The sequence below is a fragment of the Xyrauchen texanus genome, chromosome 8, assembly GCF_025860055.1.
Source record: "Xyrauchen texanus isolate HMW12.3.18 chromosome 8, RBS_HiC_50CHRs, whole genome shotgun sequence".
Lineage (NCBI taxonomy): Eukaryota > Metazoa > Chordata > Actinopteri > Cypriniformes > Catostomidae > Xyrauchen > Xyrauchen texanus.
In genome coordinates, this window is record NC_068283.1 from 32,061,741 (window position 1) to 32,122,688 (window position 60,948).

The window sequence follows — 60,948 nt, forward strand, 5'->3', positions numbered from 1 at the left end:
TTGGGGTTGATGCATATGAGACCACTCCAGCACTGGCTCCAGACTCGAGTCTCGAGACAAGCATGGCACCACGGCACGCATCGGGTAAGGATCACCCCCGCCTGCCTCAAAACACTCCGACCCTGGACAGACCTCTGCTTTCTACGGGCAGGGGTGCCCCTGCAGCAGGTGTCCCGATGCGTTCTGGTCACAACCGACGCCTCCCGGTCCGGGTGGGGTGCCGTGTGCAGCGGGCACGCAGCAGCGGGCCGTTGTAAAGGGGCCCCGCTGCGTTGGCACATCAATTGCCTGGAGTTGTTGACCGTCCTTCTTGCTCTCAGGAAGTTCCTCCCGTTAGTTCGGGACAAACATGTCCTCGTGAGATCGGACAGCACCACGGTGGTGGCGTACATAAATCGCCAAGGCGGCGTACGCTCCCGCCACATGTCACAACTCGCCTGCCGTCTCCTCCTATGGAGCCAGCAGCGACTCAAGTCGGATGTGCTATCACGTCAACGCCTGCCCGGCGGGGAGTGGAGGCTTCACCCCCAGTCGGTTCAACTGATTTGGGAACGGTTTGGCAAGGCCCAGGTAGACCTGTTCGCCACCCAGGAAACCTCCCACTGCCCGCTCTGGTACGCCCTAACAGAGGCTCCCCTCGGGACAGACCCACTGGCACACTCCCCCAGTGAGCCTTCTTGCACCGGTGCTGTGCAAGGTCAGGGAGCGACGAGGAGCAAGTCACATTGGTGGCCCCCTACTGGCCCACACGGACTTGGTTCTCAGAACTCAGGCTCCTCACGACAGCTCCTCCCTGGTGGATTCCCCTGAGAAAGGACCTCCTCTCTCAGGGACGGGGCACGCTCTGGCACCCGCGCCCAGACCTCTGGAACCTCCATGTCTGGTCCCTGGACGGGACGCGGAAGAGCTAGCCGGCTTACCGGCGACCGTTGTGAATACAATCAACCAAGCCAGAGCCCCCTCTACCAGGCACCTTTACGCCCTAAAGTGGCGCTTGTTCGCAGATTGGTGTTCTTCCCGAGCCGAAGACCCGCAGAGATGCGCGATTAGGTCAGTGCTTCTGTTCCTACAGGAGAGGCTGGACAGGAGGCTGTCCCCGTCCACCCTCAAGGTGTATGTTGCCGCTATCGCCGCCCACCACGATCCTGTAGATGGCAAGTCTTTGGGTAAGCACGACCTGATCCTCAGGTTCCTGAGAGGCGCCCGGAGGTTGAATCCCTCCCGGCCAGGCCTAGTTCCCTCCTGGGATCTCTCGGTAGTCTTGGCAGGACTCCAGAGACCTCCCTTCAAGCCGCTCGAATCAGTTGGACTCATGGCCCTCTCTCTTAAGAGGGTCGGGGGCCTGCAAGCGTTCTCTGTCAGCGACACTTGCCTGGAGTTCGGTCCGGCAGATACGTCTGTGATCCTAAGACCGCGACCGGGCTATGTGCCCAAGGTTCCTACCACACCATTCCAAGATCAGGTAGTGAACCTGCAAGCGCTGCCCCGGGAGGAGGCAGACCCAGCCCTTTCATTGCTATGTCCAGTGCGCGCCCTGCGCATTTACCTGGACCGCACACAGAGCACCAGACGCTCTGAGCAGCTCTTTGTCTGCTTTGGGGGATGGCAGAAAGGGAATGCCGTCTCCAAACAGAGGCTCGCCCACTGGGTTGTCGACGCCATCACACTGGCTTATCACACCCAGGCCGTGCCCCTACCCTTGCGGGTCCGAGCTCACTCAACAAGGGGTGATGCGTCCTCGTGGGCACTCGCCAAGGGCACCTCCCTAGCAGACATCTGTAGAGCCGCGGGTTGGGCAACACCCAACACCTTTGCGAGGTTTTACAACCTCCGCGTTGAGTCAGTTGCGTCTCGTGTTTTGTCAGGTCCGAGCCCGTAGAACTCGGTAACACGTAGACTGACCGGCCGGGTGGATCGCTATGCCCAGCGCCCTTTCCTGACGTCAAGGTAAAGTAGTGCGCCTTCTTCCCAGGGCGCCCCACTCCGAGTCGGGCCCCTGGTCGATTCCTCCCCAGCCCTCCGGGTCCGCGGTTCAGCGGAGGAACTCGCCGACCCAAGCCACATCGGGTACCCTGATGGCTACCCTGTAATGGTATAGGTGCTCCACAGGTAAGGCCTCCTGCTCGGACTCCCCCTGTGTGTAATTCCACGGTTCTGTCCCCTTACGAGCGGACCCCCGTGTCTCCCTTAGGCAGTTACAGCAGCCTCAGTCGCCGTGCTGTAGCAACTCCCCCCTTTTGAGGCTGGATCTACCACCGCACCATACTTTCCACACGAGCCCTAAGACGGCCGTGTGACGTGTCTACCACTTTTCCTCCCCAAGAAAAAGGGCAGGTGTGGTCTCCGCAGGGTCTGGGTAAGACCCCCTTCCCTATATGCATGCAAGGGCCCCGGCCGTGATTGCTCTATGCGAGAAACATAGAGAGAAAAGAGGCCCAGCCAGGCTGGCCCGTTCCCATGTTGGCAAACATCGCCTTGTTCCCCTCCCAGGGTAACTAGAAGGACTCCGATATTCTTATGGGGCATTGGGGAAGGGTACGTGCAGCCAGGTACAGACGATGCGCGGCACTGGATGAAATCCCTGCCCGCCTCTGTATCGGCGGTTCACGTACATGGTTCAGCACATGGCAAGATTGGAATGGGTCCCTAGTGTCGCTTCTCCGACACAACGTGGAGAGAGCGACAGAAGGGGAACGCTTGGTTACGTATGTAACCTCCGTTCCCGAGGGAGGAACGACACGTTGTGTCTTTCCTCCGCCATGTCACTGAACCGAGCCACTGTTGTGGCCGGACCATTCCGGCTCCTCAGAAAAATCCTGACTAAACTTCCGTATTTGCCCCGCTTAAATACCCGTATGTCCGGGGGCGGGGTATGCAAATACTGACTGCCAACTCCCATTGGCCCTTTTCAATAGGTCAGAGGTGAATATCGGCGCTCAAGAGAGACCCCTAGTGTCGCTTCTCCGACACAACGTGTCGTTCCCTCCCTCGGGGAACGGAGGTTACATACGTAACCAAACGTTTTCTGTGTATACTTCATGAGTTTAAAGCAGTTCTTACATTCATAAAGATGGGATAATAACAGAGGTTTTGTCATATTTTTACCAAATCAAACCAGAAAACAAAACAAAAACATTTGTCACTTCTGAATGAGAAATGATTGCAATGATGTACCGCTGGACACGTGTACTCGTCGGCCACACATTTGACTCACCGGTGTACAGAGATGAATCCTGGATTAAATATATATAAATGTGCTTGAATGTCAAATTTGGCAATGTAAGTGTTGACTTCAGACCTGTTTACACTTTTCCTGGGACTTGCCAAGTTTTTCTTAAAAACCTAAATAGAATTTGCACATTAGGCCATTGAGGTTACAAAAAAAAGAGAACATGAGTCCAAGATCCATTGAGAGAAAAATAATTTACTGAAGATTTGCCATATACAATAACAAAAGTGTACAAACATGCACAACAAAGAAAAAAGAGAGAATTATTTTTTTATGAATATAGCAAATGTTTCAGTCCATTGTGGACTATCCTAAGTGAGGTTTTTTCTTTTTTGCATACTTTGTCTGTTAAAGTTTTTCATGACATTGTTTCACTGATGTTTTTTCGTTCACCGCCATTGTATCTTCCTGTTGATGGTCACAAATATGGTGGGTCCAGAAGAAAATTACATCACTGAAACAGGTTAATACTGTACGTTGTTGTCTCAGGCTCATTATTTTGGTGGGGCACATTCAACCACTTAACGTCTTGGTTACTGTCTAAACCTGTGTTCCCTGATGGAGGAATTGAGAAATTGTCAAGTTGAATTTGCATGCCACTCCCCCCGACATACGGGTATAAAAGGGAGATCGGAATGAGGATTCATTCAGGTTTTACACTGAGGAGCCGAGACAAGGTCCTGGACATTACAGCGATGCAGTTCAGCCTGTGGCAAGAAGGACACAACATCTTGTTCCCTCCAAAAGGGAACGGAGGTTACGACAGTAACTGAGATGTTCCCCTTCTGTAACTCCCTCAACATTGTGTCGATGTAGTGACACTAGGCGTCTCAATATGAAACACCACAAAGGCTGAACTAGTCATGTGAACTGCCGATGCAGGTATAGGCAAGCTACTACGAGCCTAAGAACAGATGCATTCATGCTGCACGGGCCTCCCCAGACGCCCCAAAACGTTGGGTGCTTCCCCATAGCCCTGAGGTACGGGAAGGAGACGTGTCAAATATGGCCTTTTCTCTCCACTTAGAAATTAGTATCGGCGGGGGCCCTAAATGCTCATGAAATGCGCTGGGGAAGGCGTTCTTTTCTGTTCCTATTCTTTCAGGGGGAAAAGACCCTGTGGAGGCCATACCCTGCGCTTCTTGGGCCCACCAGGCCACACATGGGAGAGGTGCGGTTGTAGGTCTGACCCTTCGTAAGGTAGGAGTTTTCTACAAGCACATCAGCCAGGCAGAGAAGACTCTGCCAAGGAGATGCGGGTCTACCAAAACGGAGAAGAGAGACCGAATCGTGGAAAATACACACAGGAGGCCACTTGGGTAGCCAAGAACTGTGGAGCACTTACCCCAGTCCAGGGCCTGTTAGCACGCATACTGGGTCTGACTACGGATTCCTCCGCTGAATTTGTGAGTCAGAGGGCTATGAGGAAGAGCATCCAGGGTTCACAAGTCAGGAACACGCATGGAAAAAAGAGCACATAGCTTCACCTACCTTGGAGGGGAAAGGCGCCATGCACAAGTGATACACCCAGCCAGCTGACCGTTTAACGAAAATTACCTGCTCGTACCTGAAAGAACATGGGACGAGACTGGCTCAACCCATAGACTGCAGAATCTCGCGAAAGGTATTGGGTGTTGCCCAGCCCGCTGCCCAACAGATGTCTGCTAGAGAGGTGCCATTGGCCAGTGCCCACGAGGATGCCACACCTCTCATGTAGTGTGCTCGAACCTGCAAGGAGGTGGGCATGGACTGGACCTGGTATGCTAGCGCTATGGCATCCACGATCCAGTGGGTAATCATCTGTTTGGAGACAGTGTTCCCTTTCCACTGTCCGCCAAAGCAGACAAAGAGCTGCTCAGAGTGTCTAAAGCTCTGCGTGCGGTCCAAGTAGATGCAAAAGCATGCACCAGACACAGCAAAGATAAGGTTGGGTTTTTTCCTCATCCAGGGGCAGCACTTGCAGGTTCACCACCTGATCCCTAAAAGGTGTCATGGGAACCTTGGGCATATAGCCCGGTCGAGGTCTCAGGATCATGTGAGGGTTAGCCAGAGCGAACTCTTGGCAATTTTCACTGACAGAGAACGCTTGCAGGTCCCCAAATCTCTTGATGGATGTGAGCACGGTCAGGAGGGCGGTCTTCAGAGAGACGGCCTTGAGCTCGACTGGCTCAATGGGCTCGAAGGGAGCCCTCCATAGGCCCGAGAGTACCACGAAGATGTCCCAGGAGGGAAAGAGGCGCGGTCTAGAGGGGTTCACCCTCCTGGCGTCTCTCAGAAACCTGATAATTAGGTCGTGCTTACCGAGGGACTTACCTTGTATGTCATCGTGATACATAAACCTTGAGAGTGGAGGGGAAATGCTGCCCGTCCAGTCTTTCAGGAAGGAAAGCACTGACCCGACTGGGCAACTCTGGGGGTCTTCGCCACGGGAAGAATGTTAGGTCTACCGCATCCTGTCCAGGGACCAGACATGGAGATTCCAGAGGTCTGGGCGTGCATGCCAGAGGGTGCACCACCCCTGAGAAAGAAGGTCCTTCCTCAGGGGAATTCGCCAGGCAGGAGCTGTCGCGAGGAGTGTGAGGTCCAAGAACCAGGTCTGAGTGGGCCAGTATGGAGCCACGAGGGTGACCTGCTCCTCAACCTCCCTGACTTTACACAGAAACTTTATAAGTAGGCTCACTGGGGCAAACTTGCATAGCCCTAGGTGCCAGCTGTGTGCCAGCCTGTCTGTACCAAGGGGAGCTTCCGTCAGGGCATACCAGAGCGGGCAGTGGGAGGATTCCATGGAGGCAAACAGGTTTACCTGTGCCTGGCCGAATCGACTCCAAATCAGCTGGACCGCCTGAGGGTGGACTATCCACTTTCCACTGAGCATTATCTGCCGTGACATAGCATCTGCTGTGACGTTGAGGTGGCCTTGGATGCGAGTGGCGCGCAGCGACCTGAGTCGCGGTTTACTTCAGAGGAGGAGGCGACGGGCGAGTTGTGACATGAAACGGAAGCATAAACCACCTTGGTGCTTAATGCAGGCCACTGTAGACGTGTTGTCCATCCGGACCAACACATGCTTGTCCTGAATGTTGAATGTTTATCTGGACCTTAACATAGGCGTAGTTATGTCTGCCCTGCTGTTTGTCAAGTGTGGCAAAAGAATCGATGTTTAGCTAGATCTTTTCAGTCATTTCAAATTCATGTTTTTTTTGCCAAATCATGTTTTTGGCATCCTTGTCTAGATTAGGTTCAATTAATAACTGTAGCATACCTGGCTAAACAGCCAAAGCTTTATCTCTAGAGCCTTTTATGAGCCATAACAGAATTATCTGTCAATTAAAATAATCTAGCAATTCCCTGTCAGAGAGAGAGTTTGTTGGAAGAAAACGCAATTTTGTGCCACTTAACAATAAACATGGATGGCAACACCTTAACCTGTTTGGTGTTAACAACTTTTTGACTATCTAATGTTAGTGACTGTGTGAGACAATGAGTAAATGTAAAGCATAAAAGAGACCCCCTTCTATTCATCCTGGTTAAAAACATTTAACAAATATTTCATTTCATTGTGTTCTTATGTTCATATGCTGTATAAAATTTCATGTTTATTTTGTTTAAATCTAATTCATTGACATATACAACCTGTAAAACACCTTGATTCTAATATTTATACTCACGTGACATTGAACATGTAAGAGGCGCATGACTTGTGTTGCGTGAACAACATGTGCCTGCGTGAACACAGCATCTTAGATGCTGCTCATGTTTTGTAATTTCAAGTAAGCGATAATTGCAAATACATGCATGAATATATGAGTATATGAGTTTAAATCAGATGAATTGTGTGAAGTTTTTTCACACTCAAATACAGGTCCTTCTCAAAAAATTAGCATATTGTGATAAAGGTCATTATTTTCCATAATGTAATGATAAAAATTAAACTTTCATATATTTTAGATTCATTGCACACCAACTGAAATATTTCAGGTCTTTTATTGTTTTAATACTGATGATTTTGGCATACAGCTCATGAAAACCCAAAATTCCTATCTCAAAAAATTAGCATATTTCATCCGACCAATAAAAGAAGTGTTTTTAATACCAAAAAAAGTCAACCTTCAAATAATTATGTTCAGTTATGCACTCAATACTTGGTCGGGAATCCTTTTGCAGAAATGACTGCTTCAATGCGGCGTGGCATGGAGGCAATCAGCCTGTGGCACTGCTGAGGTGTTATGGAGGCCCAGGATGCTTCGATAGCGGCCTTAAGCTCATCCAGAGTGTTGGGTCTTACGTCTCTCAACTTTCTCTTCACAACATCCCACAGATTCTCTATGGGGTTCAGGTCAGGAGAGTTGGCAGGCCAATTGAGCACAGTAATACCATGGTCAGTAAACCATTTACCAGTGGTATTGGCACTGTGAGCAGGTGCCAGGTCGTGCTGAAAAATGAAATCTTCATCTCCATAAAGCTTTTCAGCAGATGGAAGCATGAAGTGCTCCAAAATCTCCTGATAGCTAGCTGCATTGACCCTGCCCTTGATAAAACACAGTGGACCAACAACAGCAGCTGACATGGCACCCCAGACCATCACTGACTGTGGGTACTTGACACTGGACTTCAGGCATTTTGGCATTTCCTTCTCCCCAGTCTTCCTCCAGACTCTGGCACCTTGATTTCGAATGACATGCAAAATTTGCTTTCATCCTAAAAAGTACTTTGGACCACTGAGCAACAGTCCAGTGCTGCTTCTCTATAGCCCAGGTCAGGCGCTTCTGCCGCTGTTTCTGGTTCAAAGTGGCTTGACCTGGGGAATGCGGGATGTTTCTACTCCAGACTCAGTCCACTGCTTCCGCGAGGTCCCCCAAGGTCTGGAATCGGTCCTTCTCCACAATCTTCCTCAGGGTCCGGTCACCTCTTCTCGTTGTGCAGCATTTTTGCCACACTTTTTCCTTCCCACAGACTTCCCACTGAGGTGCCTTGATACAGCACTCTGGGAACAGCCTATTTGTTCAGAAATTTCTTTCTGTGTCTTACCCTCTTGCTTGAGGGTGTCAATGATGGCCTTCTGGACAGCAGTCAGGTCGGCAGTCTTACCCATGGTTGCGGTTTTGAGTAATGAAACAGGCTGGGAGCTTTTAAAAGCCTCAGGAATCTTTTGCAGGTGTTTAGAGTTAATCAGTTGATTCAGATGATTAGGTTAATAGCTCGTTTAGAGACCCTTTTCATGATATGCTAATTTTTTGAGATAGGAATTTTGGGTTTTCATGAGCTGTATGCCAAAATCATCAGTATTAAAACAATAAAAGACCTGAAATATTTCAGTTGGTGTGCAATGAATCTAAAATATATGAAAGTTTAATTTTTATCATTACATTATGGAAAATAATGAACTTTATCACAATATGCTAATTTTTTGAGAAGGACCTGTATGTCTTAGAATATTTTCCTTGTTTTAGACTACAACAGAGCTGTGCTGAGTTTAATGTCTGGATTTTTGTGTTTGTCGGGGGTCAGGTGGGGTTAGTGTTTGTAGACATAACATCGTCATGGCAATGAAGTTGAAAAATTGGCTATGACTTCACACAGAATATGTTAGTAAATGTTTTTGTCACACTAAAATAATTTTTACACGCATATCCTTTATGTGTTGTATACTTTTGAAACAGAGAGTATTTTAACATTCCAAAAATTCTTTTTTTTTTAGTTAAATCTGATGACAATGTTAAAGAAAATTGCAGTGTTGCGTTATTCAGTTTGAAACCATGTGCCTGCATGAACACTGCATCTGACATGCTGCTCATGTTTAGTCATTTCAGTTTCAGTGTTTTGTGTTTTTGACAGCTGGTTGGTTTGCTTTAATGGAGGTGGTATCAGGGCACAGATGCACCAAGTCTTTGTCAGCATCAATGTTATTTTTCTGCCAGAACGTTAAGATATTTTGTAAGAGTTTTTGAATCTGTGAGGTTTGAAGTGAATGTTGTCTTTGGGTCTATATTCTACCCAGTATTTTGGCTCTGTTATATAAGATGTAAGAAAAAAATATGAGTAATAAATGGCAACCTCTGTAGCAAGATTAATGTGCTTACATCACTGGGCCAAGATTCTAGACTTGTGCTCTTGTCATGTTGGAGCCATGGGGTTTTGCTGTTTTGAACCTGCAATGCATATTTACACTGAACGTGTTCAGTTGCATAAAACAAAAAGCTAGACGGAGTACAGAGAATGGCAAGGACATGTTTTCTATGTGCCCCATTGTTGCTCTTAAAACTATCAGAAATATCAAACCTTTTGTGTAATTGAAACATGATTGTAGCTGCAATTGTGTAGCCTATTAGTTGTTAAAAGTTAAGCTTTTATTTTATGCATATTCAAATGTAGGTCTATAAATAATCACTGGATAGAAAAGGTATCACACACACACACACACACACCGATCTTTATGTTAAAAGTTAGATTTATTTCATAACACACAATAACATGAACACAAAGTTCAAATAAAATGTGTATGGTTGAGTGCATTAACACATCCACATCACAAAATGCTTTTTAAGAGTGTTTTTAAATCACAGATTAATCTTTAATTTCCAAAGAATTCCAACTTACTTATTGTTTGAAAAGTTGAAATTTAAAGTATGATCAACATAATAGGCTTATGTAGTTGCCAGAAAGGTAATGATTAGACTCTTTAAAACAATGCCTAAATACCATAAAGGCAGAATCAGTTTTCTGTTTTTCACTTGTATGCTAAGTACATTGGCCAGCCTTTGTTGCCCTCATTCAGATTCTTGTCAATAACAATGATTCCCTCCTTCTTATACACGCTCCAAGTGTCAGGATTGATCAGTAGAACCATGCTTTGGATCTGTGATTCACAACCTTCTTTCATGTGCCACACATATACCTTTGTTCCAGTTGTTCCTTTATTAAGATTGACACTGAGCTTTTTGAACCCTTGAGCCTGAAGGTTTGCCACCTCCTGGAGGGTGGTGGAGGCATTAAGAGCAGTGAGAGCTTTACTCTTATCAGTTGAGCGCCGATACCAGAGGAAAATGTAGTCTCCACCAGCAGCACGGTTGGTGTTTTCATCCACACGAGTGTAGCCCAGCTCAAATAGTTGCTTGTCAGCATAAAAGTCAGCAGATGCGGTGATATCACAGATGTAGCTTGGCTTCTCTCTCTTCACCCACAGGTAGATATAGAGGCCTCCTGCATTACTGTTCAGATCACAGCCCAATATCTCCCAACCATTTGCCAAAAGAGCGGGTTCTTGTTTTGCATCTTTACTTACCTCCAGGCTCACAATGGGAATGTCGTATTCAGTGCTGCCATGAAAGTACCACAGAAAGATGTGATCTCCACCAACTCCTTCATTCAGATCCCTGTTGATCAGCTCATAGCCAGCTTCAGCCAGGCCACTTTTCATATCGTTGGTGAAGGAAAACTGGATCCTGGTCACAGGTTTCATGCCGCACTCTTTCTTGAACCAAAGAAAGACCTGGTTTTTACCGGCACCTTCATTGAGGTCAACATTAAGGAGCTGAAAGCCTTGAGCTCCTAGAATTTCCTCCTCGTCCTCATTGGTGGAGACATGGAGCTTTGTTATTGGCTGTGCATCTGCCATTTTGGTTATGTTTAGAGAAAGTACTTTTCAATTCTGCATAAAAAGTAAATAAAGAAAAAGCTTTTAACATAATTGCAATGCTATATAAATTCTGTATTTGACGTTAAATGCTTTTGGAAAGTTGACATGCCCTGTGGTGTGACAAGCTATACTCATATGGAATGCTATACTAAAACTATTTTAAACAGAATTTTGCTAATGCTTTTCCATTATTAGTCATGTAGTTTTGTATGATCTCATGTTAATTTAGAGACTACAGTACATTAGTTTGTCACACCACAGAACCATTAAAAACATTATTAAAATTGGTGAGCAGTTTGAGGATCAAAGATATATAGGCCTTTTTTCCCATATACAGTATAGTTTTATACATTTTAACCTAACATATTGATAAACAATATTCCTTTACAATCATTTCAATATAATTGTTTGAATGCACAATTAATCAAGTTAAAATCTTAATATGTCCAAGTATGATTACAAACCGCAACAGGCTTTGATTTGATAAAATAAATATAATCTGCATGTGCTGCTTGCTTCAAAATGAATGTGTGAACACCATTCATGATGCTCTGCGTGTGTGTATGTGTGCTGTAGTTCATGTTGTTTCGGATTGTGCTGTGAGGATTTTGTACAAACACACTTCATTTGATAGGAATAATGCAGTGTTATATTGAAAAATGTCATTCATTTAAAATCGTAAATTCATTTTAATTACAGTTCCCCTTCCCCGTGGGCGATGAAGACGATTTGGAAATAATGACGTGCTCCGTTTTCGCCGGGTAAATCCCCTCGAAACCTCCCACCTCCCCGGCACGCTTGCTTGCTTCCCCTTGCTTCCGCTTAACGGCCGGCCATCCGGTCCCTTGAGCTCCCGGACATTGAATGACGACATCACCGCTGCATCGGAGAGCGTTACAGCGACGTCTGATGTGGATAACTCACCTGGGCCTTCGGGTCTGCTCGCCCAGACCTCTCCCCCCTGCACGCCATGGCCCCCTCCTGCAAGTCCACCGGGCCAAGGCACTTCAAAATTGCACTTGGGTAGTCCTGTTCTTGATGTGCCGCAGGAATTGCACTTGAACAGGCGATGGCCACCCTCGTGGTCTGGAAACGTAACACATGGACTGGACCTGGTTGCAGTACACGAGGTCGACAAAGCACGCTTTCTCAAACGCTCCCAGCTCTGTCCATTTGGTGACACCATTTGACGACTCCGCCCATCAGTCCTCAGCGGTGAAGAAACAGACAGAGGCTATTTCAGACATCTTGCCCTGCCGCAAACCTGCCGCCAAGGGCCATGCCCTGTCTGCTTGCCGAGGGCGTCCTCCTGCAGCTTTCAAAAAAGAAAGAAAGTGTTGCTCCACCTCAACAAACAAGAATGGGCCCAGCTCTCAGCCCCAGCGTTGAGCTCCCCGCAGAAGGTGGACGCCCCTCGTCTCAAGGCCCCCCTTGAGGACCCGGAAGGCTCCCAGGCGCTCCTGACCGACCCAGAGACCGAGACGTTAGCTCCGGAGCTGGTTAGACCACTCAGTTCCCCGGTGGGGGGCCGGGAGGAGAATCTTTTGTTGAATTCATTTCATTGGCCTCACCCCCTAACGGGGGCTGCGGTACTCACACTCTCAATAATAGAGCTATTTCTTTTTGTCTCTGGGACACCTGGCCCGCAAATGCCGTTCTCACGGCACTCTGTGCCAGATTTCAACAGTCCCGGCACACTGGACACGGACCACCGCCCATGACTGTTCCTCGACCGGCCAGTTCTGACGAGTCTAGAGGACGCCTGCACTGGACCTCCTCCTCAGTCACAAACCCGCCCCCTGCCGGGCCCGCGGAGCAAGGTAAGTGCTTTGAGTTTGTTCTCAGCACCAAAGCCTCGGGACACACCCTTGCCTCCCGACTCCACACTACCTGCTCCGCCCGACATCGACCCTTCCAAAGGTTCGCGTTCGATGGCCAGGTGTATCAGTACAAAGTTCTCCCCTTCGGCCCCGCTCCGAGAGCCGGCATCCGCATACTACCTCGACGACTGGCTCATCCTGGCCCCCTCGCGAGAGTTACTATGCGCGCACAGAGACGAGGTGCTCAGGCACCTCAGCCATTTGGGGCTTCAGGTCAACTGAGAAAAGAGCAAGCTCGCCCCGGTTCAGAGCATCTCTTTTAACGGCATGGAGTTAGACTCAGTCTCGATGTCAGCAAGTCTCACCAACAAGCGTGCACAGTTGGTGCTGAAATGCCTCGCTTCTTTCAAGCCAGGCACTATGGTCCCTTTAGAACTTTTCCAAAGGCTCCTGGGTATATGGCATCCTCCGAGGCGGTCGCGCCACTGGGGTTGATGCATATGAGACCACTTCAGCACTGGCTTCAGACCCGAGTCCCAAGACGAGCATGGCACTGTGTGATGATCACCACCGCCTGCCGCCAGACACTCAAACTCTGGACAGACCTCTGCTTTCTGCGGGCAGGAGTACCCTTGCAGCAGGTGTCCTGACGCGTCCTGGTCATGACCGACGCCTCCAGATCGGGTTGGGGCGCCGTGTGCAATGGGCACGCAGCCGTGGGAGAGCCTGGAGGGCAGGCTGACCCCTTCCACCCTCAAGGTGTATGTTGCCACCATCGCGGCTCACCACGATACAGTAGACGGCAAGTCTCTGGGTAAGCACAACTTAATTATCAGGTTCCTAAGGGGTGCCCGTTGGCTAAATCCCTCCCGGCCAAGACTGTTCCCCTCCTGGGATCTCTCAGTGGTCCTCACGGGCCTACAGAGACCCCCCTTCGAGCCGCTAGACTCAGCTGGAATCAGGGCCCTCTCTCTCAAAACGGCCCTGCTGATCGCGCTAGCCTCTATCAAGAGAGTCAGGGACCTCCAAGCATTCTCTGTCAGCGACACTTGCCTGGAGTTCGGTCCGGCAGACACATATGTGATCCTATGACCGCGACCGGGCTACGTGTCCAAGGTTCCTACCACGCCCTTCAGAGATCAGGTAGTGAACCTGCAAGCGCTGCCCCAGGAGGAGGCAGACCCAGCCCTTTCGTTGCTGTGTCCAGTACGTGCTTTGCGTATCTATCTGGACCACACGCAGAGCTCTAGACGTTCTGAGCAGCTCTTTGTCTGCTTTGGGGGACAGCAGAAAGGGAACGCTGTCTCCAAACAGAGGCTCGCCCACTGGGTTGTCGACGCCATTTCATTGGCTTATCACACCCAGGCCGTGCCCCCCCCTTAAGGGTTCGAGCACACTCAAACAGAAGTGTTGCGTCCTCGTGGGCACTGGCCAGGGGCACCTCCCTAGCAGACATCTGTAGAGCAGCAGGGTAGGCAACACCTAATACCTTTGTGAGATTTTACAATCTCCAGGTTGAGTCGGTATCGTCTCGTGTTTTCTCAGGTCCGAGCCTGTAGAACTCGGTAACACGCTGACGAACTGGCCGGGTGAATCGCTTGCACCTAGCGCCCTTTCCCTCAGCCGAGGTAAAATTGTGCGCCTTTTTCCCAGGAGATCCCACCTCTCGGATCCCTGGTTGATTCCTCCCTAGCCCTCATGGGTCCACAGTTCAGCGGAGGAAATCGCCGACCCAATCCACCGTGGGTACTTAATCTACCCTGTACTGAAATAGGTGCTCCACAGGTTAAAGGCCTCCTATGCGGACTCCTCCTGTGTGTAATCTCCACAGTACTGTCCCCTCACGAGTGGACTCCCGTGTCTCCCTTAGGCAGTTCCAGCTGCCTCGGTCGCCATGCTGTAGCAACTCCCTCCTCTACGAGGCTGGATCTACCACCGCGCCAACTTTCCCACATAGGACCTAAGCGGCCATGTGATGTATTCGCCACCTTTACCTCCCCTGCAGGGTAGGAGTGGTCTCTGCAGGGTCTTCTCCCCCTGAAAGAATAGGAAACTGGGTAAGACCCCCTTCCCTTAATGCATGTAAGGGCCCGGCCGTGAAACATAGAGAGAAAAGAGGCCCAGCCAGGCTTGGCCCGTTCCCAGGTTGGCAAGCATCACCTTGTTCCCCTCAGTAGGGTAACCAGAAGAATTCTGATGATTTATTGGGGCATTGGGAAGGGAACGTGCAGCCTGATACAGCTGGTCGCGTTTGCACGTAAGAATACCTGCCAGCTTCTGTATCAGCAGTTCACGAACACGGCGCAGCGCATGGCATGATTTAAGTGGGACCCCTAGTGTTGCTTCTCCGACACAACGTCAAGAGTGCGACAGAAGGGGAACATCTTGGTTACGTAAGTGGAGGGAATGAGACGTTGTGTCCTCCCCGCCATGTCGCTGAGCCGAGCCACTGTTGTGGCCAGACCATTTCCAGCTCCTCAGAAAAATCCTGAATGAACTCTTATTTTTTCAACTTTTAATTACTTTTAAAGTTGAAAAACCAGACTCACACAAGTAAGTGGTTGCAAAAGGAAGATGGCATTTCAGAGCACTCTCAGCTAGGATGGGAAAGTCATTTCTTACATACATCCAGTAGTTAGAGAGGGAAAGGGCCTCAAATTTCATTTTTAAATCCCATGAAGTAGTCATCTCAATCAGCTCCTCCTGTGATTTTAAGTCCAGACAAGAGCCTACATCAGGGGCAAATGGGTTCCTTACCCAGTTTAGATGGGTGCTGTCAAGGTCAGGGAAATAGTCTCTGAAATATCCCTGGAGGTGCTCCAGGTGGGATTGTATCAGTGGAGAAATGGTGTCCAACTCGCCACCAGATGACAGCAGCTCTTGGTGTAATAGTGGGAACATTTCTGTAATTCCCTCCTTGAGCTCGTTTGACCACAGCGTAATCTTCAGGGAAAAAGCACATACTTTGTTTGAAAAAGCATGTATGTGTCACACCCTTGCATGCTTTGGTTAAGCACATTCAGATGACAAAAAATGTCAGCCATATATGCAAGTTTGAGAATCCAGGCTGCATTTGTAAAACGGTCAACCAGCTGATGTTTCTCAGACAAGAGAAACTCTGCAACCTCCCTCCGCAACTCATACACACGGTTCAAAACTGCCCCCCGTGAAAGCCAGCGTACGTTTGAGTGAAGCAGCAATCCATCAAAACAGGCTCCCATTTCTTTACACAGAAGAGCAAACAGTCTGTGTTTCAATGGGCGGGCTTTAATGAAGTTTACTACATGTATTATGTCCTGTAGTACCTGATTAAACTGTGCTTCTCGATGGAGCATACGGTGCGTGAACGCAGCATTCGGGGCCTTCTGTTTGATGAGAGCCGTCACCCCACTGTTCTTCCCAGTCATAGCCACGCAAGGAGACCAGTCAAGTCCATTTGAATTAATATATTCGTCAAGCACTTGTAAAATCTCTTTCCCAGTAGTTCCACTTTCAAGTGCCTTACAAAATAAAATATCCTCAACGAACATTTCTTGGGAAATGAATCTGATGTACACAAGCAACTCGGCAGCGTTAGCCACATCCGTACTCTCATCTAGCTGCAGTGCAAAATATTCGCTAGCTCTCACCTGGTCCAACAGTTGAGCAGACACATCCTCAGCCATGTCTCCAATACGTCTGCTCACAGTGTTATCAGAGAGTGGTACAGCGTCAATTTTATGGCAGCATCCTCACCCAGTAGCTATTTAACAACGTCTTTGGTAGCTGGTAGTATCAAATCCTCCCCAATTGTGTGCGACTTTTTAGCTCGCGCTATGTGAAAGGAAGCCAAAAACTATGCCCTCAATGCTCTCTCAGGGACAGTAGCTTGCCATTGCTCGTCAGGTGTTTCCTTTTTAAAAATCTATCCATTTTGATAGAGCTAGCCAGCTAACTAAATAAACAGCTGAATAGCTGAGCACTGACGGTTGTTACCAAGGCTACACTGACAGATTACGTGTGGTGTACCAGCCAATCAGAAAGATTAGCATTAAAAGTTTAATGTTTAGATACGCGACAAATTATTATAATGCTATTTCATAACAATACTCATAATAATATAAATATGTTTATATATATTTTTAATATTTTTAAAATATTTATAAAATGTATTAAAAAAAAATCTTTTTTTTTCCTTCCAACTTGCTGCGGCCCCCCTGGCGCCCCCTGGCGGCCCCCACTTTGAAAACCACTTGTATAGAAGACTATTTAATTTCAAATAAGAGGCATGATCAAATATCTACTTTTCAAGCATATAATAATTGCTGTATTTGGGATTTATAATAATAATAATAAAAATAAATAATATATATATATATATATATATATATATATATATATATATATATATATATACTGCATATATATGTGTGTTGTAGAAGCTGTTTGAATGACGATCTATCTTTGTTGGATTTATTCGTTTTATGCTTAAGTGTAACTGCTTTTTAAAGGGTCCATAAGAGGTGTGGAAAAAGTGTTATCCAATCATTTTTGACCACACACTTACTGTAACATCAGGTGCATCTACTTCTCTGTTAGAATGTGAAAGTTTGGATTAAAGAACAAAAATGAAACCACATCCCAGAATTCATATGATTTAAAGGTGGTTGTTTTTTTTTAATTTTTTTTATTTTTGCATGCATAGCAGAATGTGATATAGCTGCCACACGTTTCATACACTAAGACAAAATTAAGCTCATATAATTGTTCTAAACTGAACAACCAAACTGTTTCTTTTAATCTTATTGCATTTGTTTTTCAAGTATTTGCAGTACACGGCAAGACATTTTGTCCTGTTGTCGCATATAATACGTTTTTATTTACAATAAGTTTCATACATTTCTCAAAAATGGGAAGAAACTACAGTCAGAAATGTTTTCAAAACTTTTGAATTCATGTTTAAAACATAAATGTAACTACTCTGAATTACACATCAATTAACTTAATTTGTACAGTAGTTCCAAATTCAATATGCAAGTTGAAAAAAATATAGGTTAAAAAAAAGAAACAAACAAACAAATGCATCAGCAATAAATGTGGAACAGGGAGTCTGATCATATGCTCAACACAACATTTTTCAGAATCAAATTGTTTTTTAACGGAATTTCCCAATCAGAAATGGCACAATGGTGCTCTTTAGTTTGTAACTCTGAAAGACTGTAAAAAAACAACAACAAAAAAACAGTAATTTTCTGGAAGATAGTTTGCCGTAAAATGTCTGTTGAAAAACAGAAAAGTATTGTCTGATTAAAAAATATAGATAAACTGTAAAAAAAAAAAAAAAAACAGTAATTAGCTTTACCATAACATCTATTTCTGTAAGTTTTCTTTTTCATTCTTTTAAAGATAATTATTCTGTGTTTTAGAGGTGTATGACTGTATTCTAACAAATAATATATTTTAAAAGTCTTGTAGAGCTTAAGTACAGATAATTACTATTGTTATTACAAAAATATACTGTAAATCTAAGACCATTACATATAAAACACACACACACACACACAAACAAACAAAAAAAACATGTAATTTTATTTTGCAAAATCCTGTAATAACTGTCAGAATATATATATATATATATAAACAGTATCTCACAAACGTGAGTACACCCCTCACATTTTTGTAAATATTTGATTATACCTTTTCATGTGACAACACTGAAGAAATGACACTTTGCTACAATGTGAAGTAGTGAGTGTACAGCTTGTATAACAGTGTACATTTTCTATCCCCTCAAAATAACTCAACACACAGCCATTAATGTCAAAACCGCTGGCAACAAAAGTGAGTACACCCCTTAGTGAAAATATCCAAATTGAGCCCAATTAGCCATTTTCCCTCCCCGGTGTCATGTGACTCGTTAGTGTTACAAGGTCTCAGGTGTGAATGGGGAGCAGGTGTGTTAAATTTGGTGTCATCACTCTCACACTCCCTCAAACTGGTCACTGGAAGTTCAACATGGCACCTCATGGCAAAGAACTCTCTGAGGATCTGATAAAAAGACTGGTTGCTCTACGTGAAGATGGCCTAGGCTTTAAGAAGATTGCCAAGACCCTGACACTGAGCTGCAGTATGGTGGCCAAGACCATACAGTGGTTTAACAGGACAGGTTCCACTCAGAACAGGCCTCGCCATGGTCGACCAAAGAAGTTGAGTGCACGTGTTCAGCATCATATCCAGAGGTTGTCTTTGGGAAATAGACGTATGAGTGCTGCCAGCATTGCTGCAGAGGGGTGGGGGGTCAGCCTGTCAGTGCTGAGACCATACGCTGCACACTGCATCAAATTGGTCTCCATGGCTGTCATCCCAGAAGGAAGCCTCTTCTAAAGATGATGCATTAAGAAAGCCAGCAAACAGTTGCCCCTGCAGCAGGTGACCCGACGCGTCCTGGTCACGACTGATGCCTCCAGATCAGGTTGGGGTGCCGTGTGCAAGGCCACGCAGCCGCGGACCGTTGGAAAGGGGCCCCACTGCGCTGGCACATCAACTGCCTAGAGTTGCTGACTGAATTTTTTGCCCTGCGGAAGTTTCTCCCGTTAGTTCGAGACAAACATGTCCTAGTCAGGTCAGACATCACCACCGCATACATAAATCACCCGCCACATGTCGAGACTCGCCCGTCGTCTCCTCCTTTGGAGCCAGACGCGACTCAGGTTGCTGCATGCCACTCACATCCCCGGCAACCTCAATGTGATGGCGGACGTGCTGTCACAACAACGCTGGCCCGTTGGAGAGTGGAGGCTTCACCCCCAGTCGGTTCAGCTGATTTGGGAACGGTTCGGCAAGGCCCAGGTAGACCTGTTTGCCTCCCAAGAGACCTCCCATTGCCCGCTCTGGTATGCCCGAACAGAGGCTCCCCTCGGGCAGACGCGCTGGCACACAGCTGGCACTCGGGGCTGCGCAAGTACGCAATTCCCCCAGTGAGCCTTCTTGCACAGGTGCTGTGCTAGGTCAGGGAGGACGAGGAGCAAGTCACCCTTGTGGCTCCTTACTGGCCCACCCGGGCCTGGTTCTCGGACCTCGTACTCCTCACAACAGCCCCTCCCTGGCAAATTCCCCTGAGGAAGGACCTTCTTTCTCAGGGATGGGGCACGCTCTGGTATCTGCATCCAGACCTCTGGAACTTCCACATCTGGCCCCTGGACGGGATGCAGAAGATCTAGCTGGTCTACCACCTGCCGTCGTAGACACAATCAGCCAAGCCAGAGCCCCCTCTACCAGGCAACTTTTCGCCCTGAAGTGGCGCTTGTTCGCAAATTGGAGTTCTTCCCAGGCTGAAGACCCACAGAGGTGCGCAGTTAGGTCAGTGCTCCTATTCCTGCAGGAGAGGTTGGAGGGGAGGCTGTCCCCATCCATCTTGAAGGTGTATGTTGCTGCTATCGCGGCCCACCACGACGCAGTAGATGGTAAGTCTTTGGGTAAGCACGACTTGATCATCATGTTCCTAAGGGGCGCACGGAGGTTAAATCCTTCCCTGCCAAGTCTGTGCCCCTCCTGGGATCTCTCAGTGGTCCTCACGGGCCTAGAGAAACCCCCCTTCGAGCCGCTAGGATCAGTTGGACTCAGTGCCTTCTCTCTAAAAACGGCACTGCTGATCGCGCTCGCTACCATCAAGAGGGTCAGGGACCTGCAAGCGTTCTCTGTTAGCGACGCCTGCCTGGAGTTTGGTCTTGCAGACACACATGTGATCCTAAGACCACGACCGGGCTACGTGCCCAAGGTTCCTACCACGCCATTCAGAGACCAGGTGGTGAACCTGCAAGCGCTGCCCCGGGAGGAGGCAGACCCAGCCCCTTCGTTGCTGAGTCCGGTACGTGCTTTGTGTACCTACTTGGACCGCACGCAAAGCTTTAGATGTTTTGAGCAGCTCTTTGTCTGCTTTGGCGGACAGCAGAAAGGGAACACTGTCGCCAAACAGAGGCTCTCCTACTATGTGGTGGATGTCATTTCATTGGCCTACCACACCCAGGCTGTGCGCCCCCTTGCGGGTCCAAGCTCACTCAACAAGGAGTGTTGCGTCCTTGTGGGCACTGGCCAGGGGTACCTACCTGGCAGACATATGTAGAGCAGCGGGTTGGGCAACACCTAATACCTTTGCGAGATTTTACATTCTCAGGGTTGAGTAAGTATCGTCCTGTGTCTTCTCAGGTCTGAGCCGGTAGAACTCGGTAACACGCTGACGAACTGACCGGGTGGATTGCTAGCACCTAGCGCCTTTTCCCTCGGTCGAGGTAAAATTGTGCGCTTTCTCTCCCAGGAGATTCCATATATATTCGGATCCCTGGATGATTCCTCTCTAGCCCTATTCAGTGGAGGAATTCGATGACCCAATCCACTACAAGTACTTAATCTACCCGTACTGGTATAGGTGCTCCACAGGGCCGGACTCCTGCGCGGACTCCTCCTGTGTGTATTTTCCGAGGTACGGTCCCCTTGTGAGTGGACCCGTGTTTCCCTTAGGCAGTGCCAGCTGCCCTCTGGTCGCCGTGCTGTTGCAACTCCCCCTCCTTGAGGCTGGATCTACCACCGTGCCATTTTTTCCACATGCAACCTGAGGGGCCCATGTGATGTATCTCACCACTTACCTCCCCGTTGCTGGGCAGGTGTGGTCTCCGCAGTGTCTTTTCGCAATGAGGAGCCGAGCCAAAGACCCGGCGCTTTCAGCGGTTGGTTCAGTGTTGTGGCCGGCGGGACACAACGTCTTGTTCCCTCCATCAGGGAACGGAGGTTACGTCAGTAACCGAGACGTTCCCCGTCTGTCACTCACTCAACGTTGTGTCGATGAGTTGACACTAGGGGTCCCCATGGAAAATGCCACAAGAGCTGAACCGAGTTACGCAGACCGGCGGTGTGAGACGGGCAAACCTCTGTGTGCCTCGTAGCCAGCGCAGCAAGCCGTCGCAGAACTACCCCCAACACATTGGCAGGCATGAAGCAGTCCCCTGCACCTAGGGGAACGGCTAACTGCTTAGAAGTATAAGGACTGGCTGGCCCAGCCGGGGCCTTCTCTCTATAATTCTCTCCTGTAAAAGGAACGAAATTTTTTGGCTGGGGGCCAAATATATGGTCTAAGCTTTAGGTGTAATACACACGGTCTTACCGGTTAGGTGTGGAAGCACATCGTGTGGAGTGGCGTCGTGGTAGATCCTACCCAAGGGGGGAGGAGTTACTACAAACACGGCAACCCAGGGCAGAGGGCCCTCTGTCCAAGGAAGATGCAGTTTACCGGTAGGGAAACCATTTTGCGGGATATACATCACACGGGGTTGCCGAAGGGGACAACCAGCACATGTGAAGCACTCACCTCAGTACGGGGGCCTAGTGACGCCCGTACCAGGGTGGCAGCGAGCCTCTCCGAAGACTCGACGGCCGCTAGGCTAGGGAGGAATAACGTCCAGGGTTCACACTTCCTGCGAACTGGTGAAAGAGCTCACGTCTTCGCCTCAAAGGAGGGGAAAGGTGCTATGCACAAGCGATACACCTGGCCAGCTGACCTGAACTTACCTGTTTGTGTCACCTGATAACACCCCGGACAAACTGGCTCAACCCTGAGGTTAAAGAACCTCGCAAAGGTGTTAGGTGTTGCCCAACCCAAGGTTCTACATATGTCTGCTAGAGAGGCGCCATGGGACAACGCCCACGAAGAACGTTGTATTATTTATACTCACGTGACATTGAACAGGTAAGAGGCGCATGCCTTGTGTTATTCAGTATGAAACCATGTGCCTGTGTGAACAAAGCATCTTACATGCTGCTCATGTTTTATAATTTCAGGTAAGCGATAATTGAAAATACACGCATGAATATTTGTGTAAGTGGTGGCCAAGTTAAATGCATTAGGTTATAGCTGTGGATCGCAGTATTCATATGAGTATATGAATTTAAATCAGATGAATTGTGTGATTTGTGAAGTGTTTTCACACTCAAATATGTCCTTAAATTTTCCTTGTTTTAGACTACAACAGAGCTGTGTTGAGTTTAATGTCTGGATTTTTGTGTTTGTCGGGGGTCAGGTGGGGTTAGTGTTTGTAGACATAACATTGTCAAGGCAATGAAGTTGTAAAATTGGCTATGACTTTACAGAGAAAAGGTTAGTAAGTGTTTTTGTCACACTAAAATAATTTTTACACGCATATCTTTTATGTCTTGTATACTTTTGAAACAGTGAGTATTTTAACATTCCAAAAAAATTGTTTTTAGTTAAATATGATGACAATGTTAAAGAAAATTGCAGTGTTGCGTTATTCAGTTTGAAACCATGTGCCTGCATGAACACTGCATCTGACATGCTGCTCATGTTTAGTCATTTCAGTTTCAGTGTTTTGTGTTTTTGACAGCTGGTTGGTTTGCTTTAATGGAGGTGGTATCAGGGCACAGATGCACCAAGTCTTTGTCAGCATCAATGTTATTTTTCTGCCAGAACATTAAGATATTTTGTAAGAGTTTTTGAATCTGTGAGGTTTGAAGTGAATGTTGTCTTTGGGTCTATATTCTACCCAGTATTTTGGCTCTGTTATATAAGATGTAAGAAAAAAATATGAGTAAAAAATGGCAACCTCTGTAGCAAGATCAATGTGCTTACATCACTGGGCCAAGATTCTAGACTTGTGCTCTTGGCACGTTGGAGCCATGGGGTGGTGCTATTTTGAACCGGCAATGCATATTTACACTGAACTATCAGTAACTATCAGTAATATCAGACCTTTTGTGTAATTGAAACATGATTGTAGATGCAATTGTGTAGCCTATTAGTTGCTTAAAAGTTAAGCTTTTATTTTATGCATATTCAAATGTAGGTCTATAAATAATCACTGGATAGAAAAGCTATAAGACAGGCACACACACACATACACACCAATTTTTATGTTCAAAGTTTTCTTTATTTCATAACACACACTAACATGAACACAAAGTTCAAATAAAATGTGTATGGTTGAGTGCATTAACACATCCACATCACAAAATGCTTTTTAAGAGTGTTTTTAAATCACAGATTAATCTTAAATTTCCAAAGAATTACAATTTACTTATTGTTTGAAAAGTTGAAATTTAAAGTATGATCAACATAATAGGCTTATGTAGTTGCCAGAAAGATAATGATTAGACTCTTTAAAACAATGCCTAAATACCATAAAGGCAGAATCAATTTTCTGTTTTTCACTTGTATGCTAAGTACATTGGCCAGCCTTTGTTGCCCTCATTCAGATTCTTGTCAATAACGATGATGCCCTCCTTCTTATACACGCTCCAAGTGTCAGGATTGATCAGTAGAACCATGCTTTGGATCTGTGATTCACAACCTTCTTTCATGTGCCACACATATACTTTTGTTCCAGTTGTTCCTTTGTTAAGATTGACACTGAGCTTTTTGAACCCTTGAGCCTGAAGGTTTGCCACCTCCTGGAGGGTGGTGGATGCATTAAGAGCAGTGAGAGCTTTACTCTTATCAGTTGAGCGCCGATACCAGAGGAAAATGTAGTCTCCACCAGCAGCACGGTTGGTGTCTTCATCCACACGAGTGTAGCCCAGCTCAAATAGTTGCTTGTCAGCATGAAAGTCAGCAGATGCGGTGATATCACAGATGTAGCTTGGCTTCTCTCTCTTCACCCACAGGTAGATATAGAGGCCTCCTGCATTACGGTTCAGATCACAGCCCAATCTCTCCCAACCATTTGCCAAAAGAGCGGGTTCTTGTTTTGCATCTTTACTTACCTCCAGGCTCACAATGGGAATGTCGTATTCAGTGCTGCCATGAAAGTACCACAGAAAGATGTGATCTCCACCAACTCCTTCATTCAGATCCCTGTTGATCAGCTCATAGCCAGCTTCAGCCAGGCCACTTTTCATATCGTTGGTGAAGGAAAACTGGATCCTGGTCACAGGTTTCATGCCGCACTCTTTCTTGAACCAAAGAAAGACCTGGTTTTTACCGGCACCTTCATTGAGGTCAACATTAAGAAGCTGAAAGCCTTGAGCTACTAGAATTTCCTCCTCGTCCTCATTGGTGGAGACATGGAGCTTTGTTATTGGCTGTGCATCTGCCATTTTGGTTTTGTTTAGAGAAAGTACTGTTCAATTCTGCATAAAAATAATAAAGAAAAAGCTTTTAACATAATTGCAATGCTATATAAATTCTGTATTTGACGTTAAATGCTTTTGGAAAGTTGACATGCCCTGTGGTGTGACATGCTATACTCATATGGCATGCTATACTAAAACTATTTTAAACAGCATTTTGCTAATGCTTTTCCATTATTAGGCATGTAGTTTTGTATGATCTCATGTTAATTTAGAGACTACAGTACATTAGTTTGTCACACCACAGAACCATTAAAAACATTATTAGAATTGGTGAGCAGCTTGAGGATCAAAGATATATAGGCCTACTTTCCCATATACAGTATAGTTTTATACATTTTAACCTAACATATTGATAAAGAGAGAGATTTTCATGAAATAAATTATTACTTTACCAGTGAATGCAGAACGTCCCTTGCTGTGTGTTGTAGAAGCTGTTTGAATGACGATCTATCTTTGTTGGATTTATTCGTTTAACTGCTTTTTAAAGGGTCCATAAGAGGTGTGGAAAAAGTGTTATCCAATTATTTTTGACCACACACTTACTGTAACATCAGGTGCATCTACTTCTCTATTAGAATGTGAAAGTTTGGATTAAAGAACAAAAATGAAACCACATCCCAGAATTCATATGATTTAAAGGTGGTTGGGTTTTTTTTTTTTTTTGCATGCATAGCAGAATGTGATATAGCTGCCACACGTTCATACACTAAGACAAAATTAAGCTCATATAATTGTTCTAAACTGAACAACCAAACTGTTTCTTTTAATCTTATTGCATTTGTTTTTTCAAACCTTTGCAGTACACAGTATCAAGACATTTTGTCCTGTTGTCGCATATAATACGTTTTTATTTACAATAAGTTTCATACATTTCTCAAAAATCGGAAGAAACTACAGTCAGAAAAAAAAGTTTCTTTCTAAAAAAAGAAAGAAAGAAAGAAATGTGGAACAGGGAGTCTGATCATATGCTGAACACAAACAATTTTTTTTATGGAATTTCCCAATCAGAAATGGCACAATAGTGCTCTTTAGTTTGTAACTCTGAAAGACTGTAAAAAAAACAACAAAAAAAAACAGTAATTTTCTGGCAGCTGGATTTTGGTCCAATCAAAATATGCCATTACTAATATTTATTTTAATTAACTACAACTCAAAATATGAAGTTATGCATACTTAAAAAATATATGTTTTTGAAATCATGAATATGCTTTGTATAAACTAAATTTTTTAAGCCATGTTAATGTAATAATTAAAATATATACTTTTAGGTCACTTGAAATGTGTTAGTAGTATTACTTAAAAATGTTTTGCAACTGCCTTTTTCTTTTTAAGTTTCCTTAACTTAAAGCTACACATTATGTCACTTTTTGTTTGTTAAAAAAATAACAAAATGTTATTATCTTCCAAACCATGTCTTTACCCAAATATACTTAAACCTGTATTAATGATTTATATAATAAATATTCTAGAGCTTTCGGGATGTGATGACGTCATATCTGTACACAGAGAAAATAAGCTCCGGCTTATTTGAGAAAAATTGACTATGAATCATTAAAAATGGCAAACCACCAGGGAATCAGCATTTGTAAAAACAAAGAAACCCTGAACAGAGTAGAGTCTACAAACAAAAAGGGAAAGCGACAGAGTCTGTAATAAAATCTGAATCAACATTGGTTTTGCTTTTCACAGGTGGTGACAACTCAGAGATCTGAAATGATTTAAAAGCCCAGAGATGGCTTATTTTATTGATATGGTTTATGTACAGTTGTGTAGTCACACACACACTCACACACGTCTGAAATGCAATAATTATACTGTAACTGTTCAGAACTTTTCCCTTGCTAGCACACATGTATATTTCTCTTTATAATGGCAATGATTTAAATAAATAATTTAGTCCTAGGTTTGACAAGGACATGTGAGTCTTGAAATGATGTTGACCACTGGTTGGCAACCATGACAATCTATAAATTATTTACTACCATGGTCTATTTGGTCAGAATATCCTGCAGTTATAAAAATGTTACAACGTTTGTCCTAAACAGACTAGCAATCGTTATGTCTAATGTTAGCGAACATAGCCTAACTTTTGTAAGGCATTTATTTCAAAACATCAATGTTTCCAATAAGTCAAAACATCAGCAAAAGATATGGCACTTACCTGCTCAGATGACATGTTTTCGGATATCCGCCTTTATTTGTCAATTCGCGCTTATGAGATGTCCTGTATTCACGTGTACACAGATGCCTCAAACCACATTCATCCACACAGAGCCGAAGCGCAACCAAAACAATGTTCTTCCGCAAGATGCATGCAGTTTTATTTTTTAACCGCTAGAGGGCCAAAAGTTATATAGTGTAGCTTTAAATGTTACGATTTTGCTACTTAAACATAAAGTAATATATTTTAAAAAAAACAAGCAAACTGCATGTTGTAAACATATTTAATAAAAGGCAAGGTTCAATTATTGACAAAACATGAAGCACAACACTGAAAGAAAAAACACATTTGACAGCGACAGGATAAATTGCCTACAGCTCCATTAGTGTTGTACATCCTTCAACATTAAAACCTTATAAAGCCACCTGTCTTTAAAACTCTTTTGGGTAACTCAGGTCCAATGCATAATTCCGTACAAACGTAAAAATACATTTGAAAAGCCTGGGCAGGTTGGTGATGACTTTACTTTCAAGAACAATGATATTTCTGACCAGATTGCAGTGAATTGCATCCTCTGTGAGTTCTCTGACTGCTGTTAACAGGGCAACTGGTGAATATACATCATTTGGCTCTTCTGAATCTTCAGCCCTGAAATGCAGAAATAGGAAAAACAGAGAAACATTTATTAAAATCTGTTTCAAAATACACACTTATATAAAACTATTTCACACAAACATTTTAATTATTTAATTTTTTTATGTAAATTACCTTCTATAAAAGGATCGTTCCCCCCAAAATGAAAATTCTCTCATCATTTACTCACCATCATGCCATCCCAGATGTGAATGACTTACTTTCTTCTGCAGAAAACAAATTAAGATTTTAGAAAAAAATCTCAGCTCTGTAGGTCCATATAATGCAAGTTTATGGTGACCAGAACTTTGAAGCTCCAAAAAGCACAAACAGGCAGAATAAAAGTAATCCATATGAACGCTTTTGGCAGACGCTTTTATCCAAAGCGACTTAAGTGTCCCTGCACTTATTACAGGGACAATCTGGAGTTAAGTGCCTTGCTCAAGCACACAATGGTGGTGGCCGTGGGGATTGAACCAGCAACCTACTGATTAACAGTTATGTGCTTTAGCCCACTACACCACCACCACTCCACACAATACAAATGTCCACTTTCACTTTCAGATGTGAACCTGAAACTAAACAGGCTTTCAGATATAAATGTGAAAGTGGAGATTTATAGTAATAAAGGACTTAAATATTGGTTGGTTTCCCACCCACACTAATTATATCACTTCAGAAGACATGGATTTAACAACTGCTAAATATGGATTACTTTTGTGCTATTCTTAACTGCTTTTGGAGAGTCAAAGCTCTGACACCAATTCACTTGCATTGTATGGCGTTACAGAGCTGAACTACTCTTTTAAATATTTGTTTGTGATCTGCAGATGAAAGTCATACACATCTGAGATCGCATGAGGGAAAGTAAATAATGAGAGAATTTTTATTTTTGGGTGAGGTATTCCTTTAATTTAAAAACATTTTTAAATTATTTAGAAATGTGTGAATAAAGTAATTTACCCTGTATGTTTTGGAGAATCTTGAGATGTCAGAATTTGTAGAACATCTAAGAAATGAGAAATGTTTTCTGTTTTCTGCACACACAGATTCTGTCTGGGCTTATAAACATAAACATATTCTAACATAACATGTGAATACAACTTTTCAGTACACACCTTTTAAGGGATAGTTCACCCAAATATTAAAATTCTCTCATTTTCTCCATCCCAGATGTGTATGACTTTCAAACAAACTCAAAGATTTTTAGAAGAATATCTCAGCTCTGTAATTGAATTCAATGCAAGCGAATGAGGACCTAAACTTAAGCTCCATAAAGCACATAAAGACAACTTAAAAAGTAATCCATACAACTCCAGAAGTTAAAGCTATATCTTTAAAGCGATCTAGTTTTTATTGTAAGTGAGAACAGACCAAAATATAATAAATGTTTTGGTATAAATCTCCTTGACGATCATGATTTCAAGCTTGATTACACTTCCTATAGTGCCATCTAGTGTTGTACAAATGCATTAAGCACCAGGAAGTGTAATTGAGCTTGAAATCACAGTTGTGCTTAGAGATTGCAATGGCAAGATGTACAGTGAAAAGGGGGTATTATTTGTATCTGTTCTCACACAAAACCAACTGGATCACCTCAGAAGACATTGATTAAACCACTCGAGTCGAATTAATTACTTTTATCAACCATCATTCACTTGAATTATATGGACCTACAGAGCTGAAATATTCTTTTAAAACTATTAATTTGTGTTCATTAGAAGAAAGAAAGTCATACACATCTGAGAGAAATTATGAGAGAATTTTCATTTTTGGGTGAACTAATCTATACAAATCCGGTGGTTAAATATATATCTTCTGAAGCTGATAGTTAATAAAATAACTTAAATATTGATCTGTTTCACCACACCCATCATATCACTTCTGAACAAATGGATTTAACCACAGGAGTCTTATGGATTACTTTTATACTGCCTTTATGGTCTTTTTGGAGTTTTACAATTTTGGTATCCTTTCACTTGCATCGTGAGGACCAACAGAGCTTAAATATTCTCATAAAAATCTTGTGTACAGGAGAGAAACTCATACACATCTGGGATGACATGAGGATCAGTAAATGAGAGAGGTTTTATTTTTGAGTGAACTATCCAGTTAAGTTTGGGACAGGCTCAATTTACTGTGTAAAATCAAGGTCTGTTGAACCTCAGAGCAATTTTAATCAACTAAGACCATAATACCTTTAAGTAACGAATCAAGAGAATCTCAGCAATTTCCCCAGAAGTCTTTTCCAACTTCAATGACTTCTGACAAGATATAAAGTCATCAGCGAAGACTGTGCTGATCAAGTTTTGCATTCGTGTGTTTGGTCGATTCTGGTTTGTAAAGCGCTACTCAGCAAACACCTGAAACAGAGAGATAAGAAAGGCTAGTTACATTCAGAATGGATTGAAAGACATCCCTACAAATTATCCATTTAGATCAAATAAAGAAATATGTCTATTTTACAGTAAACACACACATACACACACACACACTTGTTACAACAAAATACATCCACCTTGTTCAAACTAGGGTGTGAAACTAGTCCAAACATGTCCTTTAAGCTCTCAATATTCTTTAGAATAGGGAGAAAAATGAATAGCATATAAGTCTACAAGTTAAATTACACAAGAGTAACCTTAAAAAAAATTTAATTTAATTTAAAGAATCACAGGCTAACTCCACTAAACAAAAATTCCTCAATGTTAAAATACTTGTAAAATGTAGAAATTGTATCTCTGTCGATACACCGAGGAGCTGCTTAAGTTAAGCATGCACTGCATCATTTAAATACTATCCTGTAGACGGATAACACTTATTAGATAGCTGTTAAACTAAGAGGTTACTTCAGTTACCTAAACCAACAACTTGCTGTAAGTCTCATTCCAACATTAAGTACTGTTTGGGATATTTATGTAAATGTAATATTTGTGGAGTCACGTGGCACCATGCGAGGGTTGGATGTGTGAATGTCGAGCTCTGCGCACTTTGCTAGTTTTAATACTTTTTATGTCATAAACCGGTGAGATTCGATACACTCTGATTCTTAACTGTTCTAGGAAGACAATATGTCAAAGAATTCGATATCCTCGGGCTCTGGAGACATTAAAAGACACTTACGTGCTCAAGCTATAGCCCCTGAGCAACAGGCCGAACACCCGGGTACAATCTGGCCAGTGAGGTGAAAGAGATTCAGCATCAACTGCTGAACATGTCGGCAATTCTGATGAAGGTCATTGCTGACATGGAAGATCTTGCTGTAATAAATCGATTGATCACTGCCACGAAGATGAAATTCACTAAGTTGGTTACAAGAATGGTGGGTGTTGAGAAACGGATCAATTATCTGGAGTGATCGGAGAGGGAATTAGCTGCTAATCCGCTAGCGTCCGAGACAAACTTGGAGCACATCTGGGAAAAGTTGAAAGATCTTGACAATCCTAACTGGCGAAACAACGTCCGAAGTTATTGGAATCCTGAGGACGAAGAAGGCAGAGATATGGCGAAATTCCAAGACTGGCTCTTCCCAAGGAAAGGTCTTATTTTCCTGATTATTTTAGAGTGTAAATCTATAGGATCTTGTGGTCTTTGAGACGTGGTCTGTGAAATTTGTTATCGATGGTTTCCATAGACTGTTTTGGAAGACATTATATTACTGTAATCCAGTGTAATGTGCCTCACCATATTGACTGCTCTAGGTCTATTTCACATTTTGTTTTGTATGTTTCAGAGAGTCTTGGAGCTGGATGCTGTGGCAATTCAGCACATATATATTTACATTGATGAGGCTGGCTTCAACCTAGCCAAAAGAAGGGGATGGGGATGTAACATTATTGTCCACCGTGCCATTATGAATGTCCCTGGACATCGTGGAAGGAATATCACCCTGTGCACAGCAGTTAGTCAGCAAGGCATCTTCCATCACAATGCCAACTTTGGTCCCTACAACACCTCCCTTCTCATCACATTCCTGGACACAACACGGCATCCTCATTCCAGCAGAGCAGAGTGGTGGACCAGAGCAGCCCAGGTATGCTGTCATCTGGGACAACGTCAGTTTCCACTGGACTGCTCTGGTCCACAACTGGTTCATCCACCACCCACAATTTATTGTTCTATGCCTCACACCATATTTCCCATTCCTAAACCCAACTGAAGAGTTTTTTTGGCATGGCAATGGAAGGTGTATGACCGCCATCCCCTCGCACATATGCCTCTTCTCCAGGCAATGGAGGATGAATGTGGTTAAGTTTATAGTGGGGGCTTTCGGCAGCTGGATCCATCACTCCAGAAAATACTTTCCCTGCTGTTTAGCCAGGGAAAATATTGCTTGTGATGTAGATGAGGTGCTGTGGCCAGACCAAAGGCGGAATGGCAGATGGCAGAATGCAGCCTAATTTCTATTTTACATTTTGCATGTGTTTTTGTCTTTTTGCATTTAGAGTTTTGAAAGAAAGAGCAACTTTAATTTTTATTTTTGTACAGAAAACCTTTATCTTACTGAATGTTTTTCCTGGTTTTCTCCTGTTGGGTATGGGAAGTGTTAAAAAATAATGCATTTTGGAAATAAATGGCAACATTTTTGTTACTGTATTGCATTTGTGTGTGTTTATTTATGTATATTTGAATAGGTATACATTACTGTAACAATCTTTTACAACCAGCTACAGTGCAACACTGACAATACAAAAGACATAAAGCTACTGATGGGATATTCATAATTGTGTTTTATGTTGAGCACATCAGTGTGTTGTTGTTGTTTGGTAGACAGATCTTTTTATATGATGCATGTATGTCATTTTGATGCAAAACATTTTGGAAAGTGATAAATCAGATTTGAATGCAGTGTTTGCTTTTGCTAGAGATTTGTAGAGGTTTGCGTTTTGGAACAATGGGCCAAAGATTCAGCAAACGTGTAAACAATTGGGGAAAAGCTGTAAAAGTCTGTGGATACTAAAGATGCAAACAAATTGTTACACAAGTACAACACGTTGTACCTCTTACTGTAATAGTTCTTATGTTATTTGTTAATATATTTTTTCCATGTTTTTGATGTTTCAATGAGCAATTGTTTGACAGTAGTGCATATATTTGCATGATGACAATCCCTTGAACAGTAATACAAAAGCACCATGCCAATAAAGCAAAAAGGTTTTCAGCACCTTTAAAACACAGCCACCGTTAAAAGGGATTTACACAGACTATAGCACAATGAAGTCATGTGACATATCCAAGTTTCTATACACTTAAATTAGTGAATTCAACAAGGGCCCAAATAAATTAAACTACATTTTAAAGGAAAGCTTTTTATTATTTTGCTATTAGTGTCAAGTGTGGCATTAATAATTATGTCACATGTAATAATGTAATTAATGTAATAATATTGATCACAGTCAAAAAGTATGACAAGAGCCAGGGCTGTAGCTAGTGGGGTGAAAGGTGGTAATGATTCTAGGGGCCCAAAGGTACAGTACAGTGGGCCCCACAAAAAATTCTAAACTGTATGTTTTAATAGGAAAGGGGCCCAGAGCAATATACAGTCAGGGGGCTCAGATTACCTTGCTATGGTCCTGACAAGAGCACAAAACATGAAGAATCTGGATTGTGATTGATTTGATGGTAAAAATTTGGAAAAGAATATACATAACTGTAATAACGGAGGGTATTGGCACTCCATTGGCAAAATACAGTAGGTTGTTCATATTTACGTTATAGCCAGGTTTTAAGAGTTAATGATTCCACCTTGCCTGCTGGGGAGAGATTTTAGATACTCAAGGTGGCATATGGCTTCTTCTTGGTTGTGTCTGACATAGTAAACCATGTATGATATAACCATTATAAACCAGCCAAACATTGTTATCAGCATAGCCACGTCAGTGGTCCTCCTGAGTGCTGCACAGAAGTCGAGATCAGCCGCCACTAAGATGAATGGCATACCTTGTGCCCCAAGCTCTTCTGGCTCAGAATTGTTGCAAACCACCTCAGCGAGCGAGGATGGATCCAAGAGCTGCTGTGGCATAGCCAGTTGCAGACGGCAGTCACACAGCCAGGGGTTATGAGAGAGGTTAGTCTGGGCACTGAGGTCCCCCAACAACATGGGATCCAGGGTCTCTAGCTGGTTGGAGGAAAGATCTAGTCTGCTCAATGAGCCAGCCAAACCTAGGAATGCTCCAGGTTCCAGGTGAACCAGCCTATTGTGTGAAAGATCTAGCTCAAACAGCAGGGGGAGATCAACAAAGGAATCAGATGGTATGGTAACCAGTAGGTTGTTATCCAGGTATAGATGTTGTGTAATGTTGGGAAGGCCACGTGCCCTCCGGTCGGCGTGCTGTTGCAACTCCCCCTCCTTGAGGCTGGATCTACCACCGCGCCATTTTTTCCACATGCAACCTGAGGGGCCCATGTGATGTATCTCGCCACTTACCTCCCCGTTGCTGGGCAGGTGTGGTCTCCGCAGGGTCTTTTCGCACTGAGGAGCCGAGCCAAAGACCCGGCGCTTTCAGCGGTTGGTTCAGTGTTGTGGCCGGCAGGACACAACGTCTTGTTCCCTCCATCAGGGAACTGAGGCTACGTCAGTAACCGAGACGTTACCCGTCTGTCACTCACTCAACGTTGTGTCGATGAGTTGACACTAGGGGTCCCCATGGAAAATGCCACAAGAGCTGAACCGAAGTTACGCAGACTGGCGGTGCGAGACGGGCAAACCTCTGTGTGCCTCGTAGCCAGCGCAGCAAGCCGTCGCAGAACTATCCCCAACACACTGGCAGGCATGAAGCGGTCCCCTGCACCTAGGGGAATGGCTAACTGCTTAGATGTATAAGGACTGGCTGGCCCAGCCGGGCCTTCTCTATTATTCTCTCCTGTAAAATGAACGAAATTGTTCGGCTGGGGGCCAAATATATGGTCCAAGCTTTAGGTGGAATACACACACGGTCTAACCGGTTAGGTGTGGAAGCACATCGTGTGGAATGGCGTCGTGGTAGATCCTACCCAAGGGGGGAGGAGTTACTACAAACATGGCAACCCAGGGCAGAGGGCCCTCTGTCCAAGGAAGACGCAGTTTACCGGTAGGGAAACCATTTTGCAGGATATACATCACACGGGGTTGCCAAAGGGGACAACCAGCACATGTGGAGCACTTACCTCAGTACGGGGGCCTAGTGACGCCCGTACCAGGGTGGCAGCGAGCCTCTCCGAAGACTCGACGGCCGCTAGGCTAGGGAGGAATAACGTCCAGGGTTCACACTTCCTGCGAACGCAACTGGGGAAAGAGCTCACGTCTTCGCCTCAAGGGAGGGGAAAGGCGCTATGCACAAGCGATACACCCGGCCAGCTGACCTGAACTTACCTGTTTGTGTCACCTGATAACACCCCGGACAAACTGGCTCAACCCTGAGGTTAAAGAACCTCGCAAAGGTGTTAGGTGTTGCCCAACCCAAGGTTCTACATATGTCTGCTAGAGAGGCGCCGTTGTATTATTTATACTCACGTGACATTGAACAGTTAAGAGGTGCATGCCTTGTGTTATTCAGTATGAAACCATGTGCCTGCGTGAACACAGCATCTTACATGCTGCTCATGTTTTATAATTTCAGGTAAGCGATAATTGAAAATACACGCATGAATATTTGTGTAAGTGGTGCGCAAGTTAAATGCATTAGGTTACAGCTGTGGATCGCTGAGTATATGAATTTAAATCAGAAGAATTGTGTGATTTGTGAAGTGTTTTCACACTCAAATATGTCTTAGAATAGTTTCCTTGTTTTAGACTACAACAGCGCTGTGTTGAGTTTAATGTCTGGATTTTTGTGTTTGTCGGTGGTCAGGTGGGGTTAGTGTTTGTAGACATTTTTTTTTAGTTAAATGTGATGACAATGTTAAAGAAAATTGCAGTGTTGCGTTATTCAGTTTGAAACCATGTGCCTGCATGAACACTGCATCTGACATGCTGCTCATGTTTAGTCATTTCAGTTTCAGTGTTTTGTGTTTTTGACAGCTGGTTGGTTTGCTTTAATGGAGGTGGTATCAGGGCACAGATGCACCAAGTCTTTGTCAGCATCAATGTTATTTTTCTGCCAGAACATTAAGATATTTTGTAAGAGTTTTTGAATCTGTGAGGTTTGAAGTGAATGTTGTCTTTGGGTCTATATTCTACCCAGTATTTTGGCTCTGTTATATAAGATGTAAGAAAAAATATGAGTAAAAAATGGCAACCTCTGTAGCAAGATTAATGTGCTTACATCACTGGGCCAAGATTCTAGACTTGTGCTCTTGGCACGTTGGAGCCATGGGGTGGTGCTATTTTGAACCTGCAATGCATATTTACACTGAACGTGTTCAGTTGCATAAAACAAAAAGCTAGACGGAGTACAGAGAATGTCAAGGACATGTTTTCTATGTGCCCCATTGTTGCTATTAAAACTATCAGTAATATCAAACCTTTTGCGTAATTGAAACATGATTGTAGATGCAATTGTGTAGCCTATTAGTTGCTTAAAAATTAAGCTTTTATTTTATGCATATTCAAATGTAGGTCTGTAAATAATCACTGGATAGAAAAGGTATAAGACAGGCACACACACACACACACCAATGTTTATGTTCAAAGTTTTCTTTATTTCATAACACACAATAACATGAACACAAAGTTCAAATAAAATGTGTATGGTTGAGTGCATTAACACATCCACATCACAAAATGCTTTTTAAGAGTGTTTTTAAATCACAGATTAATCTTAAATTTCCAAAGAATTACAATTTACTTATTGTTTGAAAAGTTGAAATTTAAAGTATGATCAACATAATAGGCTTATGTAGTTGCCAGAAAGGTAATGATTAGACTCTTTAAAACAATGCCTAAATACCATAAAGGCAGAATCAATTTTCTGTTTTTCACTTGTATGCTAAGTACATTGGCCAGCCTTTGTTGCCCTCATTCAGATTCTTGTCAATAACAATGATTCCCTCCTTCTTATACACGCTCCAAGTGTCAGGATTGATCAGTAGAACCATGCTTTGGATCTGTGATTCACAACCTTCTTTCATGTGCCACACATATACTTTTGTTCCAGTTGTTCCTTTGTTAAGATTGACACTGAGCTTTTTGAACCCTTGAGCCTGAAGGTTTGCCACCTCCTGGAGGGTGGTGGAGGCATTAAGAGCAGTGAGAGCTTTACTCTTATCAGTTGAGCCGATACCAGAGGAAAATGTAGTCTCCACCAGCAGCACGGTTGGTGTCTTCATCCACACGAGTGTAGCCCAGCTCAAATAGTTGCTTGTCAGCATGAAAGTCAGCAGATGCGGTGATATCACAGATGTAGCTTGGCTTCTCTCTTCACCCACAGGTAGATATAGAGGCCTCCTGCATTACGGTTCAGATCACAGCCCAATCTCTCCCAACCATTTGCCAAAAGAGCGGGTTCTTGTTTTGCATCTTTACTTACCTCCAGGCTCACGATGGGAATGTCAGATTCAGTGCTGCCATGAAAGTACCACAGAAAGATGTGATCTCCACCAACTCCTTCATTCAGATCCCTGTTGATCAGCTCATAGCCAGCTTCAGCCAGGCCACTTTTCATATCGTTGGTGAAGGAAAACTGGATCCTGGTCACAGGTTTCATGCCGCACTCTTTCTTGAACCAAAGAAAGACCTGGTTTTTACCGGCACCTTCATTGAGGTCAACATTAAGAAGCTGAAAGCCTTGAGCTACTAGAATTTCCTCCTCGTCCTCATTGGTGGAGACATGGAGCTTTGTTATTGGCTGTGCATCTGCCATTTTGGTTTTGTTTAGAGAAAGTACTGTTCAATTCTGCATAAAAATAATAAAGAAAAAGCTTTTAACATAATTGCAATGCTATATAAATTCTGTATTTGACGTTAAATGCTTTTGGAAAGTTGACATGCCCTGTGGTGTGACATGCTATACTCATATGGCATGCTATACTAAAACTATTTTAAACAGCATTTTGCTAATGCTTTTCCATTATTAGGCATGTAGTTTTGTATGATCTCATGTTAATTTAGAGACTACAGTACATTAGTTTGTCACACCACAGAACCATTAAAAACATTATTAGAATTGGTGAGCAGCTTGAGGATCAAAGATATATAGGCCTACTTTCCCATATACAGTATAGTTTTATACATTTTAACCTAACATATTGATAAAGAGAGAGATTTTCATGAAATAAATTATTACTTTACCAGTGAATGCAGAACGTCCCTTGCTGTGTGTTGTAGAAGCTGTTTGAATGACGATCTATCTTTGTTGGATTTATTCGTTTAACTGCTTTTTAAAGGGTCCATAAGAGGTGTGGAAAAAGTGTTATCCAATTATTTTTGACCACACACTTACTGTAACATCAGGTGCATCTACTTCTCTATTAGAATGTGAAAGTTTGGATTAAAGAACAAAAATGAAACCACATCCCAGAATTCATATGATTTAAAGGTGGTTGGGTTTTTTTTTATTTTTGCATGCATAGCAGAATGTGATATAGCTGCCACACGTTCATACACTAAGACAAAATTAAGCTCATATAATTGTTCTAAACTGAACAACCAAACTGTTTCTTTTAATCTTATTGCATTTGTTTTTTCAAACCTTTGCAGTACACAGTATCAAGACATTTTGTCCTGTTGTCGCATATAATACGTTTTTATTTACAATAAGTTTCATACATTTCTCAAAAAATCAGGAAGAAACTACAGTCAGAAAAAAAGTTTCTTTTCTAAAAAAAAGAAAGAAAAGAAAGAAATGTGGAACAGAGAGTCTGATCATATGCTGAACACAAACAATTTTTTTTATGGAATTTCCCAATCAGAAATGGCACAATAGTGCTCTTTAGTTTGTAACTCTGAAAGACTGTAAAAAAAACCAACAAAAAAAAACAGTAATTTTCTGGCAGCTGGATTTTGGTCCAATCAAAATATGCCATTACTAATATTTATTTTAATTAACTACAACTCAAAATATGAAGTTATGCATACTTAAAAAATATATGTTTTTGAAATCATGAATATGCTTTGTATAAACTAAAATTTTTTAAGCCATGTTAATGTAATAATTAAAATATATACTTTTAGGTCACTTGAAATGTGTTAGTAGTATTACTTAAAAATGTTTTGCAACTGCCTTTTTCTTTTTAAGTTTCCTTAACTTAAAGCTACACATTATGTCACTTTTTGTTTGTTAAAAAATAACAAAATGTTATTATCTTCCAAACCATGTCTTTACCCAAATATACTTAAACCTGTATTAATGATTTATATAATAAATATTCTAGAGCTTTCGGGATGTGATGACGTCATATCTGTACACAGAGAAAATAAGCTCCGGCTTATTTGAGAAAAATTGACTATGAATCATTAAAAATGGCAAACCACCAGGGAATCAGCATTTGTAAAAACAAAGAAACCCTGAACAGAGTAGAGTCTACAAACAAAAAGGGAAAGCGACAGAGTCTGTAATAAAATCTGAATCAACATTGGTTTTGCTTTTCACAGGTGGCGACAAGATCTGAAATGATTTAAAAGCCCAGAGATGGCTTATTTTATTGATATGGTTTATGTACAGTTGTGTAGTCACACACACACTCACACACGTCTGAAATGCAATAATTATACTGTAACTGTTCAGAACTTTTCCCTTGCTAGCACACATGTATATTTCTCTTTATAATGGCAATGATTTAAATAAATAATTTAGTCCTAGGTTTGACAAGGACATGTGAGTCTTGAAATGATGTTGACCACTGGTTGGCAACCATGACAATCTATAAATTATTTACTACCATGGTCTATTTGGTCAGAATATCCTGCAGTTATAAAAATGTTACAACGTTTGTCCTAAACAGACTAGCAATCGTTATGTCTAATGTTAGCTGAACATAGCCTAACTTTTGTAAGGCATTTATTTCAAAACATCAATGTTTCCAATAAGTCAAAACATCAGCAAAAGATATGGCACTTACCTGCTCAGATGACATGTTTTCGGATATCCGCCTTTATTTGTCAATTCAGCTTATGAGATGTCCTGTATTCACGTGTACACAGATGCCTCAAACCACATTCATCCACACAGAGCCGAAGCGCAACCAAAACAATGTTCTTCCACAAGATGCATGCAGTTTTATTTTTTAACCGCTAGAGGGCCAAAAGTTATATAGTGTAGCTTTAAATGTTACGATTTTGCTACTTAAACATAAAGTAATATATTTTAAAAAAAACAAGCAAACTGCATGTTGTAAACATATTTAATAAAAGGCAAGGTTCAATTATTGACAAAACATGAAGCACAACACTGAAAGAAAAAACACATTTGACAGCGACAGGATAAATTGCCTACAGCTCCATTAGTGTTGTACATCCTTCAACATTAAAACCTTATAAAGCCACCTGTCTTTAAAACTCTTTTGGGTAACTCAGGTCCAATGCATAATTCCGTACAAACGTAAAAATACATTTGAAAAGCCTGGGCAGGTTGGTGATGACTTTACTTTCAAGAACAATGATATTTCTGACCAGATTGCAGTGAACTGCATCCTCTGTGAGTTCTCTGACTGCTGTTAACAGGGCAACTGGTGAATATACATCATTTGGCTCTTCTGAATCTTCAGCCCTGAAATGCAGAAATAGGAAAAACAGAGAAACATTTATTAAAATCTGTTTCAAAATACACACTTATATAAAACTATTTCACACAAACATTTTAATTATTTAATTTTTTTATGTAAATTACCTTCTATAAAAGGATCGTTCCCCCAAAATGAAAATTCTTTCATCATTTACTCACCATCATGCCATCCCAGATGTGAATGACTTACTTTCTTCTGCAGAAAACAAATTAAGATTTTAGAAAAAAATCTCAGCTCTGTAGGTCCATATAATGCAAGTTTATGGTGACCAGAACTTTGAAGCTCCAAAAAGCACAAACAGGCAGAATAAAAGTAATCCATATGAAGCAGCTTTTTGGCAGACAGCTTTTATCCAAAGCTGACTTAAGTGTCCCTGCACTTATTACAGGGACAATCTGGAGTTAAGTGCCTTGCTCAAGCACACAATGGTGGTGGCCGTGGGGATTGAACCAGCAACCTACTGATTAACAGTTATGTGCTTTAGCCCACTACACCACCACCACTCCACACAATACAAATGTCCACTTTCACTTTCAGATGTGAACCTGAAACTAAACAGGCTTTCAGATATAAATGTGAAAGTGGAGATTTATAGTAATAAAGGACTTAAATATTGGTTGGTTTCCCACCCACACTAATTATATCACTTCAGAAGACATGGATTTAACAACTGCTAAATATGGATTACTTTTGTGCTATTCTTAACTGCTTTTGGAGAGTCAAAGCTCTGACACCAATTCACTTGCATTGTATGGCGTTACAGAGCTGAACTACTCTTTTAAATATTTGTTTGTGATCTGCAGATGAAAGTCATACACATCTGAGATCGCATGAGGGAAAGTAAATAATGAGAGAATTTTTATTTTTGGGTGAGGTATTCCTTTAATTTAAAAACATTTTTAAATTATTTAGAAATGTGTGAATAAAGTAATTTACCCTGTATGTTTTGGAGAATCTTGAGATGTCAGAATTTGTAGAACATCTAAGAAATGAGAAATGTTTTCTGTTTTCTGCACACACAGATTCTGTCTGGGCTTATAAACATAAACATATTCTAACATAACATGTGAATACAACTTTTCAGTACACACCTTTTAAGGGATAGTTCACCCAAATATTAAAATTCTCTCATTTTCTCCATCCCAGATGTGTATGACTTTCAAACAAACTCAAAGATTTTTAGAAGAATATCTCAGCTCTGTAATTGAATTCAATGCAAGCGAATGAGGACCTAAACTTAAGCTCCATAAAGCACATAAAGACAACTTAAAAAGTAATCCATACAACTCCAGAAGTTAAAGCTATATCTTTAAAGCGATCTAGTTTTTATTGTAAGTGAGAACAGACCAAAATATAATAAATGTTTTGGTATAAATCTCCTTGACGATCATGATTTCAAGCTTGATTACACTTCCTATAGTGCCATCTAGTGTTGTACAAATGCATTAAGCACCAGGAAGTGTAATTGAGCTTGAAATCACAGTTGTGCTTAGAGATTGCAATGGCAAGATGTACAGTGAAAAGGGGGTATTATTTGTATCTGTTCTCACACAAAACCAACTGGATCACCTCAGAAGACATTGATTAAACCACTCGAGTCGAATTAATTACTTTTATCAACCATCATTCACTTGAATTATATGGACCTACAGAGCTGAAATATTCTTTTAAAACTATTAATTTGTGTTCATTAGAAGAAAGAAAGTCATACACATCTGAGAGAAATTATGAGAGAATTTTCATTTTTGGGTGAACTAATCTATACAAATCCGGTGGTTAAATATATATCTTCTGAAGCGATAGTTAATAAAATAACTTAAATATTGATCTGTTTCACCACACCCATCATATCACTTCTGAACAAATGGATTTAACCACAGGAGTCTTATGGATTACTTTTATACTGCCTTTATGGTCTTTTTGGAGTTTTACAATTTTGGTATCCTTTCACTTGCATCGTGAGGACCAACAGAGCTTAAATATTCTCATAAAAATCTTGTGTACAGGAGAGAAACTCATACACATCTGGGATGACATGAGGATCAGTAAATGAGAGAGGTTTTATTTTTGAGTGAACTATCCAGTTAAGTTTGGGACAGGCTCAATTTACTGTGTAAAATCAAGGTCTGTTGAACCTCAGAGCAATTTTAATCAACTAAGACCATAATACCTTTAAGTAACGAATCAAGAGAATCTCAGCAATTTCCCCAGAAGTCTTTTCCAACTTCAATGACTTCTGACAAGATATAAAGTCATCAGCGAAGACTGTGCTGATCAAGTTTTGCATTCGTGTGTTTGGTCGATTCTGGTTTGTAAAGCGCTACTCAGCAAACACCTGAAACAGAGAGATAAGAAAGGCTAGTTACATTCAGAATGGATTGAAAGACATCCCTACAAATTATCCATTTAGATCAAATAAAGAAATATGTCTATTTTACAGTAAACACACACATATACACACACACACACTTGTTACAACAAAATACATCCACCTTGTTCAAACTAGGGTGTGAAACTAGTCCAAACATGTCCTTTAAGCTCTCAATATTCTTTAGAATAGGGAGAAAAATGAATAGCATATAAGTCTACAAGTTAAATTACACAAGAGTAACCTTAAAAAAAATGTAATTTAATTTAAAGAATCACAGGCTAACTCCACTAAACAAAAATTCCTCAATGTTAAAATACTTGTAAAATGTAGAAATTGTATCTCTGTCGATACACCGAGGAGCTGCTTAAGTTAAGCATGCACTGCATCATTTAAATACTATCCTGTAGACGGATAACACTTATTAGATAGCTGTTAAACTAAGAGGTTACTTCAGTTACCTAAACCAACAACTTGCTGTAAGTCTCATTCCAACATTAAGTACTGTTTGGGATATTTATGTAAATGTAATATTTGTGGAGTCACGTGGCACCATGCGAGGGTTGGATGTGTGAATGTCGAGCTCTGCGCACTTTGCTAGTTTTAATACTTTTTATGTCATAAACCGGTGAGATTCGATACACTCTGATTCTTAACTGTTCTAGGAAGACAATATGTCAAAGAATTCGATATCCTCGGGCTCTGGAGACATTAAAAGACACTTACGTGCTCAAGCTATAGCCCCTGAGCAACAGGCCGAACACCCGGGGTACAATCTGGCCAGTGAGGTGAAAGAGATTCAGCATCAACTGCTGAACATGTCGGCAATTCTGATGAAGGTCATTGCTGACATGGAAGAAATTGCTGTAATAAATCGATTGATCACTGCCACGAAGATGAAATTCACTAAGTTGGTTACAAGAATGGTGGGTGTTGAGAAACGGATCAATTATCTGGAGTGATCGGAGAGGGAATTAGCTGCTAATCCGCTAGCGTCCGAGACAAACTTGGAGCGCATCTGGGAAAAGTTGAAAGATCTTGACAATCCTAACTGGCGAAACAACGTCCGAGTTATTGGAATCCTGAGGACGAAGAAGGCAGAGATATGGCGAAATTCCAAGACTGGCTCTTCCCAAGGAAAGGTCTTATTTTCCTGATCTTATTTTTTTAGAGTGTAAATCTATAGGATCTTGTGGTCTTTGAGACGTGGTCTGTGAAATTTGTTATCGATGGTTTCCATAGACTGTTTTGGAAGACATTATAGTACTGTAATCCAGTGTAATGTGCCTCACCATATTGACTGCTCTAGGTCTATTTCACATTTTGTTTTGTATGTTTCAGAGAGTCTTGGAGCTGGATGCTGTGGCAATTAAGCACATATATATTTACATTGATGAGGCTGGCTTCAACCTAGCCAAAAGAAGGGGATGGGGATGTAACATTATTGTCCACCGTGCCATTATGAATGTCCCTGGACATCGTGGAAGGAATATCACCCTGTGCACAGCAGTTAGTCAGCAAGGCATCTTCCATCACAATGCCAACTTTGGTCCCTACAACACCTCCCTTCTCATCACATTCCTGGACACAACACGGCATCCTCATTCCAGCAGAGCAGAGTGGTGGACCAGAGCAGCCCAGGTATGCTGTCATCTGGGACAACGTCAGTTTCCACTGGACTGCTCTGGTCCACAACTGGTTCATCCACCACCCACAATTTATTGTTCTATGCCTCACACCATATTTCCCATTCCTAAACCCAACTGAAGAGTTTTTTGGCATGGCAATGGAAGGTGTATGACCGCCATCCCCTCGCACATATGCCTCTTCTCCAGGCAATGGAGGATGAATGTGGTTAAGTTTATAGTGGGGGCTTTCGGCAGCTGGATCCATCACTCCAGAAAATACTTTCCCTGCTGTTTAGCCAGGGAAAATATTGCTTGTGATGTAGATGAGGTGCTGTGGCCAGACCAAAGGCAGAATGGCAGATGGCAGAATGCAGCCTAATTTCTATTTTACATTTTGCATGTGTTTTTGTCTTTTTGCATTTAGAGTTTTGAAAGAAAGAGCAACTTTATTTTTTATTTTTGTACAGAAAACCTTTATCTTACTGAATGTTTTTCCTGGTTTTCTCCTGTTGGGTATGGGAAGTGTTAAAAAATAATGCATTTTGGAAATAAATGGCAACATTTTTGTTACTGTATTGCATTTGTATGTGTTTATTTATGTATATTTGAATAGGTATACATTACTGTAACAATCTTTTACAACCAGCTACAGTGCAACACTGACAATACAAAAGACATAAAGCTACTGATGGGATATTCATAATTGTGTTTTATGTTGAGCACATCAGTGTGTTGTTGTTGTTTGGTAGACAGATCTTTTTATATGATGCATGTATGTCATTTTGATGCAAAACATTTTGGAAAGTGATAAATCAGATTTGAATGCAGTGTTTGCTTTTGCTAGAGATTTGTAGAGGTTTGCGTTTTGGAACAATGGGCCAAAGATTCAGCAAACGTGTAAACAATTGGGGAAAAGCTGTAAAAGTCTGTGGATACTAAAGATGCAAACAAATTGTTACACAAGTACAACACGTTGTACCTCTTACTGTAATAGTTCTTATGTTATTTGTTAATATATTTTTTTCCATGTTTTTGATGTTTCAATGAGCAATTGTTTGACAGTAGTGCATATATTTGCATGATGACAATCCCTTGAACAGTAATACAAAAGCACCATGCCAATAAAGCAAAAAGGTTTTCAGCACCTTTAAAACACAGCCACCGTTAAAAGGGATTTACACAGACTATAGCACAATGAAGTCATGTGACATATCCAAGTTTCTATACACTTAAATTAGTGAATTCAACAAGGGCCCAAATAAATTAAACTACATTTTAAAGGAAAGCTTTTTATTATTTTGCTATTAGTGTCAAGTGTGGCATTAATAATTATGTCACATGTAATAATGTAATTAATGTAATAATATTGATCACAGTCAAAAAGTATGACAAGAGCCAGGGCTGTAGCTAGTGGGGTGAAAGGTGGTAATGATTCTAGGGGCCCAAAGGTACAGTACAGTGGGCCCCACAAAAATTCTAAACTGTATGTTTTAATAGGAAAGGGGCCCAGAGCAATATACAGTCAGGGGCTCAGATTACCTTGCTATGGTCCTGACAAGAGCACAAAACATGAAAAATCTGGATTGTGATTGATTTGATGGTAAAAATTTTGAAAAGAATATACATAACTGTAATAACGGAGGGTATTGGCACTCCATTGGCAAAATACAGTAGGTTGTTCATATTTACGTTATAGCCAGGTTTTAAGAGTTAATGATTCCACCTTGCCTGCTGGGGAGAGATTTTAGATACTCAAGGTGGCATATGGCTTCTTCTTGGTTGTGTCTGACATAGTAAACCATGTATGATATAACCATTATAAACCAGCCAAACATTGTTATCAGCATAGCCACGTCAGTGGTCCTCCTGAGTGCTGCACAGAAGTCGAGATCAGCCGCCACTAAGATGAATGGCATACCTTGTGCCCCAAGCTCTTCTGGCTCAGAATTGTTGCAAACCACCTCAGCGAGCGAGGATGGATCCAAGAGCTGCTGTGGCATAGCCAGTTGCAGACGGCAGTCACACAGCCAGGGGTTATGAGAGAGGTTAGTCTGGGCACTGAGGTCCCCCAACAACATGGGATCCAGGGTCTCTAGCTGGTTGGAGGAAAGATCTAGTCTGCTCAATGAGCCAGCCAAACCTAGGAATGCTCCAGGTTCCAGGTGAACCAGCCTATTGTGTGAAAGATCTAGCTCAAACAGCAGGGGAGATCAACAAAGGAATCAGATGGTATGGTAACCAGTAGGTTGTTATCCAGGTATAGATGTTGTGTAATGTTGGGAAGGCCACGTGCCCTCCGGTCGGCGTGCTGTTGCAACTCCCCCTCCTTGAGGCTGGATCTACCACCGCGCCATTTTTTCCACATGCAACCTGAGGGGCCCATGTGATGTATCTCGCCACTTACCTCCCCGTTGCTGGGCAGGTGTGGTCTCCGCAGGGTCTTTTCGCACTGAGGAGCCGAGCCAAAGACCCGGCGCTTTCAGCGGTTGGTTCAGTGTTGTGGCCGGCAGGACACAACGTCTTGTTCCCTCCATCAGGGAACTGAGGCTACGTCAGTAACCGAGACGTTACCCGTCTGTCACTCACTCAACGTTGTGTCGATGAGTTGACACTAGGGGTCCCCATGGAAAATGCCACAAGAGCTGAACCGAGTTACGCAGACTGGCGGTGCGAGACGGGCAAACCTCTGTGTGCCTCGTAGCCAGCGCAGCAAGCCGTCGCAGAACTATCCCCAACACACTGGCAGGCATGAAGCGGTCCCCTGCACCTAGGGGAATGGCTAACTGCTTAGATGTATAAGGACTGGCTGGCCCAGCCGGGGCCTTCTCTCTATTATTCTCTCCTGTAAAATGAACGAAATTGTTCGGCTGGGGGCCAAATATATGGTCCAAGCTTTAGGTGGAATACACACACGGTCTAACCGGTTAGGTGTGGAAGCACATCGTGTGGAATGGCGTCGTGGTAGATCCTACCCAAGGGGGGAGGAGTTACTACAAACATGGCAACCCAGGGCAGAGGGCCCTCTGTCCAAGGAAGACGCAGTTTACCGGTAGGGAAACCATTTTGCAGGATATACATCACACGGGGTTGCCAAAGGGGACAACCAGCACATGTGGAGCACTTACCTCAGTACGGGGGCCTAGTGACGCCCGTACCAGGGTGGCAGCGAGCCTCTCCGAAGACTCGACGGCCGCTAGGCTAGGGAGGAATAACGTCCAGGGTTCACACTTCCTGCGAACGCAACTGGGGAAAGAGCTCACGTCTTCGCCTCAAGGGAGGGGAAAGGCGCTATGCACAAGCGATACACCCGGCCAGCTGACCTGAACTTACCTGTTTGTGTCACCTGATAACACCCCGGACAAACTGGCTCAACCCTGAGGTTAAAGAACCTCGCAAAGGTGTTAGGTGTTGCCCAACCCAAGGTTCTACATATGTCTGCTAGAGAGGCGCCATGGGACAACGCCCACGAAGAACGTTGTATTATTTATACTCACGTGACATTGAACAGTTAAGAGGCGCATGCCTTGTGTTATTCAGTATGAAACCATGTGCCTGCGTGAACACAGCATCTTACATGCTGTTTTATAATTTCAGGTAAGCGATAATTGAAAATACACGCATGAATATTTGTGTAAGTGGTGCGCAAGTTAAATGCATTAGGTTACAGCTGTGGATCGCTGAGTATATGAATTTAAATCAGAAGAATTGTGTGATTTGTGAAGTGTTTTCACACTCAAATATGTCTTAGAATAGTTTCCTTGTTTTAGACTACAACAGCGCTGTGTTGAGTTTAATGTCTGGATTTTTGTGTTTGTCGGTGGTCAGGTGGGGTTAGTGTTTGTAGACATTTTTTTTTTAGTTAAATGTGATGACAATGTTAAAGAAAATTGCAGTGTTGCGTTATTCAGTTTGAAACCATGTGCCTGCATGAACACTGCATCTGACATGCTGCTCATGTTTAGTCATTTCAGTTTCAGTGTTTTGTGTTTTTGACAGCTGGTTGGTTTGCTTTAATGGAGGTGGTATCAGGGCACAGATGCACCAAGTCTTTGTCAGCATCAATGTTATTTTTCTGCCAGAACATTAAGATATTTTGTAAGAGTTTTTGAATCTGTGAGGTTTGAAGTGAATGTTGTCTTTGGGTCTATATTCTACCCAGTATTTTGGCTCTGTTATATAAGATGTAAGAAAAAATATGAGTAAAAAATGGCAACCTCTGTAGCAAGATTAATGTGCTTACATCACTGGGCCAAGATTCTAGACTTGTGCTCTTGGCACGTTGGAGCCATGGGGTGGTGCTATTTTGAACCTGCAATGCATATTTACACTGAACGTGTTCAGTTGCATAAAACAAAAAGCTAGACGGAGTACAGAGAATGTCAAGGACATGTTTTCTATGTGCCCCATTGTTGCTATTAAAACTATCAGTAATATCAAACCTTTTGCGTAATTGAAAAATGATTGTAGATGCAATTGTGTAGCCTATTAGTTGCTTAAAAATTAAGCTTTTATTTTATGCATATTCAAATGTAGGTCTGTAAATAATCACTGCATAGAAAAGGTATAAGACAGGCACACACACACACACACCAATGTTTATGTTCAAAGTTTTCTTTATTTCATAACACACACTAACATGAACACAAAGTTCAAATAAAATGTGTATGGTTGAGTGCATTAACACATCCACATCACAAAATGCTTTTTAAGAGTGTTTTTAAATCACAGATTAATCTTAAATTTCCAAAGAATTACAATTTACTTATTGTTTGAAAAGTTGAAATTTAAAGTATGATCAACATAATAGGCTTATGTAGTTCCCAGAAGGGAAATGATTAGACTCTTTAAAACAATGCCTAAATACCATAAAGGCAGAATCAATTTTCTGTTTTTCACTTGTATGCTAAGTACATTGGCCAGCCTTTGTTGCCCTCATTCAGATTCTTTTCAATAACGATGATGCCCTCCTTCTTATACACGTTCCAAGTGTCAGGATTGATCAGTAGAACCATGCTTTGGATCTGTGATTCACAACCTTCTTTCATGTGCCACACATATACTTTTGTTCCAGTTGTTCCTTTGTTAAGATTGACACTGAGCTTTTTGAACCCTTGAGCCTGAAGGTTTGCCACCTCCTGGAGGGTGGTGGAGGCATTAAGAGCAGTGAGAGCTTTACTCTTATCAGTTGAGCGCCGATACCAGAGGAAAATGTAGTCTCCACCAGCAGCACGGTTGGTGTCTTCATCCACACGAGTGTAGCCCAGCTCAAATAGTTGCTTGTCAGCATGAAAGTCAGCAGATGCGGTGATATCACAGATGTAGCTTGGCTTCTCTCTCTTCACCCACAGGTAGATATAGAGGCCTCCTGCATTACGGTTCAGATCACAGCCCAATCTCTCCCAACCATTTGCCAAAAGAGCGGGTTCTTGTTTTGCATCTTTACTTACCTCCAGGCTCACGATGGGAATGTCAAATTCAGTGCTGCCATGAAAGTACCACAGAAAGATGTGATCTCCACCAACTCCTGCATTCAGATCCCTGTTGATCAGCTCATAGCCAGCTTCAGCCAGGCCACTTTTCATATCGTTGGTGAAGGAAAACTGGATCCTGGTCACAGGTTTCATGCCGCACTCTTTCTTGAACCAAAGAAAGACCTGGTTTTTACCGGCACCTTCATTGAGGTCAACATTAAGGAGCTGAAATCCTTGAGCTCCTAGAATTTCCTCCTCGTCCTCATTGGTGGAGACATGGAGCTTTGTTATTGGCTGTGCATCTGCCATTTTGGTTTTGTTTAGAGAAAGTACTGTTCAATTCTGCATAAAAATAATAAAGAGAAAGCTTTTAACATAATTGCAATGCTATATAAATTCTGTATTTGACGTTAAATGCTTTTGGAAAGTTGACATGCCCTGTGGTGTGACATGCTATACTCATATGGCATGCTATACTAAAACTATATTAAACAGCATTTTGCTAATGCTTTTTCCATTATTAGGCATGTAGTTTTGTATGATCTCATGTTAATTTAGAGACTACAGTACATTAGTTTGTCACACCACAGAACCATTAAAAACATTATTAGAATTGGTGAGCAGCTTGAGGATCAAAGATATATAGGCCTACTTTCCCATATACAGTATAGTTTTATACATTTTAACCTAACATATTGATAAAGAGAGAGATTTTCATGAAATAAATTATTACTTTACCAGTGAATGCAGAACGTCCCTTGCTGTGTGTTGTAGAAGCTGTTTGAATGACGATCTATCTTTGTTGGATTTATTCATTTAACTGCTTTTTAAAGGGTCCATAAGAGGTGTGGAAAAAGTGTTATCCAATCATTTTTGACCACACACTTACTGTAACATCAGGTGCATCTACTTCTCTGTTAGAATGTGAAAGTTTGGATTAAAGAACAAAAATGAAACCACATCCCAGAATTCATATGATTTAAAGGTGGTTGGGTTTTTTTTTTTTTTTTTTGCATGCATAGCAGAATGTGAAATAGCTGCCACACGTTCATACACTAAGACAAAATTAAGCTCATATAATTGTTCTAAACTGAACAACCAAACTGTTTCTTTTAATCTTATTGCATTTGTTTTTTCAAACCTTTGCAGTACACAGTATCAAGACATTTTGTCCTGTTGTCGCATATAATACGTTTTTATTTACAATAAGTTTCATACATTTCTCAAAAATCAGAAGAAACTACAGTCAGAAATTTTTTCAAAAATTTTGAATTAATGTTTAAAACATAAATGTAACTACTCTGAATTACACATCGATTAACTTAATTTGTACAGTAGTTCCATATTCAATAGGCAAGTTGAAAAAATAAAAATTGGTTAAAAAAAAGAAAGAAAGAAAGAAATGTGGAACAGAGAGTCTGATCATATGCTGAACACAAACAATTTTTTTTATGGAATTTCCCAATCAGAAATGGCACAATAGTGCTCTTTAGTTTGTAACTCTGAAAGACTGTAAAAAAAACAACAAAAAAAACAGTAATTTTCTGGCAGCTGGATTTTGGTCCAATCAAAATATGCCATTACTAATATTTATTTTAGTTAACTACAACTCAAAATATAAAGTTATGCATACTTAAAAAATATATGTTTTTGAAATCATGAATATGCTTTGTATAAACTAAATTTTTTAAGCCATGTTAATGTAATAATTAAAATATATACTTTTAGGTCACTTGAAATGTGTTAGTAGTATTACTTAAAAATGTTTTGCAACTGCCTTTTTCTTTTTAAGTTTCCTTAACTTAAAGCTACACATTATGTCACTTTTTGTTTGTTAAAAAAATAACAAAATGTTATTATCTTCCAAACCATGTCTTTACCCAAATATACTTAAACCTGTATTAATGATTTATATAATAAATATTCTAGAGCTTTCGAGATGTGATGACGTCATATCTGTACACAGAGAAAATAAGCTCCGGCTTATTTGAGAAAAATTGACTATGAATCATTAAAAATGGCAAACCACCAGGGAATCAGCATTTGTAAAAACAAAGAAACCCTGAACAGAGTAGAGTCTACAAACAAAAAGGGAAAGCGACAGAGTCTGTAATAAAATCTGAATCAACATTGGTTTTGCTTTTCACAGGTGGCGACAACTAAGATCTGAAATGATTTAAAAGCCCAGAGATGGCTTATTTTATTGATATGGTTTATGTACAGTTGTGTAGTCACACACACACTCACACACGTCTGAAATGCAATAATTATACTGTAACTGTTCAGAACTTTTCCCTTGCTAGCACACATGTATATTTCTCTTTATAATGGCAATGATTTAAATAAATAAATAAATAAAGTCTAGGCTTGACAAGGACATGTGAGTCTTGAAATGATGTTGACCACTGGTTGGTAACAATGACAATCTATAAATTATTTACTACCATGGTCTATTTGGTCAGAATATCCTGCAGTTATAAAAATGTTACAACGTTTGTCCTAAACAGACTAGCAATCGTTATGTCTAATGTTAGCGAACATAGCCTAACTTTTGTAAGGCATTTATTTCAAAACATCAATGTTTCCAATAAGTCAAAACATCAGCAAAAGATATACCTGCTCAGATGACATGTTTTCGGATATCCGCCTTTATTTGTCAATTCGAGCTTATGAGATGTCCTGTATTCACGTGTACACAGATGCCTCAAACCACATTCATCCACACAGAGCCGAGCGCAACCAAAACAATGTTCTTCCACAAGATGCATGCAGTTTTATTTTTTAACCGCTTGAGGGCCAAAAGTTATATAGTGTAGCTTTAAATGTTACGATTTTGCTACTTAAACATAAAGTAATATATTTTTTAAAAAAACAAGCAAACTGCATGTTGTAAACATATTTAATAAAAGGCAAGGTTCAATTATTGACAAAACATGAAGCACAACACTGAAAGAAAAAACACATTTGACAGCGACAGGATAAATTGCCTACAGCTCCATTAGTGTTGTACATCCTTCAACATTAAAACCTTATAAAGCCACCTGTCTTTAAAACTCTTTTGGGTAACTCAGGTCCAATGCATAATTCCGTACAAACGTAAAAATACATTTGAAAAGCCTGGGCAGGTTGGTGATGACTTTACTTTCAAGAACAATGATATTTCTGACCAGATTGCAGTGAACTGCATCCTCTGTGAGTTCTCTGACTGCTGTTAACAGGGCAACTGGTGAATATACATCATTTGGCTCTTCTGAATCTTCAGCCCTGAAATGCAGAAATAGGAAAAACAGAGAAACATTTATTAAAATCTGTTTCAAAATACACACTTATATAAAACTATTTCACACAAACATTTTAATTATTTACTTTTTTTTATGTAAATTACCTTCTATAAAAGGATCGTTCCACCCAAAATGAAAATTCTTTCATCATTTACTCACCATCATGCCATCCCAGATGTGAATGACTTACTTTCTTCTGCAGAACACAAATTAAGATTTTAGAAAAAAATCTCAGCTCTGTAGGTCCATATAATGCAAGTTTATGGTGACCAGAACTTTGAAGCTCCAAAAAGCACAAACAGGCAGAATAAAAGTAATCCATATGAATCTAGCTGTTAAATCCATATCTTCTGATACAATAAACAGCTCAACAGATCAATATTTAAGTCATTTTTTAATACATTTATGTATTTGGCAGACGCTTTTATCCAAAGCGACTTACAGTGCACTTATTACAGGGACAATCCCCCCGGAGAAATCTGGAGTTAAGTGCCTTGCTCAAGCACACAATGGTGGTGGCCGTGGGGATTGAACCAGCAACCTACTGATTAACAGTTATGTGCTTTAGCCCACTACACCACCACCACTCCACACAATACAAATGTCCACTTTCACTTTCAGATGTGAACCTGAAACTAAACAGGCTTTCAGATATAAATGTGAAAGTGGAGATTTATAGTAATAAAGGACTTAAATATTGGTTGGTTTCCCACCCACACTAATTATATCACTTCAGAAGACATGGATTTAACAACTGCTAAATATGGATTACTTTTGTGCTATTTTTAACTGCTTTTGGAGAGTCAAAGCTCTGACACCAATTCACTTGCATTGTATGGCGTTACAGAGCTGAACTACTCTTTTAAATATTTGTTTGTGATCTGCAGATGAAAGTCATACACATCTGAGATCGCATGAGGGAAAGTAAATAATGAGAGAATTTTTATTTTTGGGTGAGGTATTCCTTTAATTTAAAAACATTTTTAAATTATTTAGAAATGTGTGAATAAAGTAATTTACCCTGCATGTTTTGGAGAATCTTGAGATGTCAGAATTTGTAGAACATCTAAGAAATGAGAAATGTTTTCTGTTTTCTGCACACACAGATTCTGTCTGGGCTTATAAACATAAACATATTCTAACATAACATGTGAATACAACTTTTCAGTACACACCTTTTAAGGGATAGTTCACCCAAATATTAAAATTCTCTCATTTTCTCCATCCCAGATGTGTATGACTTTCAAACAAACTCAAAGATTTTTAGAAGAATATCTCAGCTCTGTAATTGAATTCAATGCAAGCGAATGAGGACCTAAACTTAAGCTCCATAAAGCACATAAAGACAACTTAAAAAGTAATCCATACAACTCCAGAAGTTAAAGCTATATCTTTAAAGCGATCTAGTTTTTATTGTAAGTGAGAACAGACCAAAATATAATAAATGTTTTGGTATAAATCTCCTTGACGATCATGATTTCAAGCTTGATTACACTTCCTATAGTGCCATCTAGTGTTGTACAAATGCATTAAGCACCAGGAAGTGTAATTGAGCTTGAAATCACAGTTGTGCTTAGAGATTGCAATGGCAAGATGTACAGTGAAAAGGGGGTATTATTTGTATCTGTTCTCACACAAAACCAACTGGATCACCTCAGAAGACATTGATTAAACCACTCGAGTCGAATTAATTACTTTTATCAACCATCATTCACTTGAATTATATGGACCTACAGAGCTGAAATATTCTTTTAAAACTATTAATTTGTGTTCATTAGAAGAAAGAAAGTCATACACATCTGAGAGAAATTATGAGAGAATTTTCATTTTTGGGTGAACTAATCTATACAAATCCGGTGGTTAAATATATATCTTCTGAAGCGATAGTTAATAAAATAACTTAAATATTGATCTGTTTCACCACACCCATCATATCACTTCTGAACAAATGGATTTAACCACAGGAGTCTTATGGATTACTTTTATACTGCCTTTATGGTCTTTTTGGAGTTTTACAATTTTGGTATCCTTTCACTTGCATCGTGAGGACCAACAGAGCTTAAATATTCTCCTAAAAATCTTGTGTACAGGAGAGAAACTCATACACATCTGGGATGACATGAGGATCAGTAAATGAGAGAGGTTTTATTTTTGAGTGAACTATCCAGTTAAGTTTGGGACAGGCTCAATTTACTGTGTAAAATCAAGGTCTGTTGAACCTCAGAGCAATTTTAATCAACTAAGACCATAATACCTTTAAGTAACGAATCAAGAGAATCTCAGCAATTTCCCCAGAAGTCTTTTCCAACTTCAATGACTTCTGACAAGATATAAAGTCATCAGCGAAGACTGTGCTGATCAAGTTTTGCATTCGTGTGTTTGGTCGATTCTGGTTTGTAAAGCGCTACTCAGCAAACACCTGAAACAGAGAGATAAGAAAGGCTAGTTACATTCAGAATGGATTGAAAGACATCCCTACAAATTATCCATTTAGATCAAATAAAGAAATATGTCTATTTTACAGTAAACACACACATACACACACACACACTTGTTACAACAAAATACATCCACCTTGTTCAAACTAGGGTGTGAAACTAGTCCAAACATGTCCTTTAAGCTCTCAATATTCTTTAGAATAGGGAGAAAAATGAATAGCATATAAGTCTACAAGTTAAATTACACAAGAGTAACCTTAAAAAAAAATTTAATTTAATTTAAAGAATCACTAACTCCACTAAACAAAAATTCCTCAATGTTAAAATACTTGTAAAATGTAGAAATTGTATCTCTGTCGATACACCGAGGAGCTGCTTAAGTTAAGCATGCACTGCATCATTTAAATACTATCCTGTAGACGGATAACACTTATTAGATAGCTGTTAAACTAAGAGGTTACTTCAGTTACCTAAACCAACAACTTGCTGTAAGTCTCATTCCAACATTAAGTACTGTTTGGGATATTTATGTAAATGTAATATTTGTGGAGTCACGTGGCACCATGCGAGGGTTGGATGTGTGAATGTCGAGCTCTGCGCACTTTGCTAGTTTTAATACTTTTTATGTCATAAACCGGTGAGATTCGATACACTCTGATTCTTAACTGTTCTAGGAAGACAATATGTCAAAGAATTCGATATCCTCGGGCTCTGGAGACATTAAAAGACACTTACGTGCTCAAGCTATAGCCCCTGAGCAACAGGCCGAACACCCGGGGTACAATCTGGCCAGTGAGGTGAAAGAGATTCAGCATCAACTGCTGAACATGTCGGCAATTCTGATGAAGGTCATTGCTGACATGGAAGATCTTGCTGTAATAAATCGATTGATCACTGCCACGAAGATGAAATTCACTAAGTTGGTTACAAGAATGGTGGGTGTTGAGAAACGGATCAATTATCTGGAGTGATCGGAGAGGGAATTAGCTGCTAATCCGCTAGCGTCCGAGACAAACTTGGAGCACATCTGGGAAAAGTTGAAAGATCTTGACAATCCTAACTGGCGAAACAACGTCCGAGTTATTGGAATCCTGAGGACGAAGAAGGCAGAGATATGGCGAAATTCCAAGACTGGCTCTTCCCAAGGAAAGGTCTTATTTTCCTGATATTTTAGAGTGTAAATCTATAGGATCTTGTGGTCTTTGAGACGTGGTCTGTGAAATTTGTTATCGATGGTTTCCATAGACTGTTTTGGAAGACATTATATTACTGTAATCCAGTGTAATGTGCCTCACCATATTGACTGCTCTAGGTCTATTTCACATTTTGTTTTGTATGTTTCAGAGAGTCTTGGAGCTGGATGCTGTGGCAATTAAGCACATATATATTTACATTGATGAGGCTGGCTTCAACCTAGCCAAAAGAAGGGGATGGGGATGTAACATTATTGTCCACCGTGCCATTATGAATGTCCCTGGACATCGTGGAAGGAATATCACCCTGTGCACAGCAGTTAGTCAGCAAGGCATCTTCCATCACAATGCCAACTTTGGTCCCTGCAACACCTCCCTTCTCATCACATTCCTGGACACAACACGGCATCCTCATTCCAGCAGAGCAGAGTGGTGGACCAGAGCAGCCCAGGTATGCTGTCATCTGGGACAACGTCAGTTTCCACTGGACTGCTCTGGTCCACAACTGGTTCATCCACCACCCACAATTTATTGTTCTATGCCTCACACCATATTTCCCATTCCTAAACCCAACTGAAGAGTTTTTTTGGCATGGCAATGGAAGGTGTATGACCGCCATCCCCTCAGCACATATGCCTCTTCTCCAGGCAATGGAGGATGAATGTGGTTAAGTTTATAGTGGGGGCTTTCGGCAGCTGGATCCATCACTCCAGAAAATACTTTCCCTGCTGTTTAGCCAGGGAAAATATTGCTTGTGATGTAGATGAGGTGCTGTGGCCAGACCAAAGGCGGAATGGCAGATGGCAGAATGCAGCCTAATTTCTATTTTACATTTTGCATGTGTTTTTGTCTTTTTGCATTTAGAGTTTTGAAAGAAAGAGCAACTTTAATTTTTATTTTTGTACAGAAAACCTTTATCTTACTGAATGTTTTTCCTCGTTTTCTCCTGTTGGGTATGGGAAGTGTTAAAAATAATGCATTTTGGAAATAAATGGCAACATTTTTGTTACTGTATTGCATCTGTGTGTGTTTATTTATGTATATTTGAATAGGTATACATTACTGTAACAATCTTTTACAACCAGCTACAGTGCAACACTGACAATACAAAAGACATAAAGCTACTGATGGGATATTCATAATTGTGTTTTATGTTGAGCACATCAGTGTGTTGTTGTTGTTGCTGTTTGGTAGACAGATCTTTTTATATGATGCATGTATGTCATTTTGATGCAAAACATTTTGGAAAGTGATAAATCAGTTTTGAATGCAGTGTTTGCTTTTGCTAGAGATTTGTAGAGGTTTGCGTTTTGGAACAATGGGCCAAAGATTCAGCAAACGTGTAAACAATTGGGGAAAAGCTGTAAAAGTCTGTGGATACTAAAGTTGCAAACAAATTGTTACACAAGTACAACACGTTGTACCTCTTACTGTAATAGTTCTTATATTATTTGTTAATATAATTTTTTCCATGTTTTTGATGTTTCAATGAGCAATTGTTTGACAGTAGTGCATATATTTGCATGATGACAATCCCTTGAACAGTAATACAAAAGCACCATGCCAATAAAGCAAAAAGGTTTTCAGCACCTTTAAAACACAGCCACCGTTAAAAGGGATTTACACAGACTATAGCACAATGAAGTCATGTGACATATCCAAGTTTCTATACACTTAAATTAGTGAATTCAACAAGGGCCCAAATAAATGAAACTACATTTTAAAGGAAAGTTTTTTATTATTTTGCTATTAGTGTCAAGTGTGGCATTAATAATAATGTCATACTTTTTACATATGTAATACCCTACCAGATCAGGGACAAAACATGTTTTGTTTCTCCATAATCTTTTTATTATTATTATTTATTAAACACTGACAGCTTAACAAACATTACAAAAGACAACGAAAAATAACATTTCCAAAGAAAACTACCCAAATACAGACATTTTGGCTGAAATAAGAAACTGCTGACATCACTGGGTAATTGGAGAGTGATATATTCAATGAGCATAATGTGTGTTGTACATTTATACATTGAAGAATTTGGGCTTTATTGATCACAGTCAAAAAGTATGACAAGAGCCAGGGCTGTAGCTAGTGGGGTGAAAGGTGGTAATGATTCTAGGGGCCCAAAGGTACAGTACAGTGGGCCCCACAAAAAATTCTAAACTGTATGTTTTAATAGGAAAGGGGCCCAGAGCAATATACAGTCAGGGGGCTCAGATTACCTTGCTATGGTCCTGACAAGAGCACAAAACATGAAAAATCTGGATTGTGATTGATTTGATGGTAAAAATTTTGAAAAGAATATACATAACTGTAATAACGGAGGGTATTGGCACTCCATTGGCAAAATACAGTAGGTTGTTCATATTTACGTTATAGCCAGGTTTTAAGAGTTAATGATTCCACCTTGCCTGTTGGGGAGAGATTTAAGATACTCAAGGTGGCATATGGCTTCTTCTTGGTTGTGTCTGACATAGTAAACCAAGTATGATATAACCATTATAAACCAGCCAAACATTGTTATCAGCATAGCCACGTCAGTGGTCCTCCTGAGTGCTGCACAGAAGTCGAGATCAGCCGCCACTAAGATGAATGGCATACCTTGTGCCCCAAGCTCTTCTGGCTCAGAATTGTTGCAAACCACCTCAGCGAGCGAGGATGGATCCAAGAGCAGCTGTGGCATAGACAGTTGCAGACGGCAGTCACACAGCCAGGGGTTATGAGAGAGGTTAGTCTGGGCACTGAGGTCCCCCAACACCATGGGATCCAGGGTCTCTAGCTGGTTGGAGGAAAGATCTAGTCTGCTCAATGAGCCAGCCAAACCTAGGAATGCTCCAGGTTCCAGGTGAACCAGCCTATTGTGTGAAAGATCTAGCTCAAACAGCAGGGGGAGTCCAACAAAGGAATCAGATGGTATGGTAACCAGTAGGTTGTTATCCAGGTATAGATGTTGTGTAATGTTGGGAAGGCCACGTGGCACGCCAATCAAGTGCATGTTGCTACAACGAACCACTAGCACACCATCAACATTCTCAGAGCAGAAACAACTATCTGGGCATCCATTTTCTGCTTGGTGGGACTTTGACTCTGACAGATCCAAGACATTGAGAAGGAGGGAAGTCATTGTCAGTCGCAGTGACAGAAAGGCAGCTGGCCACAGCATGATAGCTCTCAGACGTACCCTCCTATAGGAGGCTGATTCCCAAGAATACCAGGAAGAGGAAGATCACACAAGCTCAAGATGCTGGAGAAAAAAAAATAAAAAAAGGAAATGGAAAGAAAACAAGTCATTAGAACTGACACCCTGGTATCACTAAGGTTGCAGATCGTCAAGCTATTTTGAGGATAAATAGGCCCTTGTTAGGTTAATTACCATCAAGTAATTGCCGGTTTTGACACAGACTTGGAGCGTGGCAGTACTCTTCAGATGTAGTGGAACAAGGAAGAATATAAAAGAACAAGGAAACAGATTGGTCTGCATACCTTCGGATAATTCATATTTATTTTTTCCGGTTTTTGTCTTCGAAGCGGAATAACCAGTAAACCGTTTACTTGTTTTTCATCTAGAAAGTAATGAGGGAAATTGAGAAAACACTTTATTTTCTTTTTTCTTCATTTCATCTAATTTTATGCACTTCATTCAAGTGCATAAAATAAGTGTACGACTTGATTATTAGAGGTGGATGGATGTGACATTTCTACTGATTGGTCAATCTGCAATGTCATCTGTCCTTCTTCATTCCTTTTCTTAAGAATAAAAGCCTTGTCAAACGGGACATTGCAAGCGCTAAACCACCACAAGTTCATTGCTTAGCCGACATTGTGTTGAAGTTCTTACAGTTACAGTCAATGCGGTGCTCGCGTTGCAGTTTCATGTGCACTTGCCATGACTACTGTCAGAAAGGGATTGATTTTGCATGACATGTCTATATGGGGGAGTAGATTTGTGTCCTTATTTTTGTTAAACATAACAGAATGAGCCTTAAATTTTTAATGTCTAAAATAGTTTATTCATTTTTAGGATAAAACAACTAACCATGAACTGACTGAATAAAATGGCACCCTTATCTATTATTTAGTTGTATGTATCTCTTTAACATCTGGGCTATACGTCCTGCATAAAGACAAGATTTTACCTTCACTATATGCGTTCAACCATTACACAATAAAATATAATATTTTATGGACAGCAAATGTGTTTAAAACCTAATGGCAATTAAATACAATAATGGTAGTGCATAAGGCTCTTCTAGCCACAATTTGATTAGGGTTTTTAATATTGCATAATTTTAACAGCCGGCCTTATTAAGGCCTATACCACATGTGAGTGC

General features: G+C 41.5%; 5 protein-coding genes across 7 annotated transcripts; all 5 read right to left on the reverse strand.

The window, feature by feature from the left end:
- Positions 1-9,955: 9,955 nt before the first annotated feature.
- LOC127647739 (uncharacterized) lies at positions 9,956-37,911 on the reverse strand. 3 transcript variants are annotated; one of them, XM_052132183.1, is made up of 3 exons: positions 25,195-25,305; positions 24,022-24,799; positions 9,956-10,099 (listed from the first exon to the last, which is right to left on the reverse strand). In XM_052132183.1, the coding sequence occupies exons 2-3, from the start codon at positions 24,764-24,766 to the stop codon at positions 9,957-9,959; spliced, it is 888 nt and encodes a 295-aa protein (XP_051988143.1). In that variant the 5' UTR covers positions 24,767-24,799; positions 25,195-25,305; the 3' UTR covers position 9,956. The 3 variants fall into 3 exon arrangements, with proteins under 3 accessions (XP_051988143.1, XP_051988142.1, XP_051988141.1); XM_052132182.1 differs by lacking the exons at positions 9,956-10,099; positions 25,195-25,305 and adding an exon at positions 37,801-37,911 and having other exon boundaries at positions 23,593-24,799; XM_052132181.1 differs by lacking the exon at positions 9,956-10,099 and having other exon boundaries at positions 23,593-24,799.
- LOC127648139 (leucine-rich repeat-containing protein 3-like) lies at positions 33,319-36,839 on the reverse strand. The gene is made up of 2 exons (XM_052132733.1): positions 36,508-36,839; positions 33,319-33,955 (listed from the first exon to the last, which is right to left on the reverse strand). The coding sequence occupies exons 1-2, from the start codon at positions 36,837-36,839 to the stop codon at positions 33,319-33,321; spliced, it is 969 nt and encodes a 322-aa protein (XP_051988693.1).
- Positions 37,912-45,931: 8,020 nt separating the features above from the next.
- Positions 45,932-48,184, reverse strand: LOC127648141 (leucine-rich repeat-containing protein 3-like). The gene is given in 3 exon segments (XM_052132734.1): positions 45,932-46,434; positions 46,437-46,567; positions 48,174-48,184. Coding segments are annotated over 3 exon segments (645 nt in total).
- Positions 48,185-48,834: 650 nt separating this feature from the next.
- LOC127647740 (uncharacterized) lies at positions 48,835-50,574 on the reverse strand. The gene is made up of 2 exons (XM_052132184.1): positions 50,438-50,574; positions 48,835-50,041 (listed from the first exon to the last, which is right to left on the reverse strand). Exon 2 carries the CDS (start codon positions 50,006-50,008, stop codon positions 49,121-49,123), a length of 888 nt encoding a protein of 295 aa, XP_051988144.1. The 5' UTR covers positions 50,009-50,041; positions 50,438-50,574; the 3' UTR covers positions 48,835-49,120.
- Positions 50,575-59,003: 8,429 nt separating this feature from the next.
- On the reverse strand, positions 59,004-59,780 carry LOC127648142 (leucine-rich repeat-containing protein 3-like). The gene has a single exon (XM_052132735.1). It carries the CDS (start codon positions 59,778-59,780, stop codon positions 59,004-59,006), a length of 777 nt encoding a protein of 258 aa, XP_051988695.1.
- Positions 59,781-60,948: the final 1,168 nt, after the last annotated feature.

Excerpts from the sequence above, each read along its gene's own strand:
- LOC127647739 (XM_052132183.1), bottom strand. The coding sequence starts at position 24,766 with ATGGCAGATGCACAGCCAATAACAAAGCTCCATGTCTCCACCAATGAG. Across the intron at positions 10,100-24,021 it reads TGTGTGGCACATGAAAGAAG|GTTGTGAATCACAGATCCAA; the intron begins GTTGTGAATCAC and ends ACATGAAAGAAG.
- LOC127647740 (XM_052132184.1), bottom strand. The coding sequence starts at position 50,008 with ATGGCAGATGCACAGCCAATAACAAAGCTCCATGTCTCCACCAATGAG.
- LOC127648142 (XM_052132735.1), bottom strand. The coding sequence starts at position 59,780 with ATGCTGTGGCCAGCTGCCTTTCTGTCACTGCGACTGACAATGACTTCC.
- LOC127648139 (XM_052132733.1), bottom strand. The coding sequence starts at position 36,839 with ATGAAGACACCAACCGTGCTGCTGGTGGAGACTACATTTTCCTCTGGT. Across the intron at positions 33,956-36,507 it reads GGCAACAAAGGCTGGCCAAT|ATCCAGCCTCAAGGAGGGGG; the intron begins GTACTTAGCATA and ends GCGCGGTGGTAG.